The sequence below is a fragment of the Hevea brasiliensis genome, chromosome 14 (genome assembly GCF_030052815.1).
Source record: "Hevea brasiliensis isolate MT/VB/25A 57/8 chromosome 14, ASM3005281v1, whole genome shotgun sequence".
In the NCBI taxonomy this organism is placed as follows: domain Eukaryota; kingdom Viridiplantae; phylum Streptophyta; class Magnoliopsida; order Malpighiales; family Euphorbiaceae; genus Hevea; species Hevea brasiliensis.
Genome location: NC_079506.1, coordinates 42,478,997 through 42,551,085, shown reverse-complemented (window position 1 = coordinate 42,551,085; position 72,089 = coordinate 42,478,997). Strand labels below are relative to the sequence as shown.

Sequence of the window (72,089 nt, the reverse complement as noted above, 5' to 3'; positions counted from 1 at the left end):
GCAGAACCACTAGTACTGACCTGGGATGACTTCATCAAAGTGTTCGGACAGAAATACATCCCAGATGCATATGTGGATCAGAAACTACAAGAATTTCTGAGTCTAAAACAAGGCAACAGAACAGTGGCAGAATATGTGAGGAAGTTCTCCTGCTTAAGCCACTATGCTGGGAGTCTCCTTTCTACTAGTAAGGAAAGGTGCAAGAGATTTGAGATGGGTTTGAAGCCCAGCCTACGGATGCAAGTTATGGGATTTAGACATAGTAATTTCTCAGAGCTCATCTCTCAGGCACTTGAGTTGGAAAGAATTGAATCAGAAGCAACCCCAGCAAAAGAAAAATCAGAGAAAGCTGAGAAATCAGAGAAAGATAAGGGAGATAAGTCAGTAGAGCAAAGTCCTAGTGGTACTTCTAGGAAGTGGAAGAAATTTGGGGGACCTAGCAGAGGTCGAGGTGAAAGGTTTGGAAGGGGCCGATTCTCTGGTCAGAGACCCCCTAGATCTGGTCAGCAGTCGACCAAGGGTTCTTATCTTGCTCACCCCTGTGAGACTTGTGGCAAGATTCATGGGGGAGAATGTTATTGGGCAACAGGAGCCTGTTTTAATTGTGGAGGCAAGGGCCATCTTGCTAAAGACTACACTAGTGCTCCTAGTTTCGGTCCAGCTCCCACTACTACAGAAGTATCTATTCAGAGTCCTGCTCCCAGAGGTTCACAATCAGTTGGCAGAGGAAGAGGCAGAGGCAGAGGCCTTTGCAGCGATCAGTCTTGTTGGTCGATCAACACAAGGAAGTGCTTCAGCCAGAGTTTATATGATGAGACAGCGAGAAGAGGCTGAGACTTCTGATGTTGTAGCTGGTACATTCTCTATCTCTGATCAAGAAGTATTTACGTTGTTTGATCCAGGTTCAACCCACTCGTATGTTAGTGCTAGCATAGTCAGTTCACTTGCTATTCCGTGTGTCTAAATGGGTTTTGAAGTGCTAGTAACTAGTCCGTTAGGACAAGAAGTTCCGGTCAACAGAATCTATAGAGACTGTCATTTGGTGATCCAAGGACATGTTTTTCTGTCAGATTTGATTGAAATGCCCTTCAAAGATTATGATATCATCTTGGACATGGATTGGTTAGCCAGGCATCACGCCATGATTGACTGTAGACTGAAGACAGTCACTTTTGGTTTCCCTCTGTACGGTGATGTGGTAATACATGGGGAGAGGCATTTACTGCCATCAAACATCATTTCGGCTGCACTAGCCAGAAGGATGATTAGAAAGGGGAGTGAAGCATACTTGGCACAAGTGATATACACCCAAGTGGGGAGCCCAGCACTGAGGGACATCCCTATAGTATGTGACTTTCCGGATGTGTTTCCTGATGAATTGCTAGGATTACCTCTAGAAAGAGAGGTGCAGTTTGATATTGATATTATGCCTGGTGTGGACCCAATCTCTATAACACCATATAGAATGGCACCCGTAGAATTGAAAGAGATGAAAGTGCAGTTGCAAGAGCTGCTTGACAAGGGCTTTATCCACCCTGGTGTGTCACCTTCGGGAGCGCCAGTGTTGTTTGTTAAGAAGAAAGATGGCACTCTCTACTTATGTATTGATTATCGACAGTTGAATAAGGTGACAATAAAGAATAGATATCCATTGCCCTGCATTGATGACTTATTTGATCAGTTGAGGGGTGCAGCTGTGTTCTCCAAAATTGACCTGAGATCAGGTTATTATCAACTGAAAGTACAAGAGCAGAGTATTTCTAAAACTGCCTTCATAACCCGTTATGGCCATTATGAGTTCTTAGTCATGCCATTCGGGTTAACTAATGCTCCGGCTGCTTTTATAGATCTGATGAACATTATCTTCAGACCATACCTCGACCAGTTTGTTGTGGTATTTATAAATGATATATTGGTCTGTTCGAGGAGTGTAGAAGAGCATGATAGACATCTGCGGATTGTACTGCAGACTTTGAGGGAGAAACAACTATACGCCAAATTGTCAAAGTGTGAATTTTGGCTGAAAGAAATATCTTTCTTGGGGCATGTAGTATCAGTAGAGGGCATCAAGGTAGATCCAAGTAACATTGAAGCTGTTCTTAATTGGAGGCCACCCAGAAATACCACGGAGATTCGCAGTTTTTCTGGGTTTAGCTGGATACTACCGTAGATTTGTGAAGGGCTTCTCCATGTTGGCATCTCCATTAACCAAGTTACTTCGAAAAGTTGTGAAATTTCAGTGGATGGACAAATGCTAGCAGAGTTTTGATGAATTGAAGAAATGTTTGACTGAAGCTCCAGTCCTTACTTTACCTACCCCGGGTAAAGAATACACAGTATATTTTGATGCTTCTCATAATGGGTTAGGCTGTGTATTGATGCAAGATCGAAATGTCATTGCCTATGCATCACGCCAGCTAAAACCGCATGAGAGGAATTATCCAACACATGACTTGGAGCTTGCAGCCATTGTGTTTGCTCTTAAGATCTGGAGAAACTATTTGTATGGAGACAAATGCTACATCTACACAGATCATAAGAGTTTAAAGTATTTAGGCACTCAGAAGAAGTTGAATTTGAGACAGAGGAGATGGCTAGAGTTAATAAAAGACTATGATTGTCTGATAGACTATCAGCCAGGGAAAGCTAATGTTGTGGCTGACGTTTTAAGTCACAAGACTATGGCAAGTCTACGGGTTACTCCTTTGTCTATGGTACATGAGTTGAGATCATTACATACCAGCTTAGAGATTAATGATGAGGGGCAGATAGCAGTTGCATGACATGTACAGCCAGTGTTAATTGATCAGATCAAAATGGCTGCTCAGAATGATGAAAGGTATCAGAAGCTATTGGAAGAAGTCAGACAGGGCAAGAAACCAGAATTCTCAATAACAGATGATGGTCTACTGATACACCAGGGCAGAATGTGTGTTTCTAATGATGTTGATTTGAGGAAGATCATTTTGAAGGAAGCACATGAGTCTCCTTTTGCCATGCACCCTGGTGGCACAAAAATGTATAGAGGGCTAAAGGAGCATTACTGGTGGATGGGTATGAAAAGAGATGTGGCAGAGTTTGTTTCTAAATGCCTAACTTATCAGTATGTTAAGGCAGAGCATCAAGTACTCGCTGGGTTGTTACATCCACTACCAGTATCGGAATGGAAATGGGAGAGAATAACTATGGATTTTATGATGGGACTTCCTAGGACACCGAAGAGTCATGATGTAGTTTGGGTCATTGTTGACAGATTGACTAAGTCTGCTCATTTTCTGCCAGTCCGGATGGACTATAGCCTGGAAAGATTAGCCAAGTTGTACATTGATGAGATAGTAAGATTGCATGGAGTGCCAGTATCTATCGTATCTGACAGAGATCCTAGGTTCACTTCTAGATTCTGGGGTAGTCTTCAGAGAGCCCTAGGAACTAGATTGAACTTCAGTGCTGCATTTCACCCACAGACAGATGGCCAGTCTGAGAGGGTAATTCAGATCTTGGAGGACATGCTATGGGCTTGTGTGATTGAGTTTGAGGGCAGTTGCGACACACACTTGCCTTTGATTGAGTTTGCTTATAACAATAGCTACCAATCAAGCATTGGGATGCTTCCATATGAAGCTTTGTATGGCAGAAAATGTAGAACCCCATTATGTTGGGATGAGGTAGGCGAAAGAAAGATGATTGGGCCAGAAATTGTTCAACAAACAGAGGAGAAAATCATATTGATCAGATATCGACTTAAGACTGCATCAGATCGTCAGAAGTCCTATATTGATTTAAAGAGAAGGGATATTGAGTATGTAGTTGGTGACAAAGTATTCCTCAAGGTTTTCCCTTGGAAGAGAATTATGAGATTTGGCAGAAAGGGGAAACTGAGTCCTCGTTTCATTGGGCCATATGAGGTTCTGGAAAGAGTGGGTCCTTTAGCATATCGATTGGCACTACCTCCAGAGTTGGAGAAGATACATAATGTCTTCCATGTGTCTATGTTGAGGAGGTATCGATCAGACCCATCTCATGTACTACCGGTAGAAGAAATTGAAGTAAATCCAGACCTCACATATGAAGAAGAACCCATAGAGATTCTGGCTTATGAGGTGAAGCAGCTACGGAATAAGCAGATACTGTTAGTGAAAGTACTGTGAAACCATCATTTGGGCCAATAAGCTACTTGGGAACGAGAGGAGGATATTCAGAAATTGATACCAGATAAAATTTCGAAACGAAATTTATTTTAAGGGGGGGAGAATTGTAACACACTTATTTATATAGCCTGGTATATTTTACTATTTCGGTGACTGGTGTTAGTCTGGACAATTAAGAGGATTAGAACCACGCCTAAGACAACTAGATAAGCCCTGAACACAAATAATTAGTAATTGTCAATTAGTTAAGTATAAATAAAAAAAAAACAGAACACAAAAAGTTAAATGAGCCGAGAGTCACAGCGATGGGTGACCTTCTTGGGAAGGACTATGAGGTCGATTTAAATTCAAATTTCGAACCGTAAAATGTGACGCTGCGGTCCTTAAGACTATTGCAAACACAGTGGAAAAGAGAAAATCACGAAAAAGAATTATTAAGCCAGTCAAATAATTAGGTCAAGGATTCAGAAGAAATATCGAATAACTAGTAAACCAGATTAAACAGGCGAGGGGCGATTTGGTTAATTTACCCCTAGAGCTGACTCCTGACCTAACTGTTTAATAAAATCAAAGAAAAGAAAACTTTGAAATATATAATTAAATTAAAGAAGTGAGAAAAAAGAAAGGAAAAAGAAAAGAAAAGAAAATAAGATTAATGACATCACCCCATGACATGAGCATGACCTCATAAATAAATTACCATTTATTTTATTTATTTGCCTAAGTCCAACAAAGAATAAAAACAAAATTTAAAAGTTATCTTCTCCATTGTTCCCGTCACTTTCTTCTCTCCCTTTTATTTGTATTCTTTCCACCATTGATGAATCTAAAAGCTCTTACAAACCTTAAATTCTCACCCTAAAATTCATAGCTCTCTCAACAAAACTTTGATAATCAAGCTTGGACAAGAGATTAGGCACAAGAAAGAGAAGAAAATTTGAAGAATTAAAAGGATAGAAAAGCTTCACATAAGGTTAGAGATCTAAACTTAAAAATTTGTAGTCAGATGATTATGTTTTAGTTTAATTAACTTAGAAAGTAATTTAAAATGAAAAGAAAATTATTGTTGAGGGACCATATGTGAATTCAATGATAAATCTAAATTTGAAATGAGTGATTTTGATGCAAATTATGAAGTAGTTAAGTGTGATTGAATGTATAAATACTAAATATGAATTTAGAATTCAATAAATGTAATAAATTGGTGAATTAGGGTTTGGACCTAGGGTTTTGAAAGCCAAAAATTAGAGAAATGGTCAAATGGTGTGTTTGACCTTGTTTGAGCTGAATAATGGTCATTTGTGACCAATTGAGGTATATGGGAAGTGTTAGAATTAGGTTCAAATTCGGATTGATTAGGGACATGCTGCAGGCAGCATGACAAAGGTCCCTTTTAAAGACCAAAACTGAAAATTTACAAGCCCAATTGGTGTGAGGCCAATTGCGAATGAAACTAGATACAAAATGACATATTTTTTATTTAGGAATCATGCCCAAATAGTGACTAAAACCTAGTGAACAAATTAACCAAATCCGGATTAGGCAATCTGACCTGTACAAAAATGACCAAGCAGGTCTAAATAAAAAAGCTGAGATATAGACCTAAAACTTTCATGAAGAACACAAACCCAAATTATGCCCTTAACCAAGTTATTTAGCCACCCAAAGCTGGTGACCTAAAGCGCGTAACGAGAATTTGCCCGGAAAATGCAGGTTAAGTCTAATCCGGCAGCCATGATTCAAATGGCTATAACTTGAGCTACAAAACTCCAATTGGAGTGATTCAAAAAGGAGAATAAATTTAAGACAATAAGGAACAATTTCTATGAAGAAAACTTAGCAAAATTCTAACAGCAACATGACCAATTGAACAGTGCAACATAAGATACTAAAACTGAAAATTAGCAAATTTGCCTAAAAGACTTAAAATTTGAGAAAACAACTAAAACCAAAAAATTAGGGAACCAAAATGTGGTATGTGGGTGAAGTTGGAATCCCCATACCTATTAAACCTTAGAAAGTCAACAAATTGACTTGAATAGTGTTGTGAATAGTAACTCCGAAATACAAAATTTAAAGAACGCCAAATTTAGCATATTAAAGCTAGGTATAAGTGAATTTGAATTTATTTTTAGATTTATAATGAGTTATGATACTGAAACACTATGAAACTGTGTGTTTCAGTAGAAAAAAAATACTGGGAAAGAACCCGAGGGATCGAGTCAAGGCCAAGAGGCGACTCGCTTAAGGTTTGTGCACAACATCAATATGCTTAAAAATTCATTTACAAAGTGCATGAAACGTGTATTATGCTTTTGCTTTGAATTGTTGAAAGTTTAATTGTGTATGTTTGAAATGGCAATAAATGTTTAATAAATTGTTAAGATAAGTTTTGAAACCACAGTGTCATGACCATATTTTTGAACACCTCACTAGCATGACTAGTGGGGGAAATCAGTTTCGAATTTTGATTCCTTCTCTGGCTGAAGTGTTAAGGTGTGTGCCAGTAGAAGAAGAAAAAGAATGGGTTCCCATATATTTGAGCTAGCTAGCCTTGTGATGTGATTTCTCCTTAGCCTCTAGCTATTGAGATGATATTTGTCTCGAATGGCATGATATAACTGTGTATTTTTATGAAATGTGTTTTGAGACTTTCGAAATGAAATTGTTTGGATTCAATGCATGTAAATCATGTTTTGTATTTATTTCTCATATTCAGTTTAACTTTGGAATAAGTATGATTTAAATTCTGCATAAAGATTATTTTAATATGTTGTGCACCACTGAGTCGTAGTACTTAGCGATGGCTGTTATTGCTATCGCAGATATAGAGACTAGAGGAACAGCAGAGTAAGCTGCTAAGGATTGAGGAGCTACTTGCCTTGAAGTCTATTGGATATATTTTATACCCTGATTGTAAAAATTATTTTAATGTAGGTAAATGTATGTAACTGTCTGAACATATAAAATTGGTTATGAGCAGTTGTATAAAGTGGTATAAAGTTGTATAAAGCTTGTGATAAATTTTGATTTGGATTTCTCTTAATGTAAATTTTTGGGATGTTGTATATAAATTGGTTTATCTTTAATGAAATATGAATGAAAATATTTTGTTTTAATTTGAATGAAATTAATTGGTAGTATTTTGATGATTATTGAATTTTGAAAATTGAGAAATGATATTGAAATTGGTTGGGATGGTTGTGAAATTGATGAAGTTGTTGAGATAAATATTTGGAAGTATTTTTTTTAGGTATTTGAAGAACTATTTTCTCAAAATACAGACGGCACTCTGTCGAAATTTTTATAAAATTTGTGAAAAAATAAAATAAGACAAAAATTTTTACTAGTTTTAAATCTTCGAATAAATGATTTTAATACCTATTAGAAAATGCTCACCACTTATAAAAGTAAGAAAATTGTTTTAAAGTCCCTTATAGGGTACTTAATGAGTTATCGGTAGGTGAAGTTCGGTAGTTCATTAGGTATTCTACGGGATCATGTTATGCCTTACAGAGGGGTAAGGTGTGACAGTCATAGTGTACAACATGGCATGTTTGGAAATTTTGTGTCATGGCCTAAGTTGTGTTATTGATTAGCAACACTATATTTATTAAATTGTTTGATCAATGTTGTGTTATATTAAGCTTTGAAAATTATGATTTGTTATAAATGTGATTTGAAAAATTGGGAAATGCGATTAAGAGATTTTTGAAATATAAATTGTTCATAAATGTTTTATATTTTGCATTTTATATTTATTGTGCACCACTGAGTATTTTTATACTCAGCGATGGCTTTAACTTGCTGTCGCAGATAGAGAAAAGGACATAGCAGCAGAGTGAGCTGCTACAGTCAGAGAGGAGCACAGTTGAAGAATTTTTGTATGGGTATTTGTCTATACCCTGGTAGTTTAGTTTGATGTAAATATGATAGTATGCATATGTATCTCTGTAATTTGAGCAGTTGTACAGATAAAATTGTAAGAATATTATTTCAGATTTTCTTTCTGTATATTAAGATTGTGTATGTAAAATTAATTTTAATGTCACGTTTATGAATGGAATTATTTTAACAATATTTTGAAAAGTGAATTTTGATTTAAATTGTGGTTGACTGTATTGTTGGGATATTATTGAAGATTGAGGCTGTGAAATGAAATTATTTGAAAGTGTTTTTTTTTCAGGCATTTGAAGAACTATTTTCTCCAAATATAGATGGCACTCTGCCGAAATTTTTATAAAATTTACGGAAAAATAAATATGGACAAAAATCTTAACTAGTTTTCAAACTTCAATTAAATATTTTTAATTTCTACCAAACTCTCACCACTTCCAAAAAGTAAGAAAATGGTTTTAAAATTCCTTGTACGGTACTTAATGAGTTATCGGTAGGTGAAGTTCGGTAGTTCATTAGGTATTCTACGGGATCATGTTATGCCTTACAGAGAAGTAAGATGTGACATGGTTTAGTGGTATCAGAGCAATGATTTTAAAATGAAATTTGAACTGTGAATTTGAAATATTTTGTCGGTAAATACAACTGCTCAAATGTTTGATACATATGACATATTTACAACATGAATATGCACTAACGGAGGTTAACCTCCTTGTTTTTGTTATCAGAGAGTAGAAAATTTCTGAAAGCGGAATGGAAGAAAGAGATCATTCCGTAGAATAATCTGTCGAGGCTGAGACCCGAGGAGAAGCCCCAGCACTCCAGAATGTGAGTGGGTCAGCCACTCGAGCCCCTTCTTAAGCACCGCAGTTCCCTGCTCAGTTTGCACAGCAGATGATTACGTTCTTTCAATAAATGGCAAGAAATGTGCCACCACAAATTCAGATGCATGTACTTGCGGCACAACCACAGCCCTTGGCTCTGCAGTATGAAAAATTAATAAAATTTAGGGCCACCAACTTTAAGGGTACTGTGGATCCACTGGAGATAGAACAGTGGTTAGAGAGAATAGAACGGGTTTTCAGAAAGCTACAGTGTGTAGAAGAGTTGAAGTTTGAATATTCAGTATCACTTCTGCAAGGGGATGCATATGAGTGGTGGAAGACCATCCCCCACAGCCTGGTAGAGCCACCAGTCCTCACATGGGCAAACTTTTTGAGAGAATTTCGGCAAAAGTGGGTCCTCGATACTTATGTAGACATGAAGTTGCAAGAGTTTTTAAGTCTGAAGCAAGGGGACAGAACTGTAGCAGAGTATGAGCGGGATTTCTCTCGACTAAGCCACTATGCCAGAAGCTTGGTCACCACCCCTAGAGACCGGTGTAAGAGGTTTGAGGCTGGGTTGAGACCTAGCTTGAGAATGCAAGTGGTGGGGTTCTGACACCAAAATTTTTCTGAATTAATTTCACAAGCCCTGGAACTGGAAAGGATAGAATCAGAAGGGATAGTGAGAAAGAGTACATAAGAGAAAGAGAAAACAGAAAAAGCTACTAGTCAAACTACAGAAAGTAGTTCGGGGAAGAGAAAACATTTTGGAGGATCTACCTCACGCGAATCGGGTAGAGGTAGATCTTCTGGACAAAAACCATCCCAATCCGATCAGTAAACTCAACAGACATGTAGAAATACGCTGTCGGATCGACTTTGTGAGACTTGTGGTAAACTACATAGTGGAGTATGTTATAGAGCTATAGGAGCATGTTTTAATTGTGAAGGGACTGGTCATTTTGTTAAGGATTGCGTAAGTCCACGCCGTTATGGATCATTCACCACATTAGAAGGATCAGCCCAAGTTTCTACCCCGAAAAGTTCACCAGTAGTTGGTAGAGGCAGAGGCAGAGGTAGGGGTAGTACACCTGGAAGTCAGAGTACTGTGAATCAACCAGGATAAGGTGATGCTCTAGTGAGAGTATATACTATGCGACAGAGGGACGAGGATGAGACTTCTGACATGGTTGCTAGTATTTTCTTGATTCTTAACTAAGATATGTATATGTGCAAAAAAAAAAATTGATATGTTAGTGACTAGTCTTTTTAAAATTAATTTTGGAAGAGTTTGTCAGTGAAAAATATTTGTTAGCATACAAGAATTTGTAGTGTTAATTAGTAAACCTAATTAGATAAGGCAAGAGAACCTAAAAGTAAGTTATAGTAATATAGCTACCTTAGATGCGGGTAAAGGTATTACTGCTGATAGATTTGAGTGGGTACCATAATCAAAATAAGTTTAAGATATTAGTGGATTTGAAAGAAATAAGATAAGAGGAAGTTTGATCTATTGGGATGTATCGTAGTAACTGTACAATATTCTTGATGTTATGCTGTAAGCTGCAGATTACAATACTGACTTGGGATTTATTGTGTAGAGCTACGTACTACCCAATAGTACACAAAAATAAGAATAGTTGCAAACGGCATCTGTTTTGGTATAGTTATGATAAGATAAAGTTTTCTTATTGGAAAGGAGTTTGAAAGTCCTAACCTGGGGTTTAAAACTCTAAAGTTAGAATATTGAAAGGTTATAGTTCAGTACAAAAGAAAGTAATTACTACACATTAGTGCAAAATAAGCTATAGAATATCGATAGAAAAAAAAAATTAAAATTTATGGAAGTAAAAATTAGAATAGTTGGTGTAAATGTAATAAAGAAACGTTATGAATATTAGTTAAAGTGTGGACTAGAATGGTCAGAGGACCAAATCAAAATAATGTTAAAGTATAGCGGAGTTTTTAAGGATGATAAGAAGTGCTAAATTAGGACTCGATAGTCAAGTTAAAGAAGAGGATAAGATTGAAGAATAAAATAATTAAATTTAAGTTGTGAAATGAAAAAGGAAAAAATAAATAGAACAGTAAGAAATGAGAAAAACATTAGATGAGGAATTGCCACCAAGGCAAATAACTTACTTAAGACGCGTAACGATATTTTATCAAGAGGAAATAAGTTAAACAAAAGCAAACAAGATAGTGCAAAATAGCACATGGCCCTTGGTCATAAATGGAGATGGTAAGATAATGGTTATGGACCTATGGCCAAGAAAGTGATAAGCAGTTCATGTATGACCAACAAGGTCATTCAAAAAAAAAAAAAAAGAGACTACAAAAGAAAATAATTGTTAAAATAACGGCAAGAAAAGACTAAAATATTCTAATCTAAACTAAACTAAAGGTTACATCAAATGATCAAGAAATTTGACAAGAAAAGAGTAAAATTGAGTTCTCACCCATAGGATCATACGAGATCCTAGAAAAAATGGATCCACTAGCACACAGATTTGCTTACTTTAAAATTGAAATGAATTTGAATCTAACTTATGACAGAAGCTCATAAAAAATATGGCACACGAGGTAAGCAATCGATGAGTAAATAGTATTGGTTAAAGTGCTAAGAACCATTATTTCGATTGTGAAACTACGCAGAAATGTGAGAAAAACATGAGAAAACAACATGTATGACTAATTGAGGAGAGATAGTGGACAGAATTTCAAGGACGAAATTTCTTTTAAGGGGGGGAGAATTGTAACACCCCTATTTGCATAGCCTGGTAAATTATAGTATTCCGAAGACTAGTGTCGGTCCGAACAATTAAGAGGATTAGAACTATGTTTAAGACACCTAGAGAAGTTTTGAACACAAATAATTAGTAATTGTCAAATAGTTAAGTATAAATAAGAAAAATATAACATAAAAGGTTAAGTGAGCCGAGAGTCACAGCGATGGGTGACCTTTTCGGGAAGGACTGCGAGGTCAATTTAAACTCAAATTTCTGTAACACCCCTATTTGCATAGCCTGGTATATTTCACTATTCCGGTGACTGGTGTCGGTCCAGACAAGTAAGAAGATTAGAACCACACTTAAGATAACTAGATAAGCCTTAAACAAATAATTAGTAAATGTCAATTAGTTAAGTATAAATAAGAAAAATAGAACATAAGAGGTTAAATGAGTTGAGAGAAATCCTAGGATAGGTGAGCTCCTAGGAAGTTCTCCATTCCACCTAAGGGACAAAACCGTGAGGCTTATGGCCAAAGCAGACAATTCCTCTAGTGGTTGGAGCCCAATCGTTACAATTGGTATCAGAGCCGCTCACGTGTCCTCTTTGGCGATGGTGGGGCAAACCTCAAAGACAACGTTGAGTCCCGAAGGGGAGGGAGAAAGGTCCCTTAGGCAAATCCACATCGGTAAAGCACGAAGATGGTCTTAGGTTCAAAAAGTAATGATATATAAGATGGGGGAACTAATCACTAGAGGCGCCTTTTGGTGGAATGACCTGGAGAGTTGGAAGAACTCCAGGGTTAAGCGTGCTCGCTTGAGAGAAATCCTAGGATGGGTGACCTCCTGGGAAGTTCTCCATTCCACCTATGGGACAAAACTGTGAGGCTTATGACCAAAGCGGACAATTCTTCTAGTGGTTGGAACCCGATCGTTATAATTAGTATCAGAGCTACTCGCGTGTCCTCTTGGGCAATGATGGGGTAAACCTCAACGAGGATGTTGAGTCCCGAAAGGGGGGGAGAAAGGTCCTTTAGGCAAATCCCACAATGGCAAAGCACGGAGATGATCTTGGGTTCAAAAAGTAATGATATATAAGATGGGGGAACTAATCACTAGAGGCGCCTTTTGGTGGAATAGCCTGGAGAGTTGGAAGAACTCCAGGGTTAAGCGTGCTCGCTTGAGAGAAATCTTAGCATGGGTAACCTCCTGGGAAGTTCTCCATTTCACTTATGGGACAAAACCGTGAGGCTTATGGCCAAAGCGGACAATTCCTCTAGTGGTCGAAGCCCAATCTTTACAGTCGTGGTGTACAACACGGCATGTTTGGAAATTTTGTGTCATGGCCTAAGTTGTGTTATTGACTGGCAACACTATGTTTATTAAATTGTTTGATCAATGTTGTATTATATTAAGCTTTGAAAATTATGATTTGTTGTAAATGTGATTTGAAAAATTGGAAAATTCGATTATGAGATTTTTGAAATATAAATTGTTCATAAATGTTTTATATTTTGCATTTTATATTTATTGTGCACTACTGAGTATTTTTATACTCAGCGATAGCTTTAACTTGCTATCGCAGATAGAGAAAATGATATAGCAGCAGAGTGAGCTGCTACAGTCAGAGAGGAGCACAGTTGAAGAATTTTTGTACAGGTATTTGTCTATACCCTGATAGTTTAGTTTTATGTAAATATGATAGTATGCATATGTATCTCTGTAATTTGAGCAGTTGTACAGATAAAATTGTAATAATATTATTTCGGATTTTCTTTCTGTATATTAAGATTGTGTATGTAAAATTAATTTTAATGCCACGTTTATGAATGAAATTATTTTAACAGTATTTTGAAAAGTGAATTTTGATTTAAATTGTGGTTGACTGTATTGTTGGGATATTATTGGAGATTGAGGCTGTGAAATGAAATTATTTGGAAGTGTTTTTTTTTTTTTTAAGTCTTTGAAGAACTGTTTTCTCCAAATACAAACGGCACTCTGCCGAAATTTTTATAAAATTTGTAGAAAAATAAATATGGACAAAAATCTTAACTAGTTTTCAAACTTCAATTAAATGTTTTTAATTTCTACCAAATGCTCACCACTTCCAAAAAGTTAGAAAATGGTTTTAAAATCCCTTGTAGGGTACTTAATGAGTTATCGGTAGGTGAAGTTCGGTAGTTCATTAGGTATTCTACGGAATCATGTTATGCCTTACAGAGGAGTAAGGTGTGACACCAATAACTCAACAATTCTATCAATTTTCATCACCAATGAACTCATCTCAAGCTAAATATAAACTTTACTTAAGAAAGGAAGTGAATTGAACCCTTATATCTTTTTAGAGCTTACTCAAACCTTAACAAAACTCCTTCTTTTTGCTCCCAATATGCTGCCCAAGGTATGGGGATAAAGTTTAATGAAAGAACCTTGAAGATTTCATGGCTTGATCTTGGTGGATGAGAGCTTGAAGCTTTGGCCATCTATGGAGTTTTTGGGAGGATTGGATTCTGCTTGAAGATGAAATGAAGAAGAAGAAGTGGCTGAAGTGGGATATGCTATTCACGTAATCAATATACAAATCCATAGTGCTCCACTAAGGTGGATTAAATGTTTAATAATCTAAATTTTCCTTTAATTGTAATAATGCCCCAAATTCCTCACTATTTACATTTTATGTCAAAATTTCTATTTTCATAACATTTTCAAAATTTAATAATACTAATTTTTCATGGACATTTAGGTCAAAAGTCAACTCTAGGTATTAATTAATCAAAATGCCCATCTCCGGGTTGTATTTCGGATTTTTCGGTATTATAGATTAATTCCTTGACCCGCCGATTTCTTTAATTTTTGTTTTTCTTTATACTAATTAATTAAATTTTCTTTGACATTTTCTAAGTTAATTATACCTTAATAGATGTTTTTTTAAGCCTTAAAAATATTTTCCAGGGTTTCTCGCAGTTCAGAGCTAGTCAACGGTCTTCGCCGTAACTTCCCGGTGTGGTCACCTATCGCTACGGTGCCGGCTCATTTAACTTAATTTCATTTCATCTTTTTATTTTTTTCTTAATTTTTCTTGTATTTTCTTTTTATTTATTTCATCATTTTATGCCTGTTTATTATCACTGAAGTGTAGTTCCAGACATCCTGACTTGTCCGGACCGACATTAGGCCACCAAAGTAGTCGAATGTACGGACTACGTAAAGTGAGGGCGTTACAGCCATTATTAAATAAGGTACACAATAATTTCTATAAATTTTTGAAATTAATTAACATAGTTTAGATTTTTAGTTTTATTAAAGTTTAATGAATTAAAATATATACGCTTGGGTGTTTAAAGGTGTAGAAATATCTACAAAAGGATTTCTTTTTAATTGGTATTTTTTGTAAATTTTATTATTATTATTATTTAGGAAAAAATAATTTATATAAAAATAAGTTCTTTTTTTCTTAAAGGAGATGAGATTATCCTGAGTTAAGATGATAGAGTGATGCATGCATAGTATAAGATTTATTGGTGTGAGAATGACAATTTTTTTTAATATAAATTTCGTAAATTATTTGAGAAATTATTTCTATTTTATATTAGATGAAATTGGAGATTGATATGAAAGAATCTTAAAACTAAATGAGATAATTTCTTTTGATTGATTTAAAATGGATAAAATATTAGAATTTATTGAAATTTAATAGATAGGATTTATTGAAATTTAATAGATATGAATTATGGTATGGACTAATTAATGATTAGTCAATTTAATAATTATTGGAGGTTTGAATGTGACATTATCTAATTAAACTGAATTTTCATTTTTGTTTATAATTTTATTGAATTTAAACTCTTTAAAGAAATGTAAATTTATATTGAAATTGGAATTAAACAGTCACTGATCGAACTGGATTAAATTGGATCCAACTATAACTATAATAGTAAAAAAAAAAGAACTATAAGCGCCTTAAAATTAAATCGAAATCAACTCAAAATTGTAATTGAACTAGAATTGATTTAAACGGTTTGACCGATTTCGGTTCCAGCCTCCAAAGATTAGAGAACTGGACCAGAACCGGCCTTGGCTAGGTCTACATGAGACTACTCTATAGTACCACTAAGAAATCCAAACTTTTAATGTGAGGCAGATATTGAAAGTTGAGGAATACATTGTGGTTAATTTATAATTATCCTAAAATTGTTTGACCTTGATCTCAGTCGACGTGGATTTTATTAGAATGGGCTAAAGAAAAGCCCATTGAAAAATGAAGAAGCAACGGAAGAAGAAACAAGCATCATGGAGGAAAACTGATGGATGGTTGATCATGTTTTCTCATTACTGAATAACAGGGATTCCTGAAACTCCTTGTGTCTGTGTTGTGGTCTAACAAAGAAGAAGACAAAATGAGCACGATTGGTATGGAGGAACTCCAAATTTCTCCGAGTGATTCACATCCAGGAAAGGACCAACAAGCGGCCGGAGTGGGCATACTCCTTCAGATCATGATGCTTGTTCTTTCCTTCATCCTTGGTCACGTTCTTCGCCGTTACAAATTCTATTATCTGCCCGAAGCCAGTGCTTCTCTTCTTATTGGTAATTTGGTATTCTTTTTTGTTCTCCTTTTAAGAGAAGAAAGAAAAGTTCTAGGGTTTTGGTTTTGCCTCAGGTTTTCTCAATTGGGTATTTGTTTTCAGGTCTAATTGTTGGTGGACTCGCTAACATTTCAGATACAGAAACAAGCATCAGGTTCTTTTTTTTTTTTTCATTTTTTTAAGTAATTATTTATTCGTTGGTTTGCCCCTGCCCAGAATTATTCATATGATGGTATACATGAATCACTATATATTTTGTGCTTGCAGGGCTTGGTTTAATTTCCATGAGGAGTTTTTCTTCCTGTTTCTGCTCCCTCCTATTATATTATATCCTAACTTAGAGTTATATATATATATATATATATATATATATATATGTCCTGCATATTAATGCACTCAAATTTGATATTGCATTTTCTACCTGTTCTTTTCCTTAACATATGTGTTTGTACTGAGTCTGGGTTCAGTTTATCACCTGTAAGTAGTATCCTGCTGTCTCCATATACTATTTGCAAATTATAGGCTTTATAAAATGCAATATATGTGGCCTAATTTTGTGTTGAATGACCTGTTTGATTGTTATTTTTTTTTTCAGAAACCTTTCTTTTCTAATTTTGGAGCCATTGTCACATTTGCTATCCTAGGAACCTTTATAGCCTCAATTGTTACAGGTTTTCTGGTGTAAGTATATTTGTATTTTCATGTAGCCATCCTTCCTTCAATGACATTTAGGATTTTGATATTGTCCACTCACTTTTTATCACTGCTTCCTGGGTCAGTTATGTTGGTGGTCTTGTGTACCTGATGTATAGGCTTCCTTTTGTTGAGTGTCTGATGTTTGGTGCTCTAATATCAGCAACAGATCCTGTCACTGTTTTATCCATATTCCAGGTGCTTTGGCATTCTTTCTTTCTATTGCATGGCTTAGCTAAAGTGTCCATACATGTTTTTAAATAAAATAGAAGTAGGGTGGGATGAAGTTATATTACTGCATCTAGACAGTGAATCCATATAATAATAATATGAAGAAAACAATACTTGTTGATGGTGAAATGATGCTCTCTTGTCTTGTTATAAGGACCATTTGCCAATGCCATTAATACGTGACAAGATAGTTTTTTTTTTTCATTTTTTTTCTTTTTTTGGGCTTCGCTTTGGTGTTTTGAATTTGGTTATTTCAGGGTGATTTCCTTTGGTAGATTTGCAAATAGATTAGAGAGCTCTTTTTTGTTTTGTTTTTTTTTTTTTTTTTTTTTTTTATAAGGCATCTTTAAATAATTTGTAATTTAATGATTTCTCTGATTCTGTAGAAACCAAATAATGGAACATAATGAAGCAGTAATTAATATACATGTTTTACATCCTACATAAATGCAGTCCTGTGTGTGAGAGAAGAGAGAGAAGAGGGGAGGGGGGAGGGGGAGGGAAGAAGGAAAGTAATTCATCATACAAACATGCATGCATGTGTATGTGTGTGTGTGTGTGTGTGTGTGTGTGTGTGTGTGTGAGAGAGAGAGAGAGAGAGAGAGAGAGAGAGAGGGAGGGAGGAGGAGGAGGAGAATAAGAAGAAGAAGAAGAAGAAGATGCATGTTGTGAAAGTCCTGCTGCAGCATATGTACATTAGAAAGAACAGGAGGGAAAAAGAATGCCATGGTCAACTCATAATCTCATATCCAGCATGGCATTAGAATTTTTAAATGCATGCTTAATGCTTTGAGGGATTACAAATCTATGTTTAATTATTTTATCATGTTTATTTTTTTGTAATGTTTGTATATTATGTCCTTAATTGCAGGAACTTGGCACAGATATGAACCTTTATGCTTTGGTGTTTGGAGAATCTGTCTTGAATGATGCAGTAAGCTTTAGTTGTTGTATTCAGTTGTTTCACCGTTTTTAGTAACTGCATGTTTCATTCATTTAATATGAGACTAAATTCGCTGGATGATGGTGATGTTTTTGTATGTTGCGAAATTGGTAGATGGCAATATCCTTGTACAGGTATGTAAAATTTCTGCATTTGATGTCAGCAGATTCAAAACGATTAAAAATTCAGTTTTAAATTAAGCAGTGTTTGCGTTGCAGGACAATGTCCTTGGTGAAAAGTCATGCGTCATCTGGATCAAATTTCTTCATGTTGATTCTCAGATTTCTTGAGACATTTGTTGGTTCAATGTCTGCTGGTCAGTCATATTTCGTAAATTATTTTATGTATCTTCAAGTATTATTTTATTTTTTGTGAAGTTTCAGCAAAATGCTAAAGCTTCTGGGATGTTGTGTGGAGAAGGTTGCGTTGTCTTAAGAATTTCATGCTTCAGCATCTTTATTGGGCTGACGAATCAATATTGATTCTAGTACTAAAACTGACAAGGATAAGTGCTAGGATTAAGACTAATAGAGAATCTTCTAGGTTTAACATCATTGGTGACTTTTAATGGGATGTGAATCATGAGGATGCAGAAAATTAAAAAAAAAAAAGGATCAATGATTGAAGACAAAAGAGAAAGTGATATGAATCTGCCTAACTCCACCTCAAAAGCTAGCTCACAAGGGGAGGTTTGCAAACCCATATATATAACACTCAAGACCTCCCTGCAGAACCGATGTGGGACGCATCATTCCTGACCCCTTTAGATTGAACGTTCTCATGAAGTAACCGGGGTCATGACTCATTCACCCCGACCTCTTCCGAAGAACGTCAAGGATCCTTTGTACATGGCCCACCGACTCATTTAGAGTGAGGCTCTGATATCAAATGATATGAATCTGCCTAACTCCACCTGAAAAGCTAGCTCACAAGGGGAGGTTTACAAACCCATATATATAACACTCAAGACCCCCTGCAGAACTGATGTGGAACGCATCAGAAAGGATGATCAAGAGATAAATATTGAAGTTTCTTTATTATTCTTAGAAAGATTCACAAATATTTCTTAAGGATGATTTTGCAAGTAAATCAATAATGCAACTTTGCTGTGAATGCATTGTTTCCTTTCCTTTTTCTTTTCTTTTATTTTAGAATGAAAATGTATTGGCAACATAAAATTTGGAACCAAAAAATTATGATACCATGAGAAATCTTTACTGCCCAGTCCTTTTGGGCTTAAAATTCACATACTTTCTCTCATATAGATTGGCAATCAATTTATTGGATCTTTCCCTTATGCCTTGGATTCTTTTTATTAGAGGTGAACTACATTTGGTGTTGGTTGTATTCGAACAAGATTAGGTACATTTTAAATAAACACATTTCTTTAGGACCTGGCAAGATAAAAAGCTGGTTTTAATACAATTGGCTTTCAAGCAACTCATTTTGCCATATAGTTCTGGTACTACTGGTAGGAACATAATGTGCTCCTATGGGCACAAAAGAAACTATCGTCTGACCACTATTTTTATTTTATGTGGGTTTATTTGTTTAATTTTGATCGAGTATGGATGTGCTTGAGAGAGAGAGAGAGAGAGAGAGAGAGAGAGAGAGAGAGAGAGAGTCTGGCAGTCTGTCCCTTTTCTTCTCCATGAACTGATACTTCATTAGTTTTATGTTGAACTTCATTCTCTTAGATTTTACTGCCAATGCCATATGCTTTAATGTTATATGTCCACTTCAGTATGACTGATAATTCACTAAATATTGTTTACAGGTGTGGGAGTTGGATTTACTTCTGCATTGATATCCTTTTCTATTTATTCATTCTTTATTATTTTTAGATGTTGAAATGTTATGTGAAACCTTAATTCCTTGAACCTTTTCAAGTATGCTGGTTTGGATATTGACAAGTGAGTACTTGTTAATTATTTTTTGCGTGCCAAATTTCTGGTTATTTATAGTGCACTGATTTTTTCAAATGTAATATTTATGCCATTGTCTACAGCCTTCAAAACTTGGAGTGTTGCCTTTTTGTTCTTTTTCCATATTTCTCGTAAGCTTTTTCCTGGACTACTTTCAGTAATTTTTTTATTATTATTATTATTATTATTATTATTATTATTATTATTATTATTATTATTATTTACTTCTGGTAGACTTATAGTGCATTTTAATGTCAATATTTTTTTTGGTCTTTTTAGATACATGCTTGCTGAAGGTCTTGGCCTCTCTGGTATCGTGTCGATATTGTTCACTGGAATAGTAAGTACAGTTGTGAAATGTTGACTGTAAAAATATCATTTATTATTGATGGAGCACTGATATGGAAGAACATATATTTTTTAGGTCATGAAGCACTATACCTATTCAAATTTGTCAGAAAACTCTCAGCGATTTGTTTCTGCATTTTTTCACCTAATATCATCACTAGCTGAAACATTTGTGTAAGGGAGCATTTACTATCTTTCTCACTAAGTGATTGAATTATTTGTATGTGGTAGCCCAACCTGGCACTGACATGCCTGTCCAATTTGCAGATTTATATACATGGGGTTTGATATTGCAATGGAACAACATAGCTGGTCCCATGTTGGATTTATCTTTTTCTCAATTGTATCCTTGCAGAATTTTTTTTTTAAGCAACAATTTTAACATGAGACTTTTGGCTGTTATTCCTTAACCTCCTTTATGACTATTGCAGTTATTCATTGGAGTTGCAAGGTTGGAGTTTCAATTATGTGCAATCTGTTTCATTGCTAATATGAGACCTATATCTTCTGTTATTTTAATGTTTTCCAAATCTTGGTGTGTGCTGTTATATTCTGAAACTATTAATCTACTTGTGTAATAAATCTTTTTAGGGCAGCAAATGTCTTTTCTTGTGCATATTTGGTCAATTTGGTTCGACCTGCACATCGTCATATACCTTTAAAACATCAGAAAGCACTTTGGTACAGTGGTAAGGACAGCAATCATCATGTATGCAATGAGTTTTTTGCTTTCTTTGAGATTGTAAAATTTTAATTAATTATTTGTGTGGGTAGGACTTCGAGGGGCTATGGCTTTTGCCCTTGCTTTGCAATCGATTCATGATCTTCCAGAAGGACATGGCCAAACCATATTTACTGCAACCACTGCTATAGTTGTATTGACGGTAGGTATGCTGACTCCTTTCCATAAACTAGAGAATTTAATTAGACATCTGGAAAATTTTGAGGATTTCGAATGTGCACTTGGTGACATTTGATGGAATTTGTGATAGTCTTTTTAATAGTAATTGGCCTATAATATCTGATCAATTGAGTTTGGTACATTAGGTAAAGCTGAAGGAAATTAGTTTGGGGATCTTGAATTCAATACACACCCTTCACTTTGGAAATACACGAACATGTGCACCTGCACCTTTTGGCATGTCTGTTGAACATATATTTAGTGATATTTAATATTTGAGTTTTCTGCATGGTTTTAAACATCAGCTGATTTGCTTCACATAGGCCAATACAAATTGGATTGTTTGCCATATATTATAGGGTTCACAATTTTGGGATAGTGAATTTCAGTTCTCATTATAGTAGCATGTTATGGCTGATATAGACTGATAAAGACCAATACATGATAGCCCACACGACCTTTAGGCAAAGGAGATGAAGAAAAAGAAGAGAGAGAGGATTAGGTATGCCCATATATGGGGTTGGATAACTAGGATTAGGCATACCTAGGTATGGACTATCCTCTTCTGATTTTGTCTGTACTATTATTATCCTTGTAGTAAACTATCAACATGTTTTTCAAGAATGGCATTGAATATCCCATAGTTATCATTTATTTGTAATTACCCAACCCATCACCTGTTGCAATCCCTGATGACTCCAGTAGAAATGGACCTAAAACATTTGATCCAAAAATTTCAAACTAAAAATTAATTACCCTACCACTTCTTTGGCCCTTAATTAATGTGGGATGGGTTGGGTGTGACAATCTTCCATCTCAAATACAGGACTTCCTTGTCAAACTTGATTAACTTGGTTGACTGGTTATGGTTGGGCCTAAGTTCCCTCTTGGAAATTGCAAGGTTGGCAGGGTCTAGCATTTGTTTGAGTTCTAATTTGGTCTACCCCTCTAACCTAGGGATGGGCATGGGCGAACCACTGTTTGGCTTGGAAAATTTAAGGGACTAAGTCCAAGGAGTTGGGTTTGTATTAAAAGTGTATTCGTACATATATTAGAAATGCAAAAATTATATATTTAGATTGAATGTTATTGTTATATTTATTAATAAAATTTCAATAATTATAGCAGATAATTATTAATTTTTATGAAAAATAAAAAATTTTTAAGAAATTTGGGTTGGCCTAGGCCCTTTGTGTTTGTTTTAATGCTAGGCTTGCATTGGGCCTGATCTGTTATGAGCTTTGGGACCTTAGGTCTTACTTTTAATAAGCATCAACTGGGCTTTATGCCCACCCCTAAATACCTCCTTTTGGTCCAAAAGTTTCAAATTTGGATTACTTTGGTACTAAGAGGTTTGCCTTATATTCATTCACTTCAAAACACTTGAATGTTGATTAGTTGAGGATCTATCTTATTGAATTATTTACTGTTGTTGATAAATCGTTGGCTTTCTCTAGCCAGGAATCATCATCTTTCATGTTGAAAAACAAAAAATCTTATAAAGCAAGTATTAGATGTATGAAAACATCACCCAACATGGAGCAAATGCTATTGCAATGTGACACATGACAACTTGAATTCAAGTTCAACTACTGGTCTACTAAACAAGAAATTTTTTGCACATTGCCACGTGGCATCCTACCATGAGTTAGTTTCAAAAGTTTCACATTATTGGTGTGACATCATTGGGGCCAAGGCAAGCATATCACCCTTATAGTTGCAAGTTGAAGTATTAAATGTCAGAATAATATTGACAAATCTATGGAAGTTAAGCTTCTTTATGTATTATTTGGCATTTGGAGATGGATATGCTGTCTTATAATGGTTGTTACACAATGGAGAAAAGAAGTAGAAAAAAAAAAAGACGGGGTGGTGTGGGTGTGTGGGGTCGTATTCAGGTGAGGCTTGTGAGATATTTATGTAAAATCTGGAATGTTTTGTTATTGTTATTTCGTTTTGATATCCTACTGTCTGCTAGGCTTTTTCATCTTTTTATGCCCTAGGGTTTAAGGGCTCTCTTTTAAGCTTCAATTGTGGGCCTCATATTTAACATAAAAGCTATATCAAAGTTTATTTCTTTTAAATATGAACTTTAGGTATTTGCGTCTTCTTTCACCTACTTACAGATAATTAGTGCATACCATAGTCCAGGTTAACATTGGCCCATACACACTGCTATCATATTGGCAAGTTCCATATCTGCAGCACCCCTTCTTAAATATTTCTCTACCAATCTCTGATGGAGCCAATAAGAAGTTTTGAGAAAGCAAATGAAAGATCAAACAATTTTTATATTTCAGGTCTATATTTGGTTTGCAACCTCATAAGGTCTTTTAGTCATAGTTTAGTTTTTATTTTATTTTATTTTAATTTATGTTTATTTAAGTCAATTGCCTTGATTTTAGGGCCTGATGGTAATTTAGTACTTTTCAGTGTTTGCCGGGATAGGTTGTGTTATAATTTTAGGTGTCAAAAATTCAGTTTATGTTTTGAGTTTGGGTAGAAGTTTTAGTAAGTATAGTAATCAGTAAATGAATGGTCTTTGTTCTTACTTGGGAGTCCAAGTACAATAAGAATTAGGATTAGTAGTAGTCTAAATAATCAATGTGGTGCTTTGATTTGAAGGCAATTACTCAAATGAATAAATGTTCTGGTAATTATGGTTCTTTTAATTTGTGTGATACAATTCTAGTCCTAGGTGTGAGAATTTCATGGTGGTAGTGAATCCTAAACTCTACTGGTGAAAGAAACTAATATTTGAGGGAATTTTCTATGTATTTCTTAATAGTAAAAAATGATGTACAAGGCTTCTATTTATATACAAAGAATCAAACCTAAAGAGGAAGTTAAAAAATGGGAAGCTAATTATAATAGGAAAATATAATTAATGCCTAATAGTCTGCATTCCTAAAATCAAGGGATTCCAATACTCCCTCGCAAGTTGGTGTATGGATATTACACATGCCCAGCTTGCAAACTAAAGTGTGGAATACTTTGATGCTTAGACCTTTTGTAAATATATCAGCCAACTGCTCATTTGAAGTCACATAAGTCACAATCCATGAACCATATACAATTTTCTCCTTTATGAAGTGGCGATCAATCTCTATGTTCTTGGTCCTATTATGTTGAACTGGATTGTAGACAATATTAATAGCAGCTTTGTTGTTACAAAATAAAGGAAGCTATTGGTATCTAACAACATGAACTCTTCCATCAATTTCCGCAACCACAATAGCTCATAGATGCTTTGTGCGATAGCCCTATATTCTACTCCAGCACTTGATCTAGTTGTCACATTTTGTTCCTTGTGTGTCCAAGTAAAGAGATTACCACCAATAAAGGTACAATAACCTAATGTAGGCCTCCTATAATCAAGAGATCCAGTCCAATATTCATCTTAAAGGCTTTTATCTGGAGATGACCATGCTTTGAAAAAAGAAGTCTTTTCTTAGGTGTAGATTTTAGATACCCCAATATGTGGAAAAGAGCTTCTAAGTGAGGTGCTTGAGGATAATGCATATATTGATTTACTAGACTCACTGCATAAGCTATGTCTAGTCTAGTGTGCGAGAGTTAAATTAATCTTCCAACCAATCCTTGATATCTTTCTAAGTCAATTGATTCTCCAACTCCTGCTTATAGTTTATGATTAGTTCCAATAGAAGATTCTACAGGTTTATAGCCCAACATGCCTGTTTCTTATAAGAGGTCTAAAATATACTTTCTTGGAGAGATGAAGATTCCTTGTCTGATCTTACAACCTCTATTCCGAGGAAATAACTTGATCTACCCAAGTCTTTAATCTCAAACTCCGAGGCCAAGAGTTTTTTTAGATGGGCAATCTCCTCCTTATCATCTCCTGTTGTAACAATGTCATCAACATAAACAATAAGCAACGTGATTTTACCTCTATAGTGTTTCATATTTAGAGTATGATCCACATTACTTTGATAGTATCCAAAGGAGATCATGGCCTTACTGAATCTATCAAAGCATGCTTTGAGTGACAGCTTCAAATTATCCAAAGCGTTTTTCAGCCTGCAAACTTTCCTTTTGGTTCTATCATCATTACCTTGGGAGAATGTCCATGTACACCTCCTCCTGTAAGTCTCCATGCAGGAAAGTATTCTTTACATCAAATTGTTTTAAGTCCCATTCAAGATTTGTTATACATGACAATAAGATTCTGATGGTATTCATCTTGGTAACAAGGCCAAAAGTCTTATGATAATCCACCTCATATGTCTGAGTGAAACCTTTAGCCATTAACTTGGCCTTGTACCTTTCAATGGAACCAACTGCCTTCTGTTTTACTGTGAACATTCACTTGCATCCCACTGGTCTCTTTCCCAATGGAAGAGATACAAGATCCCGTCTCTCATTTTTTCACAAAGCTCTCATCTCCTCTAACATAGTTGCCTTCCATCTTGGATAAAGACGTACTTCCTTCCAACAAGTGGTATAAAAAACAGACAAGACAAATTCTTTATAGAAAGGAGACAAGGAGTTATAAGAAATAAAATTAGAAATGGGTGCTCAGTACAAGCTCTAACTCATTTTCTGAGAGCAATGGAAACATTGAGATCATTAATAGTAGAATTGGAATTAAACTCAGAAACATAATTAGGATCATCAGAAATTAAAGAAGACTCACTGCATTCTTCAGGATGATTTGAGAGATGCTGGTTGATTAGGTGTATCAAGGTTAATGGTTGTATCTATCTTATTCTAAAGCATGTAGATTTCCAAATCCAATTCATTCAATCTCTTTGGGGTTTAAGGAGGTGGTTGGTCTTTGTTAGGTGGCCCATTATTAACCTTTAAAGGGCTTTTAAATGTGTGTTTGTAGGATACTTTGGTACTCAAAAGGGCTATAAATGTTATCATTCTTTTACTAGGAAATACTTTGTCAATATGGATGTTACTTTTAGAGAATTTGGGTCTTATTTTCCTGTCAAGTCACCTTTTTAGATTTTGATTCTCTAAAGGTAATATTCATATTGACAAAGTATTTTATGGTAGGAGTAGTGTTATTAAAGGCGAGCAAGGAGACCCTCTAGCACCTCGCCTGGCACCACCTGGCTTGGCATTGAGAAGGCAAGTGCCCCAGTGACACAGGCGAGAGCTCTGAGGCGATGCCTCTGTGAAGAAACGATAATTTTTTTTTCCTTTTTAATTGTTTTTAACCCTAAATAAAATTAAAACCCTACCAACCTACCTCACAAGAAACACTCACAGACCTCACGCAAAAGAGAAACACTCCCAGCAGCTCCTCTCTTTCAACAATCGGGTATCTCTCGCTCTCCCCCCAACCCACACCAACCCCTGCGGCCGCACCCCACCCTCCCTTTTTCTTCTTTCCTCTCTTTCTTCTCCTGTTATCGTCTCAACACAACAGTCATTTTGCACATTTTTTTTTCATTTTTACCTTTTTTTTCTTCTTTTTCTCTCCTCCTCCTCTCTTCTTGAATTCTGTTGTATGGATGTTGTTAATTTATATGGGTATTATTAGTTTGTTAATTTGTTGTTGCTTGTACTTTTTATTCTTGTTAATTAATTGTTAATTTGTTGATTAATTTATATGGGCATTGTTAATTTGTTAATTCTTATTACTTTTACTTTTTATTCTTATTAATTAGTTGTTAATTTGTTGTTATATTTATATGTAGTTAATATCTCGTTAGTTTTACTTTTTGTTCTTGTTAATTAGTTGTCAATTTGTTGCTTAATTTATATGGATATTGTTAATTGTTAGTTTGTTGTTAATTTCTTGTTACTTCTACTTTTTATTCTTGTTAATTTGGTGAGCATATGTAGGTTGTGAAATTTATCTATAATTAAAAATCATGCTCCTTTTGATCTACTTGTATTGTCTTGTTGCTTATTAAACTAGTTAAATGTATGAATTTTATGTTAGAAGTATATATATATATATAACTTAAGCAATTTAGGTTGTGGTGCCTTGCTTCAAAAAGGTCCTCGCGTCACATCTTGCCTCTCGCCTAAGGTATGTGACATCTCTTGGTAGGCTCAAGAGATCTAATGATACTAGTGATTTCTCGATCGTAAGTATCCAAGAGACTAGTGAGGGGAAAAAAAGAATGAGATAGAGACAGAGAAGGATTGATTACTAATTTCACACTAATAACAACCAGTGTTGTTAAAGGCGAGAACAGGTGCCAGGCGAGGCACTGGGCTAGGCGAGGTGACCCTCTAGCGCCTTGCCTTGCTTGGCACCGCCTTGCCTTGCTTGCAAGAGGCAACCACTTGGGAGGAAGGGGCAATGGGCATGAGGCAAGGGAGGTGACGCCTCTTGCAATTAACATCTACTTTTTTATTTTTAATTATTTTTTACAGAAAAAAAATTAAAAAAAAAACCTAAGAGGCTCTTCTTTTGTCATGCCAAAAAGAGAATACACTGCTTCCCTCTTTCACAGCAGCTCTCTCCTCTCTCAATCCTAAAGTATGTCTCATCCTTTCTCTCTCTCTCATCTTCTTTTTCTTTCCTCTCTTTTCCTCTGCTAGCATTCTATTCTTCTCTTAACAGTTAACAAAACACCTCTCTCTCACGATGTGTTTTCCCCTTTTTTTTTTCCTCTTTCTTTTCTCTCTTCCTTCTCTCTTTTTCTATTCTGCTGTACTTCCTTATATTCTGCACGCCATTTTTAAACCCGGCAGGACAACAATTTTTTTTTTTTTTATTTGAATTGTTTTGTTAGATATGTTTGTTGTTTATTTTTTGGAATATGGGTATTGTGATATGCATTTTGTTATATGAGTATTGTGAATTTGTGATATGATATTTATTTAGGCTAATATCATGACAATTTTTTTTCTTAATTGCCCCTAATTTTTTAGGCTAAATGAAAATATGGAGTACTCTTGGAGTCTTGTTTAGGCTAAATTATTTAGATCCTTATAGTTAATTTTGAAATGGTTTAGGTCCTATTAATTGGAGACTTGGAGCATGGGTAATTGTCAATTGTGATAAGCTTTTTATTAAATGGGTATTGTGATATTTTAGATGGAGGGGGGGGGGGGGGGTGTGTGTGTGTCTATATATATATATATAATTTAGGCAATTTAGGCTTTGGCCCCTCGCTTTAAAAAAGCCTTGCCTCAGCTCCCTCTCGCCTAAGGCCACAGGGTATCTTGTCACCTTAGTCGCCTTTTGCCTTAATAACATTGGTAACAACCTAGCATCTCTGCTTATATAGCACCATGTTCTCTCTTAACTAATTACTGTTGTACAACTGAATTAGTTACCATTTTAATGACCTGTACTTGTTATCCACATGATTGTTAACAGCTACTAGTAGTTCCCAGAAAACCTCTGAGATAAACAATTCAATAGCAGATCGTTTATTTATCACACATCAAACAACCCCAAATATTACAATTGTGGTGGCTGCTGTGTGTGTTCCCATTTCTGGAGAGCTTGCACCAACTGTTGCCCGCACAACAAATCCTTAAACCATATTCCTGGACTCTGTTATCTTTACAATTTTGAAGCTTACATAGGTGATAATCTTGTTCAGTTTCCTAATATGCCACCTTTTGGTATTCACATTAACTTTCTACTGCTTCTGTTGGAGCTACTGTACCATTTCTATATAGCTTGCACAACCTTGTAGAAATCTGCAATCCTCATCTCTCTTCCTCTCTGATTGGGGGCTTCTTTTTCATTTATTTTTTTAATCTTTTTTTCCATGTATCCTCCATCATAAACAGCTATCAGCCATCAGGCAGGATCAAAAACTTTGACACTAGATTGGACGTAGAATATACTCCTGGTGCTTGAGTAAGTAGCTTCTGGTTAAGAAAAGATTAACAAGATGGAAACACTTTACTATTTCACAAAATTAGCGTTCAACAGAGTAGTTCAGCTGTCAATTTTGCCCTACCATCGTGTCTTGATTGTAAAAAGATACATTTTATTGATATTTACAATTTACAAATTTTTTTTATTTTATTTTGATTTAAAATTATTCTTTAATATTTATTAAAATTTACTAGTTTATTTTCAACAAATTTTTTGTTTTTTGTGTACACTTTGAGTGTATGATGGTTGGCAGATTAGTTCAAAAGTTTGCTTTTCTCTGTTTTGCAGAAACTTACTGGAAACCTTATGCATGTTTCTTATTTCTTATTCTCCATGTGGAAAGATGCTTGTTTTTTATGCTTAAAATTCAGGAAGTATTAATTTTGAGTAAAATATTATTCATTACAATTTTTTAATAATTCTGAGTTCCCCCATAAATTGAATAATTTTTTTCTTTCACATACGCTTATGTGTGTATAATGGCTGTTTCAAGTGTTCAAAAAATTGCATGCTCTGTGTTGCACCAATTTAAAACCTGACAGAAACTTAAGTGAAACCCCATCCGTGATTCTTCTTAATTATTCTCATGTTTGAGTTATCAATGCAAGTTTCATATCAAGCTCAATGCAAGTTTCATATCAAGCTCATTCTTTTTTACTTGTAACATTCTCAACAATGTTTCAGGTGTTGCTAATTGGGGGTTCAACTGGTACCATGCTGGAAGCTTTACAAGTTGTTGGAGATGGCCATGATGGCTCCATGAGAGAAGTAATTTCTGCTAAAAATAGATTATTTTCTTTTATCCTATCTCTTTTAATTCAGTGAAATTATATTATCTATTTATGGAACAAAGGCCTCATTTGGTTCTTGAAATGGAAGAGTAGGAATAAAATAGTTTTGATTGGAATATTTATTATTTGCTTACATGTGAAATTTATATCCCACAAATGTGTAAAAAATACATTTTATCTACTAATAATTACACTTAAAATTTCAACCAATAGTTGGGATTGTGGAATAGGTACAGTTCCTGTTATGACGAGGAGCTTATAAGTCTAGGGAATCAGGTTGGCTTGTATAGGTGAGAAGAATTCCATATACATGCAATGTGCACTTCCTAACCCAAAAGCTTCAGTCAACACTGCGATCAACTTATGTTGGTTGCTATCTGATATGGGATTTTAGCATCTTGCCTCTTACACTATAAATTTGATCATTTTTAAAAAAGCAAGTCCCTACATTGTGTGAGTTGGGTGACACTTCAAAAATGGAGAGGAGAGGTCATTGGAGTCATCACTCAACTGATTCCTGCTCTAGCCTCAGCATATTTAACCTTAAAGGAACCAGGCTATTGTTGTTAACTACCTGATCTGAGTCAGTATGAGCCTATCCCTATCATTCATGCACAATATTGCTCATTTGCTGTCTTTTCTAGGATCATTTATGATAAAATAATTGCTTTCTGTTTGGGGAACTATCGAAATTTTTTAAATCATGTGTTGAGACTTGAGATTTTCCCTAATGCCAATGAAGATGTTGCATTCAATATTTTTCGCAAGAATATTTGTGGATCTGAACGTGAAATGCTCTTATGGCGCTCTCATTATGATGCAGCAACCTCAGCTCCCACTTTACCTTCATTCTACTGAGTGTCTTTTATATTGCTTAGTTTGATGAGGGCAAATAATTGAATTAGGGCACACTGCCACCAGAATGTTAATCACTAAGTCTTTTTATCAGTTTCAGAGTTTTGAGGGAAATAATGGTTACATTGCTCCCTCATATGACGATGATGACACATCAGGGAACAGGTTGAAAATGAAACTTAAAGAATTCCACAGGAGGTAAATTCTGAAAATTTTACAATCACACAAACTGTCATTCCTGCAAATTTTTGTTTTTTGGCTTTAGATTTTTTTAATGTCTTTTTTTCCCCATATACAGTGCAGCATCATTCACAGCATTAGATAGGAATTACCTTACTCCTTTCTTCACAAGTCAAAATGGAGATGAAGAAGATCATGGTAAGAAAGACTTGCACATAGTTATTGATTAAGAAATTGTTGTGTAGTTTGCTGCTGAAAATTTTTCCGAAACACTACTGCTGCTGCCAGGGATTTTGTGCAGGTATAGTTGTATTCAACACTATATATGGCTATTGATTGGAACAACTATTTTGCCCCAAAATTTTGGGGTTAAAATTGAATTTTAATCTGAACAAATCTAGTTCATAAACCTACCCAATGCTTAGAAGCAGTCAGTAGGGGCTTCCCCTTTTTTCTTCTCTCCTTTTACTTCCAATTGCTGTTACACACACATACACACCCCCCTAAATGATATCTTGGTTCCATGCTTGAAGAACTGTCTCTTGGTAGTTGGAAATCCTCTTCTATGCCTCAGTCTTATTTGGCAGCAATAATACATGTTGCTGTTTCATTTCATTAAGAGTGGTTGCACATTATTAGATCTTAAAACTTGCTTATGGATTGTTTCTGCTATTTAGATGGTATTTGGAATGACTTCTCTGAAAATGTTCCCATGTTCTTGATTTGTTTTCTAGTCTGGTGAGTTGACCTTTTAATCTCAATCCTTGTTATGAGCAATCACATTTTGTCACAGTAAGTCAGTAACCATGTGTGTTTCTAGCATTCAAATATATAATTTGTGATTCTAGTTTCTGGAAGATAAAATGCAAAATTTAACTAATTTCTTTGGACAGAGTTAATTGTTCTAGAATCCCTACTCATAATTATCATCTTAGCTCCTAAATTCAATAAGCAAGTAGCAATAAAATGAAAATGAAAGCACAACAAAACAAAACAAAAGCTTGAACTACGCAATAACATTGAGGCAATTCTTTTGGTATCCAAAGCTTCCAAAACCTCAAAAAGCTCCCAAAATCAGACAGTCAAATATTTGAATAATGCTACTTTTTACGATTATGATCCCTAATAACTTGATGCTACAATAGCAATTGTTAAATAACAAGAAACTGATCAGGGAGGGAAGATAATTGCTAGTTCACAAAATTGAAAAAGATAGTTTCAACTTACCTTAAAATTAAACTGCTAGAAGCCTTAATCCTGTAAGAATTTTTGTACTCGGATATAAAACTAAAGTTTATAAAGGTCTGCCAGCTTATTCCAGTAAAGTTGGAAGTTACAAAATGCATCTAAATCTTGAAGTTGTAATATATTGGACAAACAAGCTTGTGCGACTCCAATAACTTCAAGTACTCAATAATGCTACAAACAACTTCGATATAAAAAAATTGAGGTCCATGATTCTAGTTTTCTTGAGCATTTAAATTTGGGCCAAATGCCCAAATTGATCTATTAACTTTAGTCCGATAGTCAAAATAAGTCCTTGCAGTCAATTACAGTCAATCAAAACCTTCAAATTTCAACTGGGATCAACTAGACCCTTTGTATTTCAATTTTGGTTCAGTTGAACCCAATTTCAGTCATGTGCTCAAATGTCTAATTAATCATTTACAAAAAAATAAGATGAAATTAATATTTCATTCATTACAAACTTTATTAATTTTTTTAACACTGTTAGTTCACGTCATTAATTTTGGACTTATTTAGCCGAAATTAAATTATGAAGAGCCCAATTGACTACTATTGAAAATCAAGGGCCTATTTGACTATCAGATTAAACATTAAAGTTTAAGGGGCAATTTGGACCTTTTAGCCTTTAAATTTGATTCTCCTCGAGTTACCTGTTGTTTGGAGCATTTTGTATAAGATAATTCCCCTTCTTCCTTATTATAACTAAAACATCAATTCTAAGACCTGCGGGCTGTCATGCATCATAGATGGAGAGGGAAAGAAAACAAAAAAAGAAAAAGATGGCTTCTTGGTTCTTTGGAGCTTCTTAAAGATATGGGCCCTCTTATTTTGCTTATCCTACTAGTAAAATTAGAGGATCACGTCTTTGGAGCAAAAATGTACAGCATGTTGTCCTGATAAAATTTTTTGTATCTGGTAATTTCTCTTGAGGATCATTTTTTAACTTTCGGTTCACATCAATCTTACTATTTTGATTGCTTAACAGATGACCCAATGCCCAGTTCAAGAAGAGGGGGCTTCCATGGCAATGACTAATATCCGGTGACAGTTTCGAGTAACACATATGACACCATATTTAATCAGCTTTGTAGATAATTATTTACTGATGACAGGCAGAAAGGTTTCATAGTCACTCAAATGCCTACCTGCCGACTGAGATGCAAGGTTATACATTTGTAGATGTCATACCAATTAGACATTTTCTGAGCAGTTAAACATATAAGAATTATCAGTGCGTCTATTGCAATTTTTCTTGTTCTAGTACATCTACTTACATTTTTTCTTGTTCTACTGTTTATTTTACGCTTGATCCACTTCATTCTGCGGCATATACCAATTTAGGTACTCTAATGCTTTTGAAATTTGAAGCTTATGATCTCTACTTTCCTACTACTGGTCTTCTCTTAGTGGAGAGAATCTGCTAGACTTTTTCTTCCCTCCTCCCTTCGCCTCGCTTCATTTTATTTGTCCTCATTTCTTTGGAAGGATCTCATCGGAGTTTTTATTTGGTGCAAGTGAATTGCATATAATAATTTGATTATAACCATTATCCTTATGTGAGATTAATCACAATCAACGATTAGTATATATTAAATCAATGTATATACATAAGTTTCATGTTATAATTTTCCTATCCTCAGGATTAGTTATCCAAGTTGGTAAATTATATTTTTAATGCTTAAGCTTGACATGATAGGATATTTAAATTTGACATGATCATTATTAAAATAATGGAAAAATATAAAAAGTATTATGTGATTTTGTGTAATGATAATTTTATAAAATATATCTTCAATTTTGTTTTGTTAATACTTAATGGAAAACTTTAAAATGGTGCATTTCATAAACAAATAAAAATTAAAAAATAAAATAAATTTGAATTTACAATTTTGAATAAAAATAAAAGAGTAAATTATTATATTAAAAATTATAAGCGGGACTGAGCCGATGAGTCGACTTAGTTAATTGGACCTAAAATTGGTCTGAATTCGCTTTTGAACCGTTAAGGAAGAGAATTGGAAAAAATCGTTATGACTCAGCCCTGAATCGCTCGATATGCACTGGCCTACTTGACTCAGATCGGTTCATTCATTAAGTAAAAAATTGATGCCTTTTCTATGTTTTGAAAACTCTTTCATTTTCATCATTCAGTGTTTTTCCTTAATGTACACATCCAATGATATTTCTTTCAAGCATAAAGCTTTTCCATATTCAAAAGCTTTTAGTTTCTTGCTAGCTTTTTTAACTGATTCAGAGCTGTCATTAGTGATGCAGTATTTCACCGAAAATTGGCAAAAAAGTTTAGTTTTGTAAATTATCTTGATGAGAATAAGGCAATAACATTAAGGAGGCATTGAAATACTTAAACAATTAAATAGATAAAAATTCCATTACGTTTCGATCAAATGAGATGGTATATATCTCTTAGGGTATACCCAGTATGAATAATCTCGAAGCATAGTTAGATAATAGAAAATTATACAATATTAATTTTTTTTAACTCAATTTTTATTATGTTTTTGCAATTAGAGTGACAAAATGAAGTCTATTACTAAGTTGGGTTTTCATTAATACTTTTAATTTTATGTTGGATCATATTTATAAGTCTCTAATTACATTGGAAATTATTCGTAATTATTTTAAATTATAATACTTAACTAATTTGTATTTAATTAATATTTTAAAGAATCATTAGTTGAATTATTGGTTCGTTTGTTGAACTAGTGATTATACACTCAATCCTTTCGCCGAGTTCATTTCTAGGCCGGATTTAGTAACATTGGTAAGCGATTATATGTTTTTCTTATAGGAAATCATTTAGTCCTTAAAGTGAGATTTTGTTAATGGGATGGTTCAAAACTATTGGTCAATTTCCTTACTCTCTTTTTAATTTGAAGTAATGTCAAGTTTTATTTTATTAATAAAATAGTTTATTAACAATTTTTTATTTAAACAATTATTTATTTTATATGTAAATTATAATATCTAAATAATGTAAAATAATTATATTAAGTAATTATATAATTAAAGTAGTTGATTATTTAAACAATGTATAATTATTTAAATGTAAAATATTTAAGCAATTAATTACAAAACATATTTTGTTTTAAGTAATATGTTTTTCTAAATAGTTAATAAATAAATATTATGTTTTTCTAAATTCTTTAATTTTTAAATAAATAATTATAAAATTTTTTAATATGATTTTTATGAAACAAATTATATAAAAATTATTTATAATTTTATAATATTCTTAAAAATATTATATTCTAACTCATATTTTTGTATTTATTAGTTTTTTTTAAAATATGCGGTGCACATTTTATGTGCTCACTGCATGTATTGTAATTACATTATTATGGTAGTATAATAATTTTTTATTTTTTATGACGTGTATTATATATGCACTTATTATTTTTCAGTTAAATTAATAAAAATAAAAGTATACCAATAAAAATAATAAATTATTATGGTGAAATTTATTACAAAAAATTTATTATTACAATATAATTTCATAATTATAAGTAATTTTATAATTATATAAGTTTAACTATTTATTATTTTGTTAATTCATATATTTTTGTGTTAAATTTTTTTAATAATTAAATGCATGAGTTTATTAAGACTAATTAATTTTTAAAATTGTATATTTCTTCATAAATCATATATAATTAATATAATTAATGTGAAACATCTAAATTTTTTCCAACACCATTTAAAAAGTTTATACATATAATAGTAAAATAAATTTAATGTTAAATTTTTAGTCATTTTTGATTTAATTTTTTAATTTTATTTGATAAAATTATTTATAGACACTCATATCAATAAATATTAATATTATTGATTTTTATTTTATATAAAATATATAACATAATTTTATATTTTGTTATAATATGGAGAAAAAAACTTTAAAATCAAATTGATAAATGCACTAATAAAGTATTTAAATAATAAATTAATAATTTAAATTTTCTTTTTATATAAAAAATAAAAAATCAATGCCAATAGAATAAAAAACATTAACGTTAGTATATTATTACTTTTAATTTGAATGATTATATTAAAAAATGTATCGACAATTATTCGATTTATAATAAAATATTCTTTTAAATTAATTTATAACGTATTTTTAAATTAAATTTTTTATAATTATTTTTTAAAAAGTAAATGTTTAATTTCAAAAAAAGAAGTTGAATTTAAATAAAAAAAATTATTAAATAATGTAACACTTATATTCATATAAAAATTAAGCTGTTTTTAAAATTAAAATATCCATTCAAATTTATATTTAAATATAAATTTATTTAATTTATTATATTAATTTTATAATTAAACTTAAGCATAATATATTATGTTAATTATTAATTTTTTAAATAATATATTTATCTATTTAATTTTTTTCTTACATATATAATTTATATTATATGCTTTGAATGTAAGTATATATTATTTAAAAATTTTATATTTATATAACTTTATTATATTTTTCCAATTGTTTATATATATATATATATATAAGCTTATCAATAAATGTAATAGTATTTGCATAGAATTTATAAACTTAATTTTAATTAGAATTAACTTATATATTAATATAATAATTAAAAATTTTAAAAATATATCTATAATTAAAAAATATAATTTATTTTATATGAAATATTTTTAAAATGAACTTATAAAAAATTAAATTAAAAGAATTTATATGTTTAACGGGCAAAATTAATTTATTTTTTTATTTACATAAATTTAAATATAATTATATTAAAATATTTTTACAATAGAAATATATTAAGATTTATTAGAAAATTTATTTAAATAAATAAAATATCTTCTTATTTTTGTAAATAATATAAATTATGAAGTTATTTTTATAAAATTTTATTTTAAATTATATTATAATAAAATTTAATTAAGTAGAATTTAAATGTAAGTAGGACTAAAAATTTTAATTTATATAAATTCTAAAATTATATAAAAAATAAATTTTAAGTATTAAAAATTTTAAATTTATATAAATTATAAAATTAAATTAAATAATAAATAAATAATGAAAGGTAAAGCCAATGTTGTCCTCTCTGTTCACATATTTATATATTATATATATTAATATTATTAATAAATAATTATTATAATAATTATTTTATAATAACAATATATATTAAATAAATATATAAAGATATTTTCATTTAATAAATAATTTTTAATTTTTATATTTAAATAATTATATGTTAATATAATAATTAAAAATTTTAAAAATATATCTATAATTAAAAAAATATAATTTATTTTATATGAAATATTTTTAAAATGAACTTATAAAAAATTAAATTAAAAGAATTTATATGTTTAACGGGCAAAATTAATTTATTTTTTTATTTACATAAATTTAAATATAATTATATTAAAATATTTTTACAATAGAAATATATTAAAATTTATTAGAAAAGTTATTTAAATAAATAAAATATCTTCTTATTTTTGTAAATAATATAAATTATGAAGTTATTTTTATAAAATTTTATTTTAAATTATATTATAATAAAATTCAATTAAGTAGAATTTAAATGTAAGTAGGACTAAAAATTTTAATTTATATAAACTCTAAAATTATATAAAAAATAAAATTTAAGTCTTAAAAATTTTAAATTTATATAAATTACAAAACTAAATTAAATAATAAATAAATAATGAAAGGTAAAGCCAATGTTGTCCTCTCTGTTCACATATTTATATATTATATATATTAATATTATTAATAAATAATTATTATAATAATTATTTTATAATAACAATATATATTAAATAAATATATAAAGATATTTTCATTTAATAAATAATTTTTAATTTTTATATTTAAATAATTATATGTTATAATGAATTTTATGTTTTATTTTAATAAAAAATAATTATTTTAATATAAAATTTAAATAAATAATATTTAACTTTAAATTTAGATGAAAAGAATTTTTTTAATGAAATCAAACTTTAGAGATTAATTTATTTTTAATAAAAAAATTTAACCTATAATTTGTAACATAATTCAAGGATTAATTTATAATTTACTCTTAATTTAATAATTAACAAAACCGGAAGGTCTAATAATTATAAAGGTAAAAATCACCCCTTTCAAAAATAAGATCGTTGGGAACTGCTCGTAACGGCTAGTTTTCCCATTTTGCTGATTCGATTCTTCTCGCACGATAGACTCTCTTCCACCACTGCTAAAAATCTCTCCATATTTCACACATTCAGATTATTTTTTAATCAAATTTCAACGAATCCATAGATTTGGATTTTTGATTCTGAAAACAGAAATGAGTGAATCGATGGCAGAAGTTGGTACATCAATGCAAGATCAGGCTGCCAATCCTCATCTTCCTCCTCCTCCTCCACCTCCTATTCAACGGCGGCCAAGGGTGAGGGAAGTGAGCTCTAGATTCATGTCTCCGGTTGTATCATCTTTCTCCTCCTCCTCCTCCCCTCTCCCGAATAATAAACAACGCTCCAGCTCTGTGCAAAAGCAGCGGCAAACTGAGCCTCTTTCCTGTGCCGACGAGAACAGACACATCATTACTGACTTCATTCGCAGCCCACCACAGCGGAAGCATCAGCATCGCGCTGTGATGAAACTTTTCAAGGAGAATGGTGGAAGTAGCAGACAAGATCAGCCACCTTCCAGATCTCACTTCCGGCCAGACACCCCCACAGTTACCACTACTTCATCCTCTAAAATACGACTGATGAAGCAGCGATCTACCCCCAGCACCATGTCAGCCGCTGCAAAGCTCTTGCAATCCTCTGGGATGTCATCGTCCCATTTGGGTATTTCGAATTTGATTGAATCATCTCCGTCTCCATCGCCATCACCATCGTCATCGCCATCTCGATCAGCTTGTTCTGGTTGTGACGGTCATGAAAATTGTGAAAATCATAACATTGAAGGCAACCATTTATCCCAAAGCAGCTCCACTCAGTCCCTTCCTGATCTCCGCTCTTCTATGCCGGAGGCAGGTGTGTTACCTAAGGTCTCCGGTAGATTTTTGGCAGATAGAAGTGTTAATAGGCCTAATGGGACTACTGCTGAATCATCTAAATTCTCTGCTTCACCCTGCTCTCGGTCCATTGATTTGCCACAATCCTCTACATTTGAATACTCATTGATGCATTCCTTGAAAGCTGCTGAAAAACCAGGCAAGCAATATACTAATTCTGTCAGGATGGGTTGTGGGCTTCCTCTGCCTCCAGTCCCTCATGCGAAACTCGCAGCTGATTTCTCTAGAAAGGGAAGGAAAATTCTCAGTCATCAAGAATCTGTGCATTCTCTAAGACTGCTTCATAATCATTATTTGCAGTGGCGGTATGCGAATGCAAAAGCTGAGGCCTCCATCAAATCTCAAAGAAGAGAAACTGAGGTTAGTCATTACCCTTATACAAAATTTAAATTTGAGTTAAATTTTTTAGTTTCAAAGGCTGAACTATAATTTGTTGAATTCATCACTAGAAGGTAAGTCCTACTTCTATGTGTTTGATCATTCAATTCAGTGGCAAATTACTTAGTTTTGTAATTGCTAGATTTCCACTTTTACTGAAGAACTTTATGTATAGAGTGCAATCTATCAGTTAGAATTATGTTTTCACGATTTATGTTTTCACTTAGTAATTCCATAATACAGGTTGAAGGGAATTTATGCCATTTATTAGTCACACCCTCTATTCTTGTAAAACTATTAGTTATGTTGTTGTTTTTTCATTTATTTATTATTATTATTATTATTATTATTATTATTATTATTATTATTATTATTATTATTTTATTTTATTTTTTGTAGAGAACAATATATTCCCTTGGTGTGAAGATATCAGAATTATATGACTCCGTGGAAAGAAAACGCATTGAACTTGGCCTTTTACAAAGGGCCAAAACTCTATATGCAATTCTAGAAGCCCAGGTAAGGCTGCTGGTTCTGTGAATACTTTTATGTTTTTGTCTTTTTTTCATAGGTGGGTGAAATTGTGCAATATTGGTCTTGCTCATGTGTTGTTTTGCATGATGGAATCTTGCATATGATTGAACAATATATTTTTGCTATTAGGCATTCAATTAAGAGGAGAACCAAGAAGAGAACACATGAATTGTTTGAGCTGGATTAATTAGTTGCTTATGTCATTTTTTGTTACTTGGCTACTCTCTGTCGTTGATACACTTGAACTAAGCTGGCATAAAAATAGCAAGAAGAGAATGTACTGCGATGTAGAATTGATTCTTGATTATTCCAGAGAAGCTTTCTCCTATCAAAAATGATTTCTCCCTCATTTTTCCTTCCTTTTCTCTGTTTCTCAACCTCCAATATCCTAACAGAACTTGTGCTATTTACTTTTTGATTCTAAACACAGGAAATTAAAGTAACAATTCGAACCCAAGTTTGTTTATAGCTCTAATTCGAGATTAGTGAAAGTCTTGGATTAATACTTTGATAATAATAATCAAGTCAAGTTGAGCTCAAGTATCTCGAATAGCATATAGAGTCTAAGTTTGATTATGAAAAACATAGTTCAACTAGTTCTAGTCAAGTTTCAACCCTCAAGCTTTTGATTTAGTCAAGTTCAAATGGTACATTACATTAACTCAACTTGGCTCAATCTACTCATAATTGATGGACACAAGACCTCCTTCTTGAGCAGAAGTGTGACTACAATCTAGCCTATGTTAGGCACAAAAACTCCATTTTTTTTTTCCATATATCAGGGTGTAAAAAAAAAATCTTTATATTTAACTACCAAGTTCAATCTTTATATTTAACTACCAAGTTCAATCTTTATATTTAACTACCAAGTTCAATCTTTATATTTAACTACCAAGTTCTGTTATCAAGGAGCAGAATTTAGCTAGCAAGAAGAATGTGTACAATAGGGTGCTAGCTATTAGAACTAAACAGAATTTAATTCATTTAACTCGTTTAGTTTGGAAAATACAAAGAAGCATTTGAAGGATGTTTTTGTTGCTTCTGCGGATTCCACATGTCACTGCCCACAGATGTCACTGCCCATTAGTACCCTTCACCAACTATGGGTGTGGAAGTACATCACATCTTTCTACTCATGTTGCCATGGAAGTAACAGCATGGCTGTAAAGTGTCCATTCATAATGGTTGTAGCTTGAAATTTAATTATTCTTCTACTATTAGAGTTTTAGAAACTTTAGTTTTATGTAATTACAAAATTGATATGTATAATCCAAGGCACAAGAATAAGTCTTGGGGAGGAAAGATTCATTAGAGTGATGCTACAATTAGGTGTGACTGAAGCAACTAAACTTTTAGAAACTTTAATTTTATGTAATTGCAAAATCATGCGAGGAAGATGAGATACTAATAATGCAAGACACAGCAAGAAATTCTGGGGAAAATCATTATTTTCTTCCATTTTTGAGAAAAAATCATATTTTTGTTTTTTAAAAGTATGTCCAACAACTGCATTTAGAGTACATAAGCAATCATTAATGCAATGTTAGAAATCCCACACAATTTTATTGATCACTCTTTCATTTATGAATACTTATGAATATCACAATTTCAAAAGATCAATTACTTGGGGGAAACTCCAACATAGACAGGTAGATATCAATGATTAGAAAGACCAAAGTATTTTGAAGCACTCTTCTTCTATGTTTATAAAGTTGCAGTTGGAGATGTGACATAAAAGAGTAGAGGCATCCAAAAAATATATATAAACATGGAATCATTGATATATGTTTTAGATAAGGTTGCTGAATAAGTAATAGGTTGTTGAATCAGCAGCCAATGTTCTTTTCTTCTTTTCCAAGTTCTTTCCTTTTTTTCACTCTAGATTATTTGGAATTGGAATATTATTCTTTCTGCCACTTTCTGAATTGTTAATTTTATTTTCACAAGAAATTAGTTTGGAAAATCTGTTACTTCCTATTCACACATTCATTTATCCACAATTTGGAGTATGACTGCAGCAAATGAAAAGTGTTGGTATTTGAAATTTGGTTTTCCTTGTTTCACATCACAGTGCATTTCTAAGATAAGTTCAGTTTTGGTGGTTATTTAAGGAACTTATATTTTGGGATGATATTCAATTGTCTTTTATATTTCTAACAAACTTTATTTCTTTAGATGCCATATCTGGAAGAATGGTCTACTCTTGAACCAGATTATTCAATATCTTTGTCAGAAGCAATGCAAGCTTTGTTGAATACCTCACTTCGGCTTCCAATTAGTGGGAATGTTAAAGTATGTTTTTCCCCTTTCTTTTATGATCTTTTTGTCAATTCAGAAGTCTTTTTTCTCATATAGATATTTTTTAATTGGATAAATGACTTGTGAGGATTTATCGCTTTGTTTTCTACATTATTGCAGGCTGATGTAAGGGAGGTAGGGGAAGCATTGAACTCTGCAATGAAGTTGATGGAATTAATAGCTTTCCAAATTCAAAGCTTTATGCCAAAGGTGGGTTGTATTGAAGGCATTCTCCTTAAAACCATAATTAAGCTTACTTTAAGGCTGATGATAAAATCTGATAATTCTTGGCTTTCTTAATGAAGGCTGAAGAAATGGACATTCTGATATCAGAACTAGCCAGTTTGTCTGGAGGAGAAAGAGCACTTATTGAAGAATGTGGGGATCTGTTATATATCACACGTAAATCACAGGTTTGACACACAGCATTATATTTGTATTTTATAAATCACATATTTCAATATATATATAAATATAAACGCGCGGGTTGCATTGCCAAACTGAGAATTGTTGGTCTATTTGTTGAATATTTTTCACTTAACTTCCTTGTTAACTGCTGAGTGCTTTGGTGCTCATGAACTAATGAACACAAAATCTGCAAATGAGTTTTAGCTAAGAGGTACTCAAGTCGTGCTATGAGGTAAATCTGAAATGAATGAATAAAAAGAGTAAAAATGATGTAAAACAAATGGTTGCCCCAGTATTTTCATTCAAGCTAGCTCTTCATACGTTCAAGCTTCATTAGCAAAAATCTTAGAATCCCCAATTCATGTGTTTCCAAATTTATGCAACATGTGATTGGTGGGTCCATCCAGTGGGTCCTACAATATTGGTGGGATCCACCAATCCAAGGGTGGGTTTAAATTCAGGTAGTGTAGTGCAACTCTTTCATTATCTAGTTTCTGATAAAAAATCATCCCTGCTTTTCAGGTGGAGGAATGCAGCTTACGTGGCCAACTTATTCAGTTGAATCGAATTCATGGTCAACACCATGGATAAGCAATAATTCATTGGTTTTGAGGACTTGATAAGCAATAATTCATTGGTTTTGAGGATTTCCTTTCTCTTTTGCTTTTTTTTTTTTTATTTTTTTTTCTTTTTACCTCTACCACTAACGTGGCTTTGCTTAAGAAGAAGAAAGATTGATCTGTGCAGCAATGATATGAAAAATACTTTTTTTTTTCCTCAGGCCATATTGCCCTTATTGTCATAATCCAAAACACAGATGTAATTGAGATAGAAAAGCTTCACACATGTAATCTCTCTCTCTCTCTCTCTCTATATATATATATATAAATTAAAATTTTAATTCTATTGCGAATCTTATGTGAGAAATTCTTTTATAGTTCTTAATTTATAACTAGAAGTTATCCTACTTGTATAAAATTTTCATTTTCATTAATTATCTTTGTATAATTCAAATACAATCATACTTCTACAATTACAAAATTCTTAACTTTTTAAGCTTATTCACCAGCTTAAATTTTTAGCCATGCTATTTTTTTTATGTTAATATTTAAAAGAATAAAGAAATTCTTACAAATTGTCTATGCTCGAATAATAATGGAAGTTAATGTTAAATATATTTATAATTTTGTGTGAATGAAATCGATTTTATTTATACATTTATTTATTTATTTATATATATTAGCTATTAAAGTTTTAATGACTCAGAAATACAATAAACTAAAACATTTGAAAAAAAAATGCCAATCATTGAAACAAGAGCCAAAAAAAAGAAAGCTAAAAGCTTTTTTTTTTTAAATGTCTATTTGCTGGAAAATTTAAATTGCTTAATTGATTACCCTTGAAATGTGAATCATTGTATAAGAAAAAATAAATTGATTGCATTGTAAACGTAATTTATTATACTTAAAAAGTAAATTGTTGCGTTTGAAAATGTAAACTGCTACTTAAAAACATAAATGACTTTGTTAGAAAATATAAATAAAAAATATAAATTAATTGCATTGCAGAAAATGTTAGAAAAATAATAATAACAATAGCAATAGACTTTGATCGTGTAATCACTTTCCTTAAGGGAATTATGCCCCAAGAACGAATTAAAGAATAATAATGTTGATTGTTAGTAGAAGTAAAGAGGGGATAGAAGAGAAAGAGATAATTATTTTTTTGTTAAAAAAACTATTGTTATTTATAAAGATTTACATCTCTTTTAAACAGATATAATAGTTCATCTTGTATCTATTAGAATAATCATATCTGTTTACTTGTAACTTTTATAATAGATACAATGATTCACATCATATCTCTTAGAAAAATTATATCTGTTTACTTATACCTTTTAAAATAGAATAATTACATCAGTTCATATATACTTCTTATAAAAGATACAATTATTGGTAATGAACAACTTCTTTTGATGTCTTTTAATGAATAGATATAACTATTTTAATATGGGACAACTTTTATATCACTAACTATTTATAACAATCCCCTACTTAGTTAGTGATAAACACAATCAATATGAATTAAGATTTATGCATACAGAAGATGCCTTTTGACTTAAACCTACTATTAGTATAAATATTTCAAAATCTTATCAAAATTATTGGTTATAGTTAAATATTAAACCATAATTCCTATATTGACAAGGTCAGAAATATTATACACATATATTTTATCAACTTTTTTAACACATTCACCGTAAGCTTTAGCACCATATTATGGCCTTGTGCTACTTCTTGAATTCATAAACACTTGCAAAGTATTATCATCCAAACTTTAATAGAAGCGGCATCATTTCTTGTGTTTACATAGGTGAAGTTTAAACTTTTTGGTTCTAAATCAAACCCAGTATCTTCATTAAGAGTAATAAATACTCAATCTCTTTTCCTTAAGTACTAATTAAATTTCTAGTGTTCGCAAACTGTCACAAACTATAACTTGTTGTTACCTTTTAAACCTTTAAAATTACTGAGCAATAATAAAGGTAAGGTTCCCATTACTAGTGACAAGTCAGAAAAATTTTAAACCTATCGCACATGTAGTGCTACTAATCATATCCCTTAAGAGCCCTTTGGTTAATGGGTGTAGGAGGGGGGGGGGGGGTGCGTGAGGCGAAATATCATCCATTGGAATTATATAAAATGCACCAGGTAATGCCCAGGAAAGATGGTAGAGTCACAATAGTCTCACTTAAGTATCACCTCCTTAGACAGCATTTCCTAGACATGCACTTCATACAATCCTAATAGAATCAAACCACTGGTAAGTACCGTCTTCCCATAACTCTACCACGGTACTAAGGATTTATGCCATGAAGGCATAGATAGACAGGAGTTGCCACCCGGTTAATAACCGGGACATATTCAGTGTTTCTTCCGAGGGTCATGGATGGCAACTTACTCCTTGCAGAGTTTCTACAATCGTCATTACCATAGCCCAATGTCTAGGTTCGGGATAGTGGGTACATAAGGGAAAGGTGTTAGGCACCCCTTACGCTTGGTCTAAACTCGTTGATTCGAGTGCCAGTCCTCTACTAATGTTTCTAGAAGTCTTGTTTATTATTCCTTTATTAAATTTTATCCTAAAAAATGCAATTCTAATCCTACACACACACAAGTAATTCACAAAAGGGTTGTTGTTTACACACAATTTTCATGCACAAGTAATTCCTATCTATGGGGTTGCTAATTATTTAAATGATATTTACCAGATGACTAAAATTAATTTATTATTAAGAATTTAATTTACAAACAAATTCAATTTCAAATAACCTTACGTTTCTATTTAACCTAATTAATTAATTTTCACCAAGTTAACCTAAGGATAATTGAACTAAGTTAATTATGTACATGTGTAATTTATTCTAATATCACATAAGGCCCAAACAATCACAACCTAATAAAGATTTCTAACATGCAAATTTATTTTACAATTACCAAGTATTAAATTAAATTTATTTAAATGCCAATGTTAGTTTAATTTACAAACAAGATTAATTTTAATTTACAAAGTATTTATTTAAATTAATTACATGCAAAAGTCAGTTAAATTAAAGACAAAATTAATTTTAATTTACCAAATAAAAGTTCTATTATTACTGCAATTTCATGCCAATAGTTATTCAAGAAGTTTAGAACTACTTACCTGTTGATAAATACAGTTGCCATTGGGGCAAGCTACCCTTAAAAAAGGGTCTTCTCTTCTGGTATGACAATGATATCCCTGGCATACTCCCGTTTAGCTCCATATAAGCTCCACGCAAATGCCCTCTTTGGTACTTACCTTAGGGCTACTTACCAATTTTGTTTGTAATAAAAAATAAAGAAATTAAAAAAAATAAAAGAAATAAAGAAAATATTAACAACAATTTACATTGGATTCTAACTCTAGTCTCCTAAAGGGTTAAGATTCCTAATTAGTTATAACTACCTAATGATCTAAGTCTTCTAACATGATCCAAACACTTCATACCACTTCTTGAATTAAAAGAACACAGAAAAATAGATCAAATATCAATTAAAACCCAAGAAAATACAAGAACATGCATAAATATATAATTTCTAAATTCTGGCAGATTAACAGTAGCAAGAAATCCAATTTTTTAAAAATAGTTATACATGCCTAAAAATCATTAAAAAATTATAGAAGACAGCCTACATATCATACAAGATCATAAAATTTATAAATTAAATAAAACCCTAGCCAAATGGTCTACATAAATCATAACTTTTCTATGTGACAGAATCGTACTACTTTTTTGTAAAATTCATAACTCATTAACCACAATAGATATGAATGCAAAACCAATTGGAAAAGATTCATAAGATTCTAAAGTTAATTTTAGACACTAGAGTTACACAAAAATATTAAGGAACAAGGGATATATGGGCTCCACAAGTCGGATATCCTGCAAATCATATTTTACAGGAACCCTAACTTCAAATAGCCATAACTTACAAAGTATTAAAGCTTTTTTAGTGATTCTTGAGCCTAAAATTAATGGTATTTTGTGTAGAATATGAATATAATTTTTACAAATTTTTTACAGATTCAAAAAATAAAGAAAAATAATAAAAATACGAGAGACAGAAACTAAACATGTGCAGAGTTGTGTATCCCCTCAAATTAAACATGATTACATGATCTATATGAACATATAAAATAAATTGAAGACAAAGAGCATAGAATTAAAATATTGTGTGGCATAGATCTTGAAAAGAAAACAATAAAAACTGACCTTCCAGAAATCTTGTATGAAAATCTTCTTGAAGAAAAGAAAAAATAAGGAAGAACTCAAAGAGTCTTGAATATCTCTAAATTTCCTATAGCTCTGAATTTTCTCTTTTTCTTTCCTTGTAACACCCTCCCCGTAGCAACTCCGTACAGTCTACTGTTCTGGTGACCGGTGTCGGTCCGGACAGCTAGAACGTCCGGAAAAATATTTAAACTAAAGCGAGAAACCATAAATAACTCAAATATTGACAAGAAAAATTTAGTAAAAATTTTAGAAATAAAATGCAACTAAGTCAAACGAGCCGGTGCCCAAGCGATGGGTAACCAGAGGGAAGTTGCGGTTCTCGCAACGAGGAGCCCTAGACCCAGGGAAAAATTCATAAAATAATTTTTGGGACTCCAGAGAAGGGTCATTGAGGTTCCTATGGCATTAGAATGCCAGGAAAATATTTAGAAAAATTTTTCAATCGATACAGACAATTTTGACCCGTTAAGCCAAACGGAGGGCATTTTGGTCATTTCGCCTTCAGAGGTGATTTTTAGCCGACTTGTCCAGTTGAGTAAATAATTAATATGACATAAAATATGGATAAACATTACTAGAAATTAAATTGAAGATGAGTAGTGGAGGAAAGAAAAGAAAGTGAAGAAAAAGCTTATTTATGACATCATTGTGATGTCATTTAAAATTGCCAACCAATCACCATTAAGTAACCATTTGACTAACTAATAAAAGAGCTAAATAAAGACCAAGGAAGACCAAAAACCAGCTGCCTTCTCTTTAGCCAAAAACGTGAGTTTCTCTTCTTCCTCCCTCCATTGATGTTCAATCAAGCAAGCTTAATTTCCTACCTTGTTTCACCATAAAACCCTAACCCCACTTCATTAAAATTTTACCCTACACCTTAAACAAGCTTTTGGTAGCCAAGAAGAGGAAAGAAAGAGAAGTTTGAGTTGGGAAAAAAACTGCCCTATTCAAGGTTAGTGCACTATATACCTAAAACTCTTTAATTTCATGAAATGGAACTTGAATTTAGTAAGAAAATGTAATTTAAATGAATAAAATTCATGTGTATGTGTACATGAGTTTTGGCTGCCCTAGTGAAGGAATAGGAAGGAGTGTTTTTGATGAGCTTGAAGTGAACTAGAATCATGTAGGAAGTTTATAAACATAAGAATAATAAGTTGGTATGCTAACTAAGGCATTTTGTAGAAAACCTAATGTGAAGCTAGGGTTTTGGGGAGTGAAAATTGACTTGGCTTAGGAAATTGTTAGAGCACATTTTAATGGTCAATTAGTGACCATCTTAGGTAATTTGACCATAAAATAGACTGAAAAATAGGATTGCAAAGTGAAGTTGCAGGCTGCCCTAGGACAGCAGCAGAGGGACTAAAAATTCAGTCCACTTGCACTGCCATAACTTGGGCTGTGTTGGTCCAATTTGTGTTTGGCCAATTAGACATGAAACTAGGCTTATAATGGCACATTTTTTCTGAAGAAACCATGCCCAAAAGACCAAATCAAGAGGACCAAAACTTGGCCCCAATCCGGATACCCTGCAAACAGCCCCTGCAGAAATGATCAAATGAATAGTAACTGTTCATTTGGCCATAACTCACTGTAGATATGGTCAATTGACCTGAAATTTTTACAGCAACAAGATAAGATATAGACAAAAAACTTTCATGAAGGACACCATCTAAATTATTCCATTAACCTAATCAAATCATTGAGCAAAATGAAGTTTATCAGATCGAGATTTCAGAATTTTCATTTGAGCAGTAATGTTTGGATGACTATAACTCTCTCTAGAAAACTCGGATTTAGGCGATTCTTGAACCGATGAAAACCTAAGGCATAGTAGAACATTTCATATGAAGAAAGTTAGGCCAAATTATGAACTTAACTTGATCAAATTACTGACCAAAGTTGGACCAAAATCTGCCAAAACCCAAAAGTGTAGCATGAACAGTGCACGTGAACAGTAAACTTATTTTGGCCATAACTTGAGCTACAAAACTCCAAATGGAGTGATTCAAAAAAGGAAATTCAACTAGACAGAATAAGGAACAACTTTCATGTTTACCATTTCCTCAAATTCCCACTGTAAAAATAACAAATGGAACAGTAAAAATGAAGCACCAAATCTGAAAATTTTGTTCAATTAGCATTAAACTTAGAAATGGTATTGACAACCAATACCAACAAGTTTTAAATACAAAATGTGGTATGTTTGGGGTGTTAAAACCAATACACCTATTTTCTATCCAAAAGTCAACATTTTTGTTGACCAATGAGGTGAATAAGAACACCAAAACCAAAAATTGACAATTTTGCCAAAATGACCTAAGCTTTGAGAAAGTGACCAAAACCAACAAGTTTTGAATATAAAATGTGGTATGTTGGGAGTACTAAAACCAATGTATCTATGGTTTATGCAAAAGTCAACATTTTAGTTGACTAATGAAATGAATAGTGACATGAAAACTTGAAATTCAAAAATTGTGAAACTTAAAAGTGCAAAATGCCCTAGTAGGCCTAATGTGATTGGTTTGGATAGGTTGGCATGCCAATAGGGTATTGTTTTAGCAGTACTGCGAAAGGTTTTATGCCTGTATTCATGGCTTTATGCCCGTATTCATGGCTTTTATGCCCGTATTCATGGCTTTTATGCCAATTATGTGATATCATGGCTTTTTAGCCATACTGACTGCATACGTGGTTGACGTTCTGCGTCCCATGGTATGACGGCCCGAGGCACCGCGGTGTCCAGTGCCAACGACCCGTTATCCAGTCCAGTCGTCCAGTATAGGTTACTTGGGCATGGAAAAGTATAACTGTGATTGAACTGATTATTAAAGAAAATACGAAAATTAAGTATCAGGAATGATTACAAAAATACAAAGAAGCTCAAGATCATGAAGAAAATAATTAACGAAATGCATGAAGAAGTTAATATCATAAAACATGATTAGCCCTAAACTAAACAATAAGTTAGTAATTATTCATTTCTTATAAACACAATAGCAAGGAAATTATTATTTTTATTTGCATATTATATTTTCTTGTATTATTGGCACCACTAAGCTTTATGCTTAGCGCGTCGCTTTTGCAACGCGTAGGTACTGAAGAATTGGACAGAGGGCCCAGTAAACCATAGATTGGGTAAGGCCGTTCACAGTTCTGCATAGTATCCGTGTCACCTCACAGACTACAGTGCATTGGTAGGACACTAGGTCCCATTTTGTATTTTATGTTTTTTGTAAATTTTGTAATTAAACTCTTATTTTATCATGTGTATTTGAAACAAATGTAATATAATTTTGTATTAATGTAAGTACTTGTAATTTGTGATTATAAATCACATGTGAGAATTTATTTATGATTTGAGTCTAATGATGATGTGAAATGAATGAAGGACAAATAGAGGAATTGTTAAGAAATTGTTGTAAATTGATGTGATGCAAATGGATCAAATGAGATGAATGATTGAGAAATGAATGGTTGAAAAATGTTGAGATTATAACAAATGGAGTTGAGATGATTGAATATGAATATAGGAAGTGTTTTTCACAGGTTCCGAAGAACGGTTTTCTCCATTTTTAGCCGGTAATCTGCCGGATTTTCTATAAAATTTTCGGAACCTCAAATAAATAATAATTTCGATAAATGGCTTAAAATGAATTATATTTCACAAGTTATATTCAAAACTATGATAAAAATGAATTAAGATAAAATAGAGTGCTCCGGCACACTGAGTGGCATAACTTGCTCGGCTACACTGTAGTCGGGTAAGGGGTGTCACATTCCTCCCATCTCGTTTTTCTTCCCTTCTCTAGTAGGGTATTTATAGGGTTTTGGGAGAGAGGTGTGATATGGTTTGGAGTCTTAGGGTGATAAAGTTTAGATGACTTAAACAACTACGATTGCAGAATTCGAATAAGACTGGAATATGGGTGAGGTGTTTCAACCAATAGAAAGACAGTAAAAAATGAAAGGCACCAATAGGGAGTGAGGGAGAGGTGTGGTAGGGTTTGGAGTCCTAGTGTGATAAAGTTCAGATAACTTAAATGACTAGGATTGATGAATTTGGATGAGACTGGAATATGGGTGTGGCGTTCCAACCAATAGAAAGAGAGGGAAAAGGGGTGACACCAATAGGGAGTGAGGAAGAGAGTGGGGCCAAGGAGGACAGAGATATTTTGTTATTTTAATTTTCAGAAAATAATTAAATGGATCCCATTTAAAATTCCTAATTAGGCTTTCTTAGGCCCATGGAGCCCAATTAAACTTAATTAGATCCATTTAAGAACTACCCATATTAAATTTAAATAAAATAAAATTTTATTTAAATTAAATTAATTTCCCCAAAACTTTATTATTATTATCATTATTTTTTCAAGATCATGCCACGGAATTAAATAATTCAGCTCCATGCCTCCAATTACATCTTACAGTCATATAATTTTTCATAATCGGGTTTCCCACGGCCTCAATGCACATACTCATCACAAAATAAGTGTCTACAGTTTGCCCCCCACTTTGGCGAAAGTTGAAATCAATGCGAAAGCATTGCTCAAGTTTCGTCAAAGTGAAACTCAAATTTCTAATAATTATGAAACAGTGGCTGTGAGGATCAAGTATATCTTTCTTGGTCAACATACTCTATGTTATGAGACTAGCTATGGTCTCATAACAGTAATAACTGTGTCATGTGAAAAATGAGTGTATCTTGCTCTGTCAATACACTCTGCGTCATGAGACTAGCTACGGTCTCATAACAGTGATAATTGTGTCATGTGAAAAATGAGTGTATCTTGCTCTGTCAATACACTATGCGTCATGAGACTAGCTACGGTCTCATAACAGTGATAACTGTGTCATGTGAAAATTGAGTGCATCTTGCTCTGTCAATACACTCTGTGTCATGAGACTAGCTACAGTCTCATGACAATGGCAACTGTGTGATTTGAAATGTTGTGGATTCTTATTTAGGACCGCAGTCCTAAACTACCTACGTATCCTCCTCATTATCCCAAGGAAGAATCAGACTCACTCGTAGTTCGACACTTGAAACTGTGGTGATGCATGTTCTTCTACGCCTTACACACCTACAGGTGACATGTTGATGCGTGTTCTTCTACGCCTTACACAACTATGCCATATGCCCCAAATAACGTCTAAGGCCTTATCAAAAAATATCTATTATGACATGTTTTGGGTTCTATTTAGGACCGCGGTCCTAAACTACCTACGTATCCCCCTCGCTATTCTGAGGAAGAATCAGACCCCCTCATAGTTCGACAATTGAAACTGTGGTGATGCATGTTATTCTACGCCTTACACACCTACAGGTGACATATTGATGCATGCTCTTCTATGCCTTACACAACTATGTCATGCGCCCTAAACAACATCTAAGGACTTACCAAAAAATATCTATCATGAAATGTAAAAAAATTAGGATGACTGGGTCTCAAAATTCTCTCTGATTTTTATGCTTCCTGTATGCTACTTCCTATCATGGGCATGCTGATTTTACTAGAGATTCTAAAAAAACTTAGTCCTCTGGGAGATCTCTTTTTGCAAAAACTTTCTTATAATCTCAAAATTTTTTAGAAGAACTGTTCACCAAAAAAGACTTCCTCAAGTTCACAATACAATTTCCCTCTGATTTTTCTTTTTCTTCTCTCCCCCATGCTTCATTATTCTACAGCTATTTCAAAACTTTTTCTGCCTTGACTCCTTTCTCTTCCATGAACTCAATTCTTTGTGCCCTAACTTTTGCCTGAAATGCCCTTTTGGGTTTTCATCTCAGCGGGCTTGCTCTAACTTTTGCTTAAACGGCCCTTTTGAGTTTTCCACTTAGCGAGCTCTCTTTTTTCTTTTCTTTTTCTTGTTCTTTTTCTCTTTTTTTTTTTTTGAAATTAGACAATCACTAGGATATTCATATCAAGCACCTATTCTATCATGCTCACAAGACAATAGGTTAAATAAAAAAAATGCAGTTCAATTACTTAATCTTTTGATGTATCCCTCAAGACACAAACATTCACAATCATAATTAAATAAAACCTATTCCTGATTAATGCAATAAAAACTTCTTTATTTATTCAGGTACACCATTACTCATCTTACATTTAGTTTTGCTAAATTTTCAATCTTCCAAAGTTAAAAATAAGCTTTATAACCTACTGAATGACCTTTTCAAGTTTTTCATCCAGATCTTCTTTCATATCTCCTTTTGCCTAGATCACCTTTTGTAGATTTTCAATCTAGCATTTTTTTTGCTTTTTTTCTTTTTTTTTTTCAACCCTTACTTTTTCCTAGACCGCCTTTTGCAGGTTTTCAGCCTAGCAGGCCTATCTCATACAAAGTACTATTTGAGCCTGTCTAAATTGACTAGTTCTTGAAATTCATTCCCATCCAGATTTGATATTCTTACAGTGGTAAGATCTTGTTGACTATGTATGGACCATCCTAGCTTGGATAAACTTTCCTCTTAAATTAAAAAAGGATGGGCTGAGCTTGTTTCAAAACCATGTATCCCTCTTTGATCTTTCTTGGGTTCACCTTCTTATTAAAGGCTCTAGCTATCTTCCTCTGATAAGCCTACATATGATACAAGGCTCACATCCTCTTTTCATCAATCAAAGCTAGTTCTTCATATCTCTTCTAGGCCCACTCATTTTCTAGGATCTTAGCTTCTAACATCACTCTTAAGGATTTGACCTCTTGCTTAATGGATAACACTACTTTAGTCCCATACACTAAAGAGAATGGGGTTGCCCTTGTGGATGTCTTTGTAGTACTATGATAACCTTAAAGAACATAAAGGAGTTTTTAAGGCCAATCCTTATATGTTTCGAACATTTTTTTTTTCAACTAGAACCTTTCCATTCATATGGGGACCACACATTCCCGCATGTACTTCTTTCATTATTTACTCAGCCTATTTTTCTATCACACATAAGAGTTTGTAGAATTGTCCCCCAGCTAAAGTAAGTTGAGTGGCTAATCTATGAATTGTTGCTTTATCTCTTTTGTAGGCTTACTGCGAGTATTCTCTCACCTCTAGAGACCTCCTTATGTCTTCATATCATTTTCCTTCTCCCTCTAGGTCCACATGTGCTACTATTAATCCTTCATAGCATGAAATTTTACTCCTTATTAGGATAACTAGCTAAGTCAACTTTTGATCACTCTTTTCCTATGCGGACATCAATGTGGCTTGGGAATCGGTCACCTGATTTTAAGCTCGAGGCGTGTGCTTCTTGGTACTTTGTTAACAAGGCTATAACTTTATTTCTTTCTTTTTGGATTAAATATTCAGCTAACTTAATGTCTTTAGGATTATTTGGTGTACCCAAATTAATAGAGATCAATTTTGATGCATTAATAGAAACTGATTCTAAATGATTATGAATGCCATGCATATGCTTATTAGAATAAACATCAAATAAGTAAGCAAAAGGACTGGTAATGTTATTGATCTTTGCCTTAAAATTTTTATCAAGTACATCAGAATTGCAAACATTAGTATCATTACTGTGAGCATTACAAAAAACAGACTCAAACTTAGGGGTGTAGCTTTAGGTGTTTGGCTTTCCATGCAATCCTTAGATCAATGGTGCTGATTTCTGCTTTAGCTCTTTCACATGTGGTAACCCTTAATCATATGTCAAGGTAATTGCCCGCTCTTTCAAGAACTTAGGAGGCTTTGGCTCTTTTTCCTCTTTTGTTGGCTCATAGCCCAAACCATGACTCATGATCTGCTCCTTCATCTCAAGAAAGTCACCAGACCATCTATACTTTCTCCTAGGCCTATGCTAAGAAAAAACTTCATTCCTTTCTAGCCACTTTTAGATCCATCTAGTTCTCATAGATCTCAACAACTTGAAAATCAGACACTAGTGGAACTGAACCATCTAGTTGTAATGCAACTATCTCCTCATCAGAATCAGTCCAGACATCTAAAGAACCCTCATCATAGCTAGAATTATTACAAATGTCAACAACCATTATAGACTGAGGTTCATTAGGCTTTTGGATGGGTTGGATATGTTCATTGGGCTTTTGGATGGGTGGATAAAGTCAATAATTCTATTAGGGTTATTTGGGGGTGATGGAGATCATGTAGATACCTGGTGTAGGTGGAAATTTTGGTTTAGGCATGGGGCTAGTGTAGGTTTTTTTGGGTTGATTTTCTGGGTTAATTATCCTTTTGGCATTAGGTCTTAGATATCATACTTAAGTTGAAAGCATCAGTTGGTGTCATGACTGTGGGTTTAGTGGAACTGACAATATTGGTTGATATCATAGCTAGGTGGGAGTGGATTTGATAGTGGTTTGGGTGCTAAGAGCTATAGGAGGTCTTGAGCTTTGACACGCTCCAAAACTTTGGAAAAGGGTTGGCTGAATTGTAAAAATCCCCTTTGGGTGTAGGACATAATTTGAAACTCAATAACTTTAATGCCACTTAACTAGCCAACCTCGGGGCCTCTTTCTAAAGTTGACCATAATTTTCTCTTATAGCTCAAATATCTTAGCGTTTAATATTTCATCAAGCATGGCCATAGTTTCTCCCATCCTAAGTAGTGCAGGTAAAATCTTTACTAGTCTCTTCCCTTCCCTAACCGAAGTAACCTAATTGGAAGTCTCTTTGGTGTGTTTTGAGGCTATGTTTGCTCAAAAAAATAGGATTTAAAGATTAACCTAAGTATGCTATGTACATGAATGCAATGCATGAATGGACCATTTTTTTCTTTTTTTTTTCCTTTACTTTTACAAAACCAAAACCGAACCGTACCAATAGAATCAAAACCAGACCATATAAACTGAACTAAAATCGGACCAAAGACTGAATAAAAAAAAAAAATCTCTAAAACCGAATCTTCGCCCCCTTATACCTTCAATTCTCACGTGCAGGGTAAGAAAAAATTCTATCCTAGGCTATGGTACACTGGACACACCAATAGGGGGTGGTCCAGGACGATCCTTCCCTCATAAATAAAAGATTTATATTCTTAAAGTTTAACCATAAGTAAGCATCCTCTTGCTTAACACGGGTTTTGAAATGAACTTGGGCCTATACACACATTGGGTTTATGCATAGGCCTAGGCTCATTTCAACTACCACTAGAACTTATGGTTTAAACAGTAAGGTTATAAATCCAGCACAAAAAAAATCTACGGGGTACCTAGGGTTGAAATCTATGGCTCATGGGCTTCATCAGGTAGGAAAATGGTCACCCATACGAGAGCTTGTCCATTAAGCACAATGGCCGGAGCTGTGGCTCTTTTATATACTCGAAGGTACGGGCATGGGGTGTTAGCATTCACCAATTCATCATAGCTCGAGTAGAACTATGGTCTACTTGGCTAGTACTAACGGGGCTAAAAAGGGTAAGGGTGATCCGTGTGATAGTGCAGTGCAATGCAAAAAGTTTAACAAAGGAATAATATTAGACTAATAGAAACATGTTGGAGTAACTATCCATTTAATCCCTAGTGGAGTCGCCAAACTGTAAGAGGAGGGGGGGGGGGGGGGGGGGTGAGGGACGTGAGGCGAAATATCATCCATTGGAATTATATAAAATGCACCAGGTGATGCCCAAGAAAGATGGTGGAGTCACAATAGTCTCACGTAAGTACCACCTCCTTAGACAGCATTTCCTAGACATGCACTTTATACAATCCTAATAGAATCAAACCACTGGTAAGTACTGTCTTCCCATAACACTACCACGGTACTAAGGATTTACGCCACGAAGGTATAGATAGACAGGAGTCGCCACCCGGGTAATAACCGGGACATATTCAGTGTTTCTTCCGAGGGTCATAGATTGCAACTTACTCCTTGCAGAGTTTCCACAACCGTTATTACCATAGCCCAATATCTAGGTTCGGGATAGTGGGTACGTAAGGGGAAGGTGTTAGGCACCCCTTACGCCTGGTCTAACCTCGTTGATTAGAGTGCCAGTCCTTTACTAATGTTTCTAGAAGTCTTGTTTATTATTCCTTTATTAAACTTCATCCTAAAAAATGCAATTCTAATCCTACATACACAAGTAATTCACAAAAGGGTTGTTGTTTACACACAATTTTCATGCACAAGTAATTCCTATCTATGGGGTTGCTAATTATTTAAATGATATTTAACAGATGACTAAAATTAATTTATTATTGAGAATTTAATCTACAAACAAATTCAATTTCAAATAACCCTACGTTTCTATTTAACATAATTAATTAATTTTCACCAAGTTAACCTAAGGATAATTGAACTAAGTTAATTATGTACATGTGTAATTTATTCTAATATCACATAAGGCCCAAACAATCACAACCTAATAATGATTTCTAACATGAAAATTTATTTTACAATTACCAAGTATTAAATTAAATTTATTTACATGCCAATATTAGTTTAATTTACAAACAAGATTAATTTTAATTTACAAAGTATTTATTTAAATTAATTACATGCAAAAGTCAGTTAAATTAAAAACAAAGTTAATTTTAATTTACCAAATAAAAGTTTTATTATTACTACAATTTCATGCCAATGGTTATTCAAGAAATTTAGAGCTACTTACCTGTTGATAAATACAGTTGCCATTGGGGCAAGCTACCCTTAAAAAAGGGTCTTCTCTTCTAGTATGGCAATGATATCCCTGGCTTACTCTCGTTTAGCTCCATATAAGCTCCACGCAAATGCCCTATTTGGTACTTACCTTAGGGCTACTTACCAATTTTGTTTGTAATAAAAAATAAAGAAATTAAAGAAAATAAAAGAAATAAAGAAAATATTAACAACAATTTACATTGGATTCTAACTCTAGTCTCCTAAAGGGTTAAGATTCCTAATTAGTTACAACTACCTAATGATCTAAGTCTTCTAACATGATCCAAATACTTCATACCACTTCTTGAATTAAAAGAACACAGAAAAATAGATCAAATATCAATTAAAACCCAAGAAAATACAAGAACATGCATAAATATACAATTTCTAAATTCTGGCAGATTAACGGTAGCAAGAAATCCAATTTTTAAAAATAGTTATACATGCCTAAAAATCATAAAAAAATTACAAATGATAGCTTAAATATCATACAAGATCATAAAATTTATAAATCAAATAAAACCCTAGCCAAATGGTTTACATAAATCGTAACTTTCTAAGTGACAGAATCGTACTACTTTTTTGTAAAATTCATAACTCATTAACTATAATAGATATGAAAAACCAATTGGAAAAGATTCATAAGATTCTAAAGTTAATTTTAGACACTAGATTTACACAAAAATATTAAGGAACAAGGGAGATATGGGCTCCACAAGTCGGATATCTTGCAAATCATATTTTACAGGAACCCTAACTTCAAATAGCCATAACTTACAAAGTATTAAAGCTTTTTTAGTGATTCTTGAGCCTAAAATTAATGGTATTTCATGTAGAATATGAATATAATTTTTACAATTTTTTTACAGATTCAAAAAATAAAGAAAAATAATAAAAATACGAGAGATAGAAACTAAACATGTGCAGAGTTGTGTATCTCCTCAAATTAAACATGATTACATGATCTATATGAACATATAAAATAAATTAAAGACAAAGAGCATAGAATTAAAATATTGTGTGGCATAGATCTTGAAAAGAAAACAATAAAAACTGACCTTCCAGAAATCTTGTATGAAAATCTTCTTGAAGAAAAGAAAAAATAAGGAAGAACTCAAAGAGTCTTGAATATCTCTAAATTTCCTATAGCTCTGAATTTTCTCTTCTTCTTTCCTTCCATTCTCCTTTTTCTTCCCTTCTCTAGTAGGGTATTTATAGGGTTTTGGGAGAGAGGTGTGATAGGGTTTGGAGTCTTAGGGTGATAAAGTTTAGATGACTTAAACAACTACGATTGCAGAATTCGGATAAGACTGGAATATGGGTGAGGTGTTTCAACCAATAGGAAGACAGGAAAAAATGAAAGGCACCAATAGGGAGTGAGGAAGAGGTGTGGTAGGGTTTGGAGTCCTAGTGTGATAAAGTTCAGATAACTTAAATGACTATGATTGATGAATTTGGACAATAGAAAGAGAGGGAAAGGGGGTGAAACCAATAGGGAGTGAGGAAGAGAGTGGGGCCAAGGAGAAAAGAGATATTTTGTTATTTTAATTTTCAGAAAATAATTAAATGGGTCGCATTTAAAATTCCTAACTAGGCTTTCTTAGGCCCATGGAGCCCAATTAAACTTGATTAGATCCATTTAAGAACTACCCTTATTAAATTTTAAAAAAATAAAATTTTATTTAAATTAAATTAATTTCCCCAAAACTTTATTATTATTATTATCATTATTTTTTCAAGATCATGCCACAAAATTAAATAATTCAGCTCCATGCCTCCAATTACATCTTACAGTCATATAATTTTTCATCATCGGGTTTCCCACGGCCTCAATGCACATACTCATCACAAAATAAGGGTCTACAATGGGTCAGCAAGATTATTTTTTGATTTGATATATATAACTGTGATAATACCATCAAAAATTAATTGTTTAACATACTCATGTCTTAAAGCAATATGTCCAGACTTGCCATTATAAATCTTGCTAAATGCTCTCGACATAGTAGCTTCACTATCATAGTGCAAAGAGATTGCTAGCATCGGTTGTGGCCACAACTTTATATCTAATAATAAATTTCTCAGCCATTCTGCCTCTTTGCCTCCTGCTGCTAAAGCAATAAACTCAGATTCCATTGTGGAATGGGTGATGCATGTTTGTTTCTTAGAAGCCCATGAGATAGCTCATCCACCTAAAGTGAATATCCAACCAGTTGTAGACTTATTATCATTAATATTAGTTATTCAATTGGCATCACTATAACTCTCAAGTACTGAAGGAAACTTATTGTAAAACAAGGCAAAAGACTTTGTCCTTTTAAGATAACCAAGAATTCTTCCAACAGCTCTCCAACGATCAACGCTAGGAATATAAGTATATCTTGAAAGTTTACAAACAACAAAAGTAATATCTGGTCTAGCACAATGCATAACATACATCAAACTACCAATTGTACTAGCATAATCTAATTGACTTACAGATCTTCCCGAATTTTCAACTAATTTGTGAGAAACATCAAAAGGATAGAATCTTATCAATATAATGAGATTGACTCAAAGTAAAACCTCCACTATGTTTTTTAATTTTAATACCTAAGATAGTATCGACTTCTCCTATGTCTTTCATTTTCAATTGAGAAGTTAAATACTTCTTTGTATCATTCACACCTTGCATGTTAGTTCCTATCATTAGCATGTCATCTACATAAAGACACACTATTATACCATAATCTTTTGTAAATTTAGAATAAATACATTTATCTGCCCCATTATGTTTAAAACCATGTGATAATATCACAATATCAAACTTTTCATGTGACATCCTTATTTTAGGTATTTTTGTACATTCTACTGTTTCGGTGACTAATGTCTGATCGGACAGCTAGAATGTCTGAAACTATATTTAAGCTAGAGTGAGGAGCCATAAATAAACTAAATAATAACCAAGCAAAGTTAAAGAGAAATCAAAGAAATGAGATGTAAAGGAGTGAGCATAAGGTTCCGGCGATGGGTAACCCTACTGGGAAGCGACTGTGAATACAATTGCCAACCCCAGGCTCGTGAGAAACCCTGTGAGATAATTATTTGGGACTAAATTGAAGAATTAATGAAGATTAAATGATAATAAAATATCAAGAAAATGTAAGAAACTTTAATGCTAATTGGTAAAGGCAATTATGATGTGATGAAAGCTATGAGGGGCATTTTAGTCATTTCACATTCAAAGATGAATTTTAACCTAAATGTCAATCAAAATGAGTGAGAACAAAACATTTAAAATGAATTAAAATCATGAATTGTGTAATGGAAAGGGGGAAAGAAAGAAAAGAAAATATAATTGAATTATGACATGAGCATGATGTCATGATGACCTAATTAAAAATTTAATTCAATTAAATTGAGGATAAATACATAAACATAAGATAAAACTCATTCAATTAAAAGTGATCTTCTTCCTCCCATAGCCTTGGCCGAAACCCATGCTCTTCCATCTTCCACCATTGTTTCTCCCCTTAAGCTTTAATTACCTTGAAATCTCACCATATTTCCCACAGTTACTTTCATTAAAACTTCCAATTTAACCTAGCTAAAGAGATTAGAAGCAAAAGCAAGCAAAGAAATTAAAGTTTGGGAAGCTTGGAAATTAACATAAGAGAGGTATGGACATTTAAGTTTTAAATTTTTAAACAATTCTTGAATTTAAGTTAGGATGTATAGAAATTTTAGAAGAAAATGATGAAATATGTGTATGCAGGGTTAAGCATGAATTTCAGCTAGCTTGCATGAAGGAGCTTTGATGTGCTCAATTCAATTTAAACTTGAATCCTAGCTTAGTTATGGTGATATATATAAAGTATACTTTGAATTGCATGATTTGGGTGATATGGTGGATTGGGATGATTAGGGTTTTGAACAATTTGGGGGTTTTGGTGCTATGATACACAAATGATATTTTTGATGCCAAATAATGATCAATTTATTTATTTTGATAGTGAATTGATGTTGTTGATTGAGTTGAATTAAAGAATTGGAAGTGTTGATTGTCTACTGGATTTCTGGACCTCTGAGTCTAGTGTGCTTACATGGTTATAAGTAAAGCTAGATAGCTCCAATTGATGTGAGGCCAATTCGAGATGAAACTTAAGACCTAAAGCCACAAATTTCATGAAGAGACCTTGCTCAGAAACTAACCACAAATTGCCTTAAAATTGGCTTGAATCTGGAATGACATATTCTGGAAACTATAGAAATAATTATATGAACAGTAAATGTTTAAATAGGCATAACTCACTGTAGAAAGCTCCAAATGACCTGATTCTTAAACTGATGGAAAGCTTAGACATATTAGAACATTTTTCATGGAGATCAGGAACCCTAATTCTGACCCTAACCCAACCAATTTGGTAGCCAAATTTCATCCAATAAATTTGCTAAAACCAAACATGACCTAGAAATTTTAGACTTCAGGCCATCTGACAAGTTGTGGCAAAAATGCTATAGCTCAGCTACAAAATTGAAAATGCAGTGATTCAAAAGCCAAAATCCTCATAAGACTTAGAACTACAATTTTGATGTTTTGACCAAAACCCAGAATCAGATGCAACTTAGGGAAATTGCTAGGAGAATTCAAGACTTCCCAATTTGAAAATTCCTGCACCTGGACAAATTAACCATTTGACACCCGGATATTAAATGATCTATAACTTTCAGTAAAAAACTACAATTGGGATGAGCCAAATTGATATGAAAACTTAAGAAATAGAGCTACAATTTTGGTTCAGAAACCTTACTCAAATTTTGAGTGTAAGGACCTCAAATATGAGTTGTAAATACTGACCTGAACCTGAAATCCTGCATGGATACGGTTAGGAGTCCAGGTTTTAATTAGCTATGACTCACCCTAGACAACCCCAAATTTAGTGACTCTTGAACCTGTGTAACCATGAGACATAGGAAAACAACTCATATGAAGAACACTAGGCCAAATTATAGCTGCAACTAGTCCAAATAGCTTGACAAAGTTGGGTTTTAGAATTTGCCCTGTTCTGTAATAGTATTGGTCACTAAACTAGTACTTGGTAAATTGTCCATAACTAGAGCTAGAAAACTCCAAATTAGATTATTCAAAAAGGAAATTAAACTTAAGATAATAAGGAACAACTTTCATGAAGAAAGTGTTGTCAAATTACTACAGTAGCTTGACCTAAAATGAGAGTGAAAATAAGACTGAAATTCTGGAATTCATGAAATACACTCACAACAAGTTGAAATATGATTGGTATTTATTGCTAATGAATCATTGAACATAAATGTGATATGAATATGCATTTGGGACCCATGTTCCCATCATGATTGAAACCAAAAATGCTATGAAGCATGAATATAAAATGTAATGAGAATATGAGACCTATGAATGCTTAAGAACACTAATATGCCCACGTATGCCTAGATTTTATGTATGGGTTGGATAGATTGGCATGCCAATAGGGTTCTGATTTGCGGTAGCGCTTATGGCTTTTTTGCCATTATGTTATCATGACTTTATGTCATTTTGTTATTTATGGCTTCTAGTCATTCTGTTACATGATGATGTATATGTTTATGCCTGATTGCTACTATGGCTTTTTTTAGCCATTCTATTGCATACCTGGTTGACATTATGTGTCCCATGGTATGACGGCCCGTGGCACAAGTGTGTCCAATGCTAGTTTACCTGCTTATCCAGTCCAGTCAGTCTGTTATAGGTTACTTAGGCAGTGAAAAGTATTAATGAGATTAAATATGTGTTGAAACGAAAAAGGAAATTAAATATCAAAATAAAGAAAAAGAGAGATCCCAACAAAATAAATGTTCACAAAGATCAATAAAATAAAAAATGATGTTTAAGATCATTATAGGACCAACTAATAAGATGCGTAAGAGTCAATATCATAAATTTTAATTAGCCTTAAACAAATCTATATTTCATTAAATATGCATTTTTTTGATAAGTATTACAAACCTGAAAGTATTACTTTTATTTGTATATTATATTTTCATTGTATTATTGCGCTACTAAGCAGAAATGCTTAGCATGTTGGATTTTCTATGCGTAGGTACTGAAGATAAAATCCAGGGGCCTCAGACTGGGATTTTTGAGAGTACGGATCTACAGATAGTGTCCAGTGTCACCTCATCGTTGCAGTGCATTTTGGTAGGGCCCACATGTATCATATTAGTGTATTTTATTTTTGTTTATTGTAATTAATTCTGGAGTTGTAATGTGAATTATAAGTTTGTGTAATTAATTTGTACATAATATAAATTAATACAATTGTAAATTCCATGTATAATATGAGTTGAAATTTTGATATGAAAATTTCATGGAAATGGCAATGGATGAGAATGGATGATATTATTTGATATTATGGAATGATGAAAAATTGAAATTCAGATGAGCTTATAAATTGGAATGTGAAAGTTGATATGAAATTCTTAAACAGGTGAATAGTGTATACGCCAAGTATCAATAAAACTTGTAACACCCCCGTTTGCATAGCCTAGTATATTTCACTGTTCCGGTGACCGAAGTTGGTCCGGACAATTAAGAGGATTAAAACTACACTTAAGACAACTAGATAAACCATAAACACAAATAATTAATAATGTCCAATTAGTTAAGTATAAACAAGAAAAACAAAACATATGAAGTTAAACGAGCCGAGAGTTACAGCGATGGGTGACCCTCTTAGGAACGACTGCGAAGTCATTTTTAACTCAAATTTTGAACCGTAAAATGTGACGCCGCGGTCTTTAGGACCCTTATAAACACAGTGGAAAAGAGAAAATTATGAAAAAGAACTGTTAAGCTAGTCAAATAATTAGGTCAGGGAGCTGGAAAAAATATGGAATTAATTGCAAACTAGGATGAACCGGCGAGGGGCAATTTGGTCAATTGACCCCGAGAGCTGACTCCTGACCTAACTGTCAAATAAAATCTGAGAAAAGAAAATTTCGGAATCGAGAATTAAATTAAAGAACTAATAGAAAAATAAAAAGAAAAAAAAAAGAAAAATGAAAAAGTTAAAAAGGTAATGACAACATGTGGTGACACATGCATGATGCCATAAGTATTTTAATTAAAAATTTATTTAATTAGAATTATGGTCTTCCTAAGACATAAAATAAGAAAAAGAAAAGAACAAAAAAAAATGGTTTCTTCTCCCATTCCCGTCACCTCTCACCTCTCTCTCAAAATCCACCATTGAAGCTTGATTTCAAGCTCCATAAACCCTAAAAATCTCCCATAAATTCTCTAATTTTGTTGATTAAACCTTGTTTGGGCAACTAGAAAAGAAGATCGATCAAGAAATTTTGAAAGAAAAGTGAAGGTTTTGGGTGGTTGAATTTCAAAGAGAAAGGTTAGTCAAGAATCCTCTCAATTCTTCTTATATTCATGAATTTGCACTTGAAGTGAACTAGTATTGTTGAAAATAAAATAAAAAATACATATTTAGGAATATAATGAAATTCAGCTAGCTTAGAGGTAACTTGAAATTGATAGATTTTGATACAATTAAAAGGGTAGGCAAGCTTGATTGAAGGTGTAGTTGAGGTTTATATAGTTTAATTGCATGAAATGAGCTAAACATGGAAATTATGGTTTTGGACATTAGGTTTTGGAGACCAAAAATGTGAGAAACTTGTAAATGGTGTTTTTGACCTAATGTGAAGTGAGAAATGGTCATTTGTGACCTAATTAAGTATGTTAGAAGTGTTTGAATCAAAGCCAAATTCGGATTGGGTATGTACCATGACCAAAAGTCAACTTTGAGGGACCAAAACTTGAATTTTACAAGTCCAATTGATATGGGATCAATTGCAAATGAAAATAGGCACTAAATGACACAATTTTCATTTAGGAAGCATGCCCAAAAAGTGAACAAAACCTAGTGAACAAACTGACCAAACTTGAAAATCTGCAGTATGAACAGTACACATGAACAGTAATTGTGTTTGGGTCATAACTTGAGCTAGGAAGGTCTAAATAACTTGAAAGTTTATCAGTGGTTAGATGAGAAACCCAAATTATGCCATTAACCAAGTCATTTGGCCACCCCAATTTGGTGACTCAAATCTGCCAGCACCAGAAAATTACCTAGAATTCTGGGTTGTTAAGATTTACTTTTAATCATATGTTTTAAATACTTATTAGAAAATGCTCACCACTTGTCAAAAGTAAGAAAATTGTTTTAAAATCCCTTGTAGAGTACTTAATGAGTTATCGGTAGATGAAGTTCGGTAGTTCATTAGGTATTCTACAGGACCATGTTATGCCTTACAGAGGGGTAAGGTGTGACATGTTTTAGTGGTATTAGAGCAAAAATTTTTAAAGTATGTTTTAACTTGAGAATTTGTGCCTTTTTTGTTAAGTACAACTGCTCAATGTCCATATTTATTACATACAATGCATTACATCATAAATATGAACTAACGGAGGGAAATCTCCTTGTGTTACTTGTTCAGGTGATACCCTAACTTCAGCCTGAAATGGAAGAAGGGGATCGCTCAGTTGAGTAGTTTGTTGAAGTTGAGGCACAAGGGGAAGCCCCAGCTTTGTAGAATGTTAGTGGATCTATAGCACCAGCCCCACAAATGGCGCAGTTTCCTGTACAGTTCGCATAGCAGATGGCTGTGATGTTTCAACAAATGGCTGGGGGTATGCCTGCTCAAGCTCCACCCCAGACATCTATGGCACAACCACGGCCTCCGACCAGACAGTATGATAAATTACTAAAGTATGGGGTTGCAGAATTTAAGGGTACAGTGGACCCTTTAGAGGTAGAGCAATAGCTTGAAAGAATGGATAGAGTATTTAAGAAGCTATACTGCCAAGATGAACTGAAGTTTGAGTATTCTGTGTGTCTCCTGCAAAGGTATGCGTATGATTGGTGGAAGACCATTCCCCACAGCTTAGCTGAACCACCTGTGCTGACCTGGGATGACTTCATCAGAGAGTTCAGACAGAAATACATCCCAGATGCATATGTTGATTAGAAGTTACAAGAGTTTCTGAGTCTAAAACAAAGCAACAGAACAGTGGCAGAGTATGAGAGGGAGTTCTCCCGCTTAAGTCATTATGCTGGGTGTCTCCTTACTACCAGCAAGGCAAGGTACAGGAGATTTGAGACAGGTTTGAAGCCCAGTATAAGGATGCAAGTTGTGAGATTCCGACACAGCAACTTCTCAGAGCTCATGTTTCAAGCACTTAAGCTGGAGAGAATTGAATCAGAAGCAACCCCAGTGAAAGAAAATTCAGAAAAAGCTGAGAAATCAGAAAAAGACAAGGGGGAAAAGTCAGTAGAGCCGAGTTCTGGTGGTACCTCTGGAAAGAAAAAGAAGTTTAGTGGACCCAACAGGGTCGAGGTGGAAGATTTGGTAGGGGCAGATTTTCCGGATAGAGACCCCCTAGGTCTGGTTAGCAGTCGAGCAGGGGTTCACATCCTGCCCGCCCCTGTGAGAATTGTGGCAAGATTCATGGGGGGGGGGAGTGTTATTGGGCCACTGGAGCCTTCTTTAACTATGGAGGCAAGGGCCATATAGCTAAAGACTGTACTAGTGCTCCAAGATATGGTCCAGCTCCTACCACTGCCGAGGGATCTATTCAGAATCCTGCTCCAAGAGGTTCACAGTCAGTTGGCAGAGGAAAAGGCAGAGGTAGAGGCACTACTTCAGGCAGTCAGGGCACAGTTGGTTAGTCAGCACAGGGAAGTGCTTTAGTCAGGGTTTATTCAATGAGACAATGAGAAGAGGCTAAGACTTCCAATGTAGTAGCTGGTATATTTTCTATCTTTGATCAAGAAGTATTTGTGTTGTTTGATCTGGGTTTAACCCATTCATATGTTAGTGCTAGCATGGTCAGTTCACTTGCTGTTCCATGTGTGCAAATGGTTTTTGAAGTGCTAGTAACTAGTCCGTTAGGACAAGAGGTCCGGGTCAACAGAATCTATAGAGACTGTCCTTTGGTGATCCAAGGACATGTTTTCCTGTCAGACTTGATTGAAATGCCCTTCAAAGAGTATGGTATCATCTTGGGCATGGATTGGTTAGCCAGGCATCACGCCATGATTGACTGTAGACTGAAGACAGTCACTTTTGGTCTCCCTTTGTTCGGTGATGTGGTAATACATGGGGAGAGGCATTTACTGCCATCAAACATCATTTCGGCTGCACTAGCTAGAAGGATGATCAGAAAGGGGTGTGAAGCATACTTGGCACATGTGATAGACACCCAAGTGGGGAGTCCAGCACTGAGGGACATCCCTACAGTATGTGACTTTCCGGATGTGTTTCCTGATGAATTTCCAGGATTACCTCCAGAAAGAGAGGTGCAGTTTGAGATTAATGTTATGCCTGGTGTGGACCCAATCTCCATAACACCATATAGAATGGCACCTGCAGAATTGAAAGAGTTAAAAGTGCAATTACAAGAATTGCTTGACAAGGGCTTTATCCGCCCTAGTGTGTCACCTTGGGGAGCGCTAGTGTTGTTTGTTAAGAAGAAGGATGGCACTCTTTGCTTGTGTATTGATTATCGGCAGTTGAATAAGGTGACGATAAAGAACAGATACCCATTGCCCCGTATTGATGACTTGTTTGATCAGTTGAGGGGTGCAGCTGTGTTCTCCAAAATTGACCTGAGATCAAGTTACTATCAGCTGAAAGTACAAGAGCAGAGTATTGCTAAAACTGCCTTTAGAACTCGTTATGGCCATTATGAGTTTTTGGTTATGCCATTCGGGTTAACTAATGCTCCGGCTGCTTTTATGGATCTGATGAACACTATCTTCAGACCATACCTCAACTAGTTTGTTGTGGTATTCATAGATGATATATTGGTCTATTCAAGGAATGCAAAAGAACATGATAGACATCTGCGGATTGTACTGCAGACTTTGAGGGAGAAACAGCTATACGCCAAATTATCGAAGTGTGAGTTTTGGCTGAAGGAAATATCTTTCTTGGGGCATGTAGTATCAGAAGAGGGCATTAAGGTAGATCCAAGTAAGATTGAAGCTGTCCTTAATTGGAGGCCACCCAGAAATGTCATAGAGATTCGTAGTTTTCTGGGTTTAGCTGGATATTACCATAGATTTGTGAAGGGATTCTCCATGTTGGCATCTCCATTGACCAAGCTGCTTAGAAAAGATGTGAAATTTCAGTGGATGGATAAATGCTAACAGAGTTTTGATGAATTGAAGAAATGTTTGATTGAAGCTCCAGTCCTGACTTTACCTACTCTGGGTAAAGAATACACCGTTTATAGTGATGCTTCTCACAATGAGTTAGGCTGTGTATTGATGCAAGATCGAAATGTCATTGCCTATGGATCACGCCAGCTGAAACCGCATGAGAGGAATTATCCAACACATGATTTGGAGCTTGCAGCTATTGTGTTTGCTCTTAAGATCTGGAGACATTATTTGTATGGGGAAAAGTGTTACATCTACATAGATCATAAGAGTTTGAAGTATTTGGGCACCCAGAAAGAGCTGAATTTGAGACAGAGGAGATGGTTAGAGTTAACAAAAGACTATGATTGTCTAATAAACTATCAACCAGGGAAAGCTAATATTGTGACTGATGCCTTAGGTCGCAAGACTATAGCAAGTCTACTAGTTACTCCTTTGTCTTTGGTACATGAGTTAAGATCATTGCATGCCAGCTTAGAGATGAATGATGATGGAGTGTTGATTGATCATATCAGAATGGCTGCTCAGAACGACCAGAAGTATCAGAAATTATTAGAAGAAATCCGGCAGGGCAAGAAACCAGAATTCTCAATCATAGATGATGGTCTACTGCTACACCATGGCAGAATGTGTGTTCCTAATGATGTTGAATTGAGGAAGATCATTTTGAAGGAAGCACATGAGCCTCCTTTTGCCATGCACGCTGGTGGCACAAAAGTGTATAGAGGGCTAAAAGAGCATTATTGGTGGATGGGTATGAAAAGAGATGTGGCAGAGTTTGTTTCCAAATGCCTAACTTGTCAGCAAGTAAAGGCAGAGCATCAAGTACCTGCTGGGTTGTTACATCCACTACTAGTACCAGAATGGAAATGGGAGAGAATAACGATGGATTTTGTAATGGGACTTCCGAGGACACAAAATAGTCATGATGCAGTATGGGTCATTATTGACAGACTAACCAAGTCTGCTCATTTTCTGCCAGTCCGGATGGATTACAATTTTGAAAGATTGGCCAAGTTGTACATCGATGAGATTGTGAGACTGCATGGAGTGCCAGTATCCATTGTATCAGACAGAGATCCTAAGTTCACTTCTAGATTTTGGGGTAGTCTTCAGAGGGCCCTAGAGACTAAATTGAACTTCAGTACTGCATTCTACCCACAGACAGATGGCTAGTCTGAGAGGGTAGTTCAGATCTTGGAGGACATGCTACGGGCTTGTGTGATTGAATTTGAGGGCAGTTAGGATACACACTTGCCTTTGATTGAGTTTGCTTACAATAACAGCTACCAATCCAGTATTGGGATACCTCCATATGAAGCTTTATATGGCAGAAAATGTAGAACCCTGTAGTGTTGGGATGACGTGGGTGAAAGAAAGATGATTAGACTCGAAATTGTTCAGCAAACTGAAGAGAAAATCAGGGTGATCCGAGATCGACTTAAGATTGCATCAGACCATCAGAAGTCCTACATTGATTTGAAGAGAAGGGATATTGAGTATGCAGTGGGTGAGAAAGTATTCCTTAAGATTTCTCCTTGAAAGAGAATTATGAGATTCGGCAGAAAGGGAAAACTGAGTCCTCGTTTCATTGGGCCATATGAGGTTATGGAAAGAGTGGGTCCTTTGGCATATCGTTTGGCACTACCTCCAGAGTTGGAAAAGATACATAATATCTTCCATGTGTCAATGTTGAGGAGGTATCGATCAGACCCATCTCATGTACTACTAGTAGAGGAAATCGAAGTGAATCCAGACCTCACATATGAAGAAGAACCCATAGTGATTCTGGCTTATAAGGTGAAGCAGCTACGAAACAAGCAAATACCGTTGGTAAAAGTGCTGTGGAACCATCATTCGGGCTAGGAGGCTACTTGGGAACGAGAGGAGGACATGAGGAGACAAAGACCATACTGCTCAGAGATTGATACTGTGTAAAATTCGAGATGAAATTTATTTAAGGGGGAGAATTGTAACACCCCATTTGCATAGCTTTGGTATATTTCATCGCTCGGTGGATCAAGTCGGTCCGATCAAGGAACAGAAGCGTGAAAAACACAAGTTTATACCATTGAATTCAAAAATTTTCACCTAGGGTCACATGCATCATGCAAGATTTATTTTTATCTATTTGATTTCAATGATAAATAACATATTAAAACTCTTTTAATATGTTTTTGGATCTGTATTTGCCATTTAAGATTTTAAAAATAATCAGATTAATTTTAGAACCTTAGATTAAATCAAGAACGATTACACTAACCTCTTGATGCACTGCAGCGTGTCTGCGCCTTTGAGATTTGTCTTCAGGACACCAGATGTTGTCCCTCTAGCTTGTCCACACCAAGAACACCTATGGAAGCCCTTGAATAGCTTCTAAACTTTTTCTATTAATTAGAAAATCAAGTTCTGCCTTTTAAGAGATTAAAGATGTAAACAGGACACTAGAAACAATTTCTAGTATTCTTAATTCAAGAGATTGATGGCTAATCTCTTTGAATTGATAAGAGATGAAGAAGAAGAGATGAAAACCCTTAAAGTGGCATGACAAAGGTGTGTGGCTGCTTGTTGTTTTTTCTTTTCATAACCACACTTAAATAGCTAGGTTAACACATTAAACCCTAGCCACATGTCACCTT

General features: G+C 33.7%; 2 protein-coding genes across 5 annotated transcripts; both read left to right on the top strand.

The window, feature by feature from the left end:
• The first annotated feature begins 15,818 nt into the window (after positions 1–15,818).
• Positions 15,819–33,387, top strand: LOC110635150 (sodium/hydrogen exchanger 6). Of its 4 annotated transcripts, none has more exons than XM_021784366.2 (22): positions 15,825–16,185; positions 16,287–16,338; positions 16,452–16,511; positions 16,637–16,661; positions 16,780–16,865; positions 16,964–17,075; positions 17,980–18,042; positions 18,166–18,185; positions 18,270–18,367; positions 19,829–19,857; positions 19,933–19,964; positions 20,060–20,107; positions 20,256–20,316; positions 20,401–20,498; positions 20,592–20,667; positions 20,756–20,775; positions 20,916–21,013; positions 21,099–21,208; positions 29,735–29,818; positions 30,797–30,894; positions 30,995–31,074; positions 33,110–33,387. In XM_021784366.2, exons 1-22 carry the CDS (start codon positions 15,996–15,998, stop codon positions 33,157–33,159), a joined length of 1,590 nt encoding a protein of 529 aa, XP_021640058.2. In that variant the 5' UTR covers positions 15,825–15,995; the 3' UTR covers positions 33,160–33,387. The 4 variants fall into 4 exon arrangements, 2 of the variants coding, with proteins under 2 accessions (XP_021640058.2, XP_021640057.2); XM_021784365.2 differs by having other exon boundaries at positions 15,828–16,185; positions 30,791–30,894; XR_002491124.2 differs by lacking the exon at positions 33,110–33,387 and having other exon boundaries at positions 15,819–16,185; positions 21,099–21,212; positions 30,995–31,041.
• A 4,890-nt stretch (positions 33,388–38,277) lies between these two features.
• On the top strand, positions 38,278–43,703 carry LOC110635153 (protein ENDOSPERM DEFECTIVE 1). The gene is made up of 6 exons (XM_021784368.2): positions 38,278–39,539; positions 39,957–40,076; positions 42,267–42,383; positions 42,510–42,599; positions 42,695–42,802; positions 43,320–43,703. Exons 1-6 carry the CDS (start codon positions 38,442–38,444, stop codon positions 43,386–43,388), a joined length of 1,602 nt encoding a protein of 533 aa, XP_021640060.2. The 5' UTR covers positions 38,278–38,441; the 3' UTR covers positions 43,389–43,703.
• The last annotated feature ends 28,386 nt before the right edge of the window (positions 43,704–72,089 follow it).

What these genes read in the sequence shown, in the direction of transcription:
- LOC110635153 (XM_021784368.2), top strand. Translation starts at nt 38,442, where the DNA reads ATGAGTGAATCGATGGCAGAAGTTGGTACATCAATGCAAGATCAGGCT. An exon ending in ATGCAATTCTAGAAGCCCAG is followed by an intron (nt 40,077 to 42,266) that starts GTAAGGCTGCTG and finishes TTATTTCTTTAG; the next exon opens with ATGCCATATCTGGAAGAATG. An exon ending in TTCAAAGCTTTATGCCAAAG is followed by an intron (nt 42,600 to 42,694) that starts GTGGGTTGTATT and finishes TTCTTAATGAAG; the next exon opens with GCTGAAGAAATGGACATTCT.
- LOC110635150 (XM_021784365.2), top strand. Translation starts at nt 15,996, where the DNA reads ATGAGCACGATTGGTATGGAGGAACTCCAAATTTCTCCGAGTGATTCA. An exon ending in GCTGGTTTGGATATTGACAA is followed by an intron (nt 19,965 to 20,059) that starts GTGAGTACTTGT and finishes CATTGTCTACAG; the next exon opens with CCTTCAAAACTTGGAGTGTT. An exon ending in TGGAGATGAAGAAGATCATG is followed by an intron (nt 31,075 to 33,109) that starts GTAAGAAAGACT and finishes ATTGCTTAACAG; the next exon opens with ATGACCCAATGCCCAGTTCA.